Consider the following 72,089-nt stretch of genomic DNA (forward strand, 5'->3'; position numbering starts at 1 on the left):
TCCATATGAAGTAAAAGAAGGCGCAGCGGAGCGGGCCCGGTTCGGCTAGCAGATATATATATGAGAGCAATATCCAAATCTGAACCAATTTCTATGAGATTCACCAGTAGTGTAGAGAGTCAAGAGAAATGAACCGATTTTTCCAATTTCAATATGCTTCGTCTCTCCGCGAAAAAAGTTTGTGCCAAATTTGAAGACGATCAGATGAAATTTTCAACCTGTAGTTTTTGCACAAAATAACATGGACAGTTGGACAGACAGACAGACATAGCTAAATCGAATTAGAAGGTGATTCTAAGTCGATCGGTATACTTATCAATGGATCTAGCTCTCTTACTACTGAGTGTTACAGACAAATGCACCAAGTTATAATATTCTGTAACACAGTGGTGGTGTAGGGTATAGATATTAATTTAATGAAATGTAAGTACTATCCTTAAAAATGTCCAAGCTGATATCAAAATAATAAATTTTGGCCGGATTATTTAGGTAAAAAACAAAATGTACACAATTTTGAAAACCAAAATTGAAATCGAGGCTATCAAAAAACCAAAACCAACAAATATTTCATTCTATTTTTTCAGTATTTTGTAGACTAATATCTCCTCAAAAAAATAGATATAAATTTTGGCCACATTTCGCGGCCAAAATGTTCATATTGGGGAAAGAAGTATGCAAAATCGGTAATTTTCAATATAATGACCCTAGAGATCTCAGTCTTTGAATAGCGCAAAAAATCTTTAGCCTGTATTTAAGTATTACCAGTGGCAACACAAATATGTTGAAAAATCTAAGGAATTTTTCTGATTTTTCGTAAAAAAAAATTAATATTGTACTTTACATAGCTTCTACTTGAGGCAACACATATTACAAAAGTTCCATTTAAGACGCATCTACATTAATTACACTTTACAGTATATTAAGCTTAAGTTGAAAGCTTTAGGCTAAATTTTCTTTATACAGACGAAACAATGAAATTTTCTTTTTTGACAGAAACTTAACGCCTTTTGTTAAGTTTGGCCGGGCAGAACTTTGGATACCCACCACCTCGGGTATATATGTAAACCACCTTTCGTAAAAATCTGGTGAAATATGCATACCTTAGGCCCCATAGCAGCTATATCGAAATAAGTTCCGATTTGGACCAAATATTTAAATGATAAGTCATTGTTCAATTGTGTATAACAAAAAATTGGTCTTTTAAGTAGCTATATTAAAAAATAAACCGATCTGAGCCATATACGAGACGGATATCGAAAAGCATAACACAACTCACTGTCCCAAATTTCGGCGAAATCGGACAATAAATGCGCCTTTTTTGGGCCCAAAACCTTTAATTAAGAGGTCGGTCTATATGGCAGCCATATCCAAATCTGGACCGATCTGAGCCAAATTGAAGAAGAATGTCGAAGGGCTTAACTTAACTCACTGTCCCAAATTTCTGCTCCTTCGGACAATAAATGCGCCTTTTATGGGACCAAAGTCTTAAATCGACAGATCGGTCTATATGGCAGTTATATTCAAATCTGGACCGATCTGAGCCAAATTGAAGAAGGATGTCGAAGATTCTAACACAACTCGCTGTCCTAAATTTCAGCAAAATCGGATAATATATGTGGCTTTTCTGAACCCAAGAGCCTAAATCAGAGGATCGGTCTATATGGTAGCTATATACAAATCTGGACCGATCTGAGCCAAATTAACGAAGAATGTCGAAGGGCCTTACACAACTCACTGTCCCGAATTTCAGAAAAATCGGATAATAAATGTGGCTTTTATGGGCCCAAGACCCTAAATCGGCGGATCGGTCTATATGGTAGCTATATCCAAATCTGGACCGATCTGAGCCAAATTAGCGAAGGATGTCGGAGGACCTAACACAACTCACTGTCTCAAATTTCGGCGAAATCGGATAAAAAATGTGGCTTTTATGGGCCTAAGACCCTAAATCGGCGGATCGGTCTATATGGCAGCTGTAACCAAATCTGGACCGATCTGAGCCAAACTGACGAAGAATGTCGAAGGGCCTTACACAACACACTGTCCCAAATTTCAGCAAAATCGAATAATAAATGCGGTTTTTATGGGCCTAGGACCCTTAATCGGAGGAGCGGTCCATGTGTCAGCTATATCCAAATCTGGACCGATCTGGGCCAAACTGAAGGAGGATATAGTAGGGCCTAACACAACTCACTGTCCCAAATTTCAGCAAAATCGAATAATAAATGCGGTTTTTATGGGCCTAGGACCCTAAATCGGAGGAGCGGTCCATGTGTCAGCTATATCCAAATCTGGGCCGATCTGGGCCAAACTGAAGGAGGATATAGGAGGGCCTAACACAACTCACTGTCCCAAATTTCAGCAAAATCGAATAATAAATGCGGTTTTTATGGGCCTAGGACCCTAAATCGGAGGAGCGGTCCATGTGTCAGCTATATCCAAATCTGGGCCGATCTGGGCCAAACTGAAGAAGGATGTCGGAGGGCCTAACACAACTCACTGTCCCAAACTTTAGCAAAATCGGATAATAAATGTGGCTTTAAGGGTCTAAGACCCTAAATCGGTGAATCGGTCTATATGGGGGCTATATCAAGATATAGTCCGATATAGCCCATCTTCGAACTTAACCTGCTTATGGCAAAAAAAAGAATGTGTGCAAAGTTTCAGCTCAATATCTCTATTTTTAAAGACTGTAGCGTCATTTCAACAGACAGACGGACAGACGGCCGAACATGGCTAGATCGTCTTAGATTTTTATGCTTATCAAGAATTTATATACCTTATGGGGTCAGAAATGGATAATTCGATGTGTTCCAAACGGAATGACAAAATGAATATACCCCCATCCTTCGGTGGTGGGTATAAAAACTCAAAACATCTTGCCAGAAATGTTATTTTGTAAGGTTTTTTGAGCGCTTTCCACCATATAAGTTTTTTTTTGAAGACCCATTAATGGTCCTCGGGCCTCCTAGGGCCTAGAAATGTTGCACTAAGTCTGGATAACACCTCGTGTATAAAACTATATACAATTTTGTGAAGATATCTTTATCCGTTCACAAATAGCAGTCTTTTTTTCATCACCATCCCACTGTGCGACGCCGCGGAAGACAACTTTGAAATTCTTTGCCAATGCCCTGTTTTACATCGAAGCAGAAATAGGATACTGATTTCTTTTTGTTTCGGTTCTCGAAGATTTGAGAGTCGTATATCCTAACGGGATTATGGCGTTTGCCCTTTCGTTCATGGAATTTTGGTCTTTAGAGAAAATTACAATGAAATTTTTCTTAAGAGAATAATGCAATTTTGTGAGTCCACCTCGTATTGAATTAATTTAATTGGCGCTAAATTCGTTTCTACTGGTGGCATTTCTTTCCAAATACCACAAGACCGACGACGCACAGTGGGCCAAATGGCAAAAAAATTGGAAATAAGTCTACAACTTTTTATCTGTTGATTTTAGCCATACAAAATGTTCTAGACATTTGTAGAGGAGGACATAGGCTTTCAGAAAAGTGCTGTTGTTGGTCCATATCTTTAATACAGGGTGAGCTACAGGGTGTGAAAGTTGACCACTTTTGACTTCTCCAAGCTTCTGGGGGCCATAACTTTTGATCTACTCAACCGATTTACATGATTTAGGACTCTAGAGAAAGAGCTTGACAAGATCTAAAAAACTTATGCATAAAGTACCATGCCATCGTGTACTGTTAAGGAGTTATGAATTGTTTAATTTTAAAATATGAAAATTTGGCCTTGGTTTTTTTCAGTGTTTTTTTAATAACTCCGTCAATTTTAAAGCTATAAACTTCATACTTCACACAAATTATGCCAGCATATGTGTGCATAAAATACAAAAGGAATCACGTGAATATCTTTGGCGGTTTAAAAATGGCATCGTTTTCAATATGAAAAATATTTTTTTTGTCAAAAAATTGCAAAATTTTTCAAAAAAGATACTCCCATTTCCTTTAAGTTTTCGCAAACTTTGGCCGTCAAAGCATTATCATTTCTTTCCATTTTCACAAAGTCGAGGTATTAAGAAAAGTTTTAAGTGCTAATTTGGCTAATTTCGATATCAAACAACACCGTTATCTTAAGACCAAAATGGCCAATTTTTTTACTAAACTTCAAAAGTTTCTCACTGGAAAAAAAGTTCCACGGGGATTTTTTCGCTTTTTTTGAACTTAAATGAAAGCTTAAAATGTTCCCAACATTTTAAGGTATGTCTCGCCATATCCTAGCCATAAATGAGATCGTAGCGATCAAAATACTGAAAAAAGTCAATTTTCAAGTAGTGCTATATTCATTGCTAAAAAACAAGTATTACGTCACATTTTATTGCAAAGATGTTAAATAAACTTTTATTTGGTAACACTTCTTCTACAAAACACAAAAAGAATCATGGAAATATCTCTATTCTATTCCATTTTATGGAACCGGCAATAAAAAAGTCAATTTTTCAAAAAAGTCGAATTTCCCAAATTTTGTTTTTGTTGTCCTAATTGCACATGACACACTATAGCCATATTTACGCAACATACCTTATCGTAAAGGAAATTTTCATACCTTTCCAACGATGTATAAAACATTTCTCAACTCGGATTCTATCTACTCTAAAATTCATTTACACTTCATTAAACTCTATATAAAAATGTCTATTTGTGAAATGGAACCTTATATGGGGCCTACACTAAAACATTGATAGATTTGCCCAGGGTTTACAATACAAATGTGTTAGAATAAAAAAAGGTCTCCTGCCAAAGTTTAAAAAAATTGGAATAAAAATATGTGTTTTAGAGCGAAAACACTTCGCATCGGCGTGCGTTTATATGTATATTAGCTACTCCCAAAATAAAAAAGCATTTTAGTTTTGTATTATTTGATTTTATTCTCTACCAAATAATCTAAGGTATCAAAATTTAAAAGCTCTTTAATTTGAATGGCATCGGGATCGTCCTTATCTATATCGTCACATATTTTTGGTAGCCATTTAGTTCTGATGCTGTATAGTACCGGATCAGACGATAACAATAAATATTGAAGTAAATCATAATTTTGGTTAAATTTGGTGCTCTTTCGGGTATTGAAAAGCCGGAACTGTTTAACATCTCTATTACGGGATTCCTGAGCTTCTTCTGTAAGTTCTCCTAACGGAAGTATGTTGTATTCCACAATTTCCTTGCCATGATGTAAGACTTTATGTACTGTCGGTGTTAAAGCTTTCCACGAATATAAATCAGATAAAATGTTTTTTGTGTCATTACTATAAGCTTCAAATTTGGTTGAATTTATCATCTTTTTGCTATTGATTACAGCCAAAATCACTTTGAATCGTCTTAGCAAGTGTTCATCAAGACCGGTTATTTTAGATGTCGATACGGGGTCCTCAAAAAACCGCCTTGCCGAGTTGCCATCATTTGTGCTTCCGTATCCGTAAAGAGGTTTATCTATTATAAGTCCCTTTTGTTTAAACTCCAACTGGATTCGATTCTTCTCTTCCTGCCTCATTTTGTGAAGATCTTGGTTGTTTCTAGCAGAGACATCGCGGTTTCCAGGGCTAGTCCGATATTTAAGGTCATACGATAAATGCAAACAATACTCCATGAATCGAATTCTACAGTGCAGGGGCGAAATACCGAAATTGAGCGCATTTTCGTTTACTAAATTTTCATCAGACTTGTCCTCGAATTGCCCATTCTTCTTGCCACAAATATTGCATCTCCAATTGGACATAACGCCAGTTAATGCGTTTGCCACCTTTCCATCGATCATAGTGAGTTGTAGTTGAAACGAAACTTTTATATTTCTTCCCAATTGGTTTATAACAATCATGGGTAATGCAGCAATTTCTTCCTTTATTTCGTTCACCAAAGATCGTGTTGTGTTCCGGTCTTCCTTTGTATACTCAAACCGAATTGGGCGACATAAATATTTTGACCCAGGTGTTCTATTTATCCATATATCTTGAAATGCATTTTCTTTCGATGATGAAGATTGGTCCTTGTACAATCTCATTCTCAATGGTACTAATGATGCCATGAAAATTGATGCGAAGTTGGTATCTATTTCTGTTTGTTGCTTATATTCGGAAAATCCAGATGATCCATCACAACCCCATTTGCTGATCAAAACCACTTCGGAATTATTACATGTGTTCAACTGTTCTTCAGTAAAATTAGAAATAATTCTAACAGCTGTATTTTCAACAAGATCAGCAAGTTTCACTCTTGCTTTTAATTCGTCCACGTATATATTTGATGGCACCATTTTCGTCCTGGTGTTGTACAATTTATGTTTTGAGGGTAAACAACCCCATCCTTTTTCACGAAGAGCCTTCCTCATTGTTGAGTATTTGTTTCTTGAGAGGCCTAGGTTCAAAATCAGGGCCAGTGCATCTTCCTCCGTGAATTCTGTAGTCGATTTTGGAGTTGGAATACTTTCTACCATTCTCTTTACCCTTTTCGGAGATGCTAATGGTAAAACATCGACAATTCGTCCAACATTTTTTGGTTGTGTTTTTAACAATGCTGTTTTGAACGTATCTTTTATTAAATTTGGCGGATGTGCCGCCAATAGTTCCTCTTGTTTTTTCTTTTTGGTTTTCTCCGTAACTTCGTCGTATGCTTTGCTAGGCCGGCCGGGAATCAGCGGTTTAATTTCAATAAGTAGATCCGATTTCAGCCACTTCTCATACATTTTGAAAAACTTGATTTTTGCGAATGAACATTCTGGCAACCTTCTCTCAAATGATTTATAGAATTTTTCAAGTTTGTCTAAAGCGTCTTTATTTAGCCTTATTCCATATATGTGGTCCAAAGTGTAAACAAGTTCCTTAAATGACTCCGTGTATGATTTGGAATCATTTTTGATGTCCCATACAATTTTCGAAAGAGTGGAATACTTCAGTATGACTTCCATAACTTATAAATGTCCTTTACGCCTCTACAAAATATAATGAAGAAAATTTGGATTTTGTTCAAATATTTATGCAATATATTCACAATTAATGACCCATTTCAGGTATCAGACGCAATCGTAAAAAGGGGTCCAAAGTGCCTCTTTTTACTTACTCTTCTATAATTATTTACCTGGACTCGAATTTGGTTAAAAAAAATGACAATGAATTTTTTATGGGTAGGTTTTTTCACATTCATTGATACGGTGGATTTCCTGGGAATTCGACATAGCGAAACAGGTAACATTTGTCTGCATCAAATCTTAACACAAATATATATATATGCAGGTATATTTCTAGGTTACTTTTTATTCAAAAATCATCAGCTTACATTAAAAATAGATGTAGGTACTATACAAACGCACGCCGATGCGAAGTGTTTTCGCTCTAAAACACATATTTTTATTCCAATTTTTTTAAACTTTGGCAGGAGACCTTTTTTTATTCTAACACATTTGTATTGTAAACCCTGGGCAAATCTATCAATGTTTTAGTGTAGGCCCCATATAAGGTTCCATTTCACAAATAGACATTTTTATATAGAGTTTAATGAAGTGTAAATGAATTTTAGAGTAGATAGAATCCGAGTTGAGAAATGTTTTATACATCGTTGGAAAGGTATGAAAATTTCCTTTACGATAAGGTATGTTGCGTAAATATGGCTATAGTGTGTCATGTGCAATTAGGACAACAAAAACAAAATTTGGGAAATTCGACTTTTTTGAAAAATTGACTTTTTTATTGCCGGTTCCATAAAATGGAATAGAATAGAGATATTTCCATGATTCTTTTTGTGTTTTGTAGAAGAAGTGTTACCAAATAAAAGTTTATTTAACATCTTTGCAATAAAATGTGACGTAATACTTGTTTTTTAGCAATGAATATAGCACTACTTGAAAATTGACTTTTTTCAGTATTTTGATCGCTACGATCTCATTTATGGCTAGGATATGGCGAGACATACCTTAAAATGTTGGGAACATTTTAAGCTTTCATTTAAGTTCAAAAAAAGCGAAAAAATCCCCGTGGAACTTTTTTTCCAGTGAGAAACTTTTGAAGTTTAGTAAAAAAATTGGCCATTTTGGTCTTAAGATAACGGTGTTGTTTGATATCGAAATTAGCCAAATTAGCACTTAAAACTTTTCTTAATACCTCGACTTTGTGAAAATGGAAAGAAATGATAATGCTTTGACGGCCAAAGTTTGCGAAAACTTAAAGGAAATGGGAGTATCTTTTTTGAAAAATTTTGCAATTTTTTGACAAAAAAAATATTTTTCATATTGAAAACGATGCCATTTTTAAACCGCCAAAGATATTCACGTGATTCCTTTTGTATTTTATGCACACATATGCTGGCATAATTTGTGTGAAGTATGAAGTTTATAGCTTTAAAATTGACGGAGTTATTAAAAAAACACTGAAAAAAACCAAGGCCAAATTTTCATATTTTAAAATTAAACAATTCATAACTCCTTAACAGTACACGATGGCATGGTACTTTATGCATAAGTTTTTTAGATCTTGTCAAGCTCTTTCTCTAGAGTCCTAAATCATGTAAATCGGTTGAGTAGATCAAAAGTTATGGCCCCCAGAAGCTTGGAGAAGTCAAAAGTGGTCAACTTTCACACCCTGTAGCTCACCCTGTATTAAAGATATGGACCAACAACAGCACTTTTCTGAAAGCCTATGTCCTCCTCTACAAATGTCTAGAACATTTTGTATGGCTAAAATCAACAGATAAAAAGTTGTAGACTTATTTCCAATTTTTTTGCCATTTGGCCCACTGTGCGACGCTTCAGTGACAAATGAATTAATTTAGGAATTCCCAAATAAATTTACACAGTCAAATTAACAAACAGCAATTGCATGTCATTGCATTTAATTCAATAATCGTAAAATATGGCCTAACAGAAAGTACTATAAAAACGAATAGGCCAATTCTTCCAGCAGGGAAATCCCACGTAACCAGAACCAAGTAATGAAGATGGTGGGCAGTTATATGCAAACCGGTCGCTCAGTCAGTTTCAATTTCATGTAGACGATGTAGATCGACCAAGAAGCTGACCGAACGACCGACCATAGAATTTGTTTACCTAACCCATTAAGATTTGTGAAGTGTCGCCGCCGCCATATCAATATGAATAAATTTAGGCAAGATTACGAAATAGAATGTATAGAGGGGCAAAAAAGAGAGTTCAACCTTGATATTGAATTTTAAGAAGGTTGTTCGATACGGATTCAGCAATTGTGGTAACTATTCTGTTTTTTTTTTTGTTAAAGAAGAAATTCAATTATTATTATTATTTGTGTGTTTTTGTTGTTTTTGCGAATAACAAGTGAGACAGACCACAATTGCTCTTCAGATTAGACTAAAAACCTCAAGTGAAATAAATTCAGTATCCCAGCAGCCGCATCAAAGCATTCTCCAAGCGACATCAGTAAGCGTGCGATTTGTGTCAAACGGTTAGCTAAGACTTGAGAGAATTCTGATTCCACACAATCACTTGCGGTTACTTACTTGGCTGCTATTCCTGAAGAGCTCATTCATCATCATCTCCATCCGTGTCGTCGCCCATTCAGTCAAACCCCTTTTGGACAAGGAAGTTTTAACCACAAGTGTTTTCTTTTCGGTGGTACTTGAAATATTTTAATATGTTCAAATCAATGTCAGCGTGTGTGGTAAGTTTTTGTTTTGGGGAACACGTACAGTGGTTAAAAGTGCTTAAGAGGAGAAATAATTATAACAAGTGAAAACGTTCTTAGTTCGGCCGGACGCTGCAAATCGGATGAAAACTGAGGTTTCTAGGAGCTCAAGAAGTTAATTCCGGGGATCGGTTTGTATGGGCGCTATACAAGTTTATAGACCAACTCGGATCATACTCGGCACGGATGTTGGAAGTCAGAACGAAGGTCGTTATGTCGAATTACAGCCAAATCGGATGAAAACTAAGGCTTTTAGGGGCTGAAGAAGTCAAATCCGGGGATCGGCTTGTATGGGGGCTATATCAGTTTATTGACCGACTCGGATCATAATCGGCACGGATGGCGGAAGTCAGTTTATAGACCAACTCGGATCATATTCGGCACGGATGTTGGAAGTCAGAACGAAGGTCGTTATGTCGAATTTCAGCCAAATCGGATGAAAACTGAGGCTTCTAGGGATTCAAGAAGTTAATTCCGGGGATCGGTTTGTATGGGTGCTATACAAGTTTAAAGAAAAACTCGGATCATACTCGGCACGGATGTTGGAAGTCAGAACGAAGGTCGTTATGTCGAATTACAGCCAAATCGGATGAAAACTAAGGCTTCTAGGGGCTCAAAAAGTCAATTACGGGGATTGGTTTGTATGGGCGCTATATCAGATTATAGACCAATTTGGCTCATACTCGCCACTGATGTTGGAAGTCAGAACGGAAGTCCTTGTGTCGGGTTTCAGCCAAATCGGATGAAAACTGAGGCTTTTAGGGGTTCCAGAAGTCAAATCCAGGGATCGGTTTGTATGGGCGCTATATCAGATTATAGACCAATTCGGATCATACTCGGCATTGATGTTGGAAGTCAGAACGGAAGTCCTTGTGTCAGGTTTCAGCCAAATCGGATGAAAACTGAGGCTTTTAGGGGTTCCAGAAGTCAAATCCAGGGATCGGTTTGTATGGGCGCTATATCAGATTATAGACCAATTCGGATCATACTCGGCATTGATGTTGGAAGTCAGAACGGAAGTCCTTGTGTCGGGTTTCAGCCAAATCGGATGAAAACTGAGGCTTTTAGGGGTTCCAGAAGTCAAATCCAGGGATCGGTTTGTATGGGCGCTATATCAGATTATAGACCAATTTGGCTCATACTCGCCACTGATGTTGGAAGTCAGAACGGAAGTCCTTGTGTCGGGTTTCAGCCAAATCGGATGAAAACTGAGGCTTTTAGGGGTTCCAGAAGTCAAATCCAGGGATCGGTTTGTTTGGGCGCTATATCAGATTATAGACCAATTCGGATCATACTCGGCATTGATGTTGGAAGTCAGAACGGAAGTCCTTGTGTCGAATTTCAGCCAAATCAGATGAAAACTGAGGCTTTTAGGAGCTCAAGAAGTCAAATCCTGGGATCGGTTTGTATGGGCGCTATATCAGATTATAGACCAATTCAGATCATACTCGGTACTGATGTTGGAAGTCATTGTGTCGAGTTTCAGCCAAATCAGATGAAAACTGAGGCTTCTAGGGACTCAAGAAGTCAAATCCGGGGATCGGTTTTTATGGGGACTATATATCAGTTTATAGACCGATTTGGATCATACTCGGTACTGATAATGGAAGTCAAAACGGAAGCCCATGTGTCGAGTTTCAGCCAAATCGGATGAAAACTGAGGCATCTAGGGACTCAAGAAGTCAAATCCGGGGATCGGTTGTTGTCGAGTTTCAGCCAAATCGGATGAAAACTGAGGCTTATAGGGGCTCAAGAAGTCAATTCTGGGGATCGGTTTATATGGGCGCTATATCAGATTATAGACCAATTCGGATCATACTCGACACTGATGTTGAAAGACAGAATGGAAGTCTTCATGTCGAGTTTCAGCCAAATCGGAAAAAAACAGAGGCTTCTAGGGGCTCAAGAACTCAAATCCGGGGATCGGTTCGCATGGGCGCTATATCAGATTATAGACCAATTTGGATCATACTCGAGACAGATTATATACCAATTCGGATCATACTCGGCATTGATGTTGAAAGTCAGAACGGAAGTCCTTGTGTTGAGTTTCAGCTAAATCGGATGAAAACTGAGGCTTCTAGGGGCTCAAGAACTCAAATCCGGGGATTGGTTTGTATGGGCGCTATATCAGATTGTAGACCAATTTGGATCATATTCGGCACAGATTATAGACCAATTCCGATCATACTCGGCATTGATGTTGGAAGTCAGAACGGATGTCCTTGTGTCGAGTTTTAGCCAAATCGGATGAAAACTAAGGCTTCTAGGGGCTCAGGAAGTCGAATCCGGGGATAGGTTTGTATGGGCGCTATATCAGATTATAGACCAATTCGGATCACACTCGACACTGATGTTGGAAGTCAGAACGGAGGCCCATGTGTCGAGTTTCAGCCAAATCGGATGAAAACTGAGGCTTTTAAGAGCTCAAGAAGTCAAATCAGAGCATCGGTTTATAGACCGACTCGGTTCATACTCGGCCCTGACTTTGGAAGACATAACCCAAGTGCTTGTGCCAACTTTTAACCAAATATGACGAAAATTGAGGTCTCAAAAAGCTAATATGGGTGAGTGCTTCATCCAAAGCTGAACCGATATGGCCCATTTACAACCCCCAACGACTTATATTAATAGGAGGATGGGTTAGGTTGAAAAGATGGTGCATATATTAATCCGCCCAATGCCCCTACGGACATACATAAGCCAGTTATCTGCTTGTTGTGCGCTCTAAGAACTATAAAGTCACCTCTTAAAAGTCAATTTTGAGCAAGGAATTCCTTGCCATTTACAAAATCCTTAATTTTTTTCAATACTACTCCCCTAAGGTGGTTCATGTCTAGTATTGTGTCTTCACCTAAGTGCCGGTATCTGTTAGACGCGAAAGCCAGGCAATGACAAAGGAAATGCTCCAATGTCTCATCATCTTCCCCGCATGCCCTACATATGCTATCACTTGCCGCACCGATTTTACATAAGTGAGCTGGTAGTCATATGTGTCCCGTTATGATACCAATAGCTATACTGACCTCCTTCTTGCTACCTTACAGTAATAGCCTCGTCTTCTCACGATCTGGATCCCCCCATAGGATTTTTGCCGTTCTACCGACCGTTTCGCTGTTCCACAATGTTGCATGCGCATTCCTCGCTCACTCCCTTAACTCGGACTGCGTCGACCCGAAAGGCTTCGAGTTAACTGAGTCAGTCCTTTGGCTTTCACCGCCAAATCGTCTGCCCTTCCATTTCCCCTTACTCCGTTATGGCACCCACACGTTGCGGATTTTGCTATCCTCAGAGAAGGCGTTAATCGTCTTCTTACACTGTAAGACTGTTCGTGACCTTACCGTCTTGGTTGTTATTGCCCTTATGGCAATTTTACTGTCGGTAAAGATGTTCACACTCGACGTCCTCGCGATAGCACTACACCACTTTACGCATTCCGTGATCGTCCGGATCTCCGCCTGCTGGATCGTATTATGGTCAGGCATTCTAAAACAGTCTCAGTACCTGGGTTCTCAATGTAAACCCCCAGAACCACTCTGTCCTCTTGATTTGATCCATCCGTGTAACATGAACTTCCAGATGGCAATACTAGGGTTCCGTCAATCAAAGGCTGCATCGGCACAGTCTCATGTTACACGGATGGATCAATGCTAGTGGACAGAGTGGGCCAAAATTTTGTCATATTTTATTTTGAGATTTTGCTTTTGACCACTGTACCAAACAGCTACTCAACCTGCTGTTGTTATTTCATTTCTTACAATTTGTCTAAACATTGATTTTGTGGAATGTTTTAATGTTTTTAGCTTGTTTGTTGTCTATTCCAATTGAGTTGGGCAGTGGAGCGGCAATTGGAAATATTCTCGTTTAGTGCTCCAGATGAATACACTAATGAAGTCAATTCCGCCTTAGGTCAACAAATCGCCTCCGCCTCTAAGCAACATCATCAAGTGATATTCATAAAGAATCCCGATACCAATTCCGGCCTTTCAAGATTGGCTCAAAATTTGGTTCAGTCTGCTTCCAATCAAAAGACTCACATATATGTGCTCAACAAAGAACCCAATGTCGGAAAGCTGGCACAACAATTCCAACACGTTGCGCAAAGTAGCAATAGCCCGCCTCAAGTGAAGTTTGTAAAATATCGCCAGCCTGGAGAAGCTCGCCACATTCAAGGTCAAATCGTGCGACAATACGGTGGCAATCCACAATCGGTTTTAGGTTGACATTTCAGCTCGCATGCATTTTGAACTTAATAAATAAATGTCTTTTAGTTAATACCTAATTTGTACTGTTGTTGATGTTTTTCTTGTTTCATAAGAAATATTTGAAGTGGAAGCATCAAAATAGGGATGCCACATCGTATATGGGAAGAATAAAGTGTGTAGTGTGAGTTTGGTGGATTTCTCTGGAAAATATAAAGCGATTTGCTTCAGAAAGATGTTTGCCCTATGAAAAAATGAGCAAATGCAAATTTTGCCCATGAACATTCCACTTAGAAGCGGGGGCAAACTTCTCACATATCAATGAGTGCAGTCCGATTCAAGTTTTAAGCTCAATGATAAGGGACTTTTTTTATAGCCGAGTCCGAAATGCGTCTTTGGGAAAATTTTTTTAAACGATCATGCGTGGCATTGTACCTCGCAAATGTCGCCAACATTAAGAGGGGATAAAAACCGCTTTGTCCGATGTTCTCGCCAGGATTCGAACGCGTTCAGCGTCATACGCTACAATGGCACGAGTTCGGGATGACACCTCAGACATTTGGACTCAAATATGGATATCAAATTCGTGCTGCATTTCGAAATTACTTAAATTTGAGTCCCATATTGCCATGGCCGGTAAATATGAACAGTTTGGAGGGTGTTTTGAAGCTGGGGCGGCAACCGGCACTTTGCACTGAAAATAGGCAACCGGCACTTTGCACTGAAAATAGATATCAAATTCGTTCTTTATTTTCAACGGAAATGATGTTCAGTTTAGGGGGTGCTTAAGGACGTACGCCAAAACACTTGGCTCCAAAATTGGATATCAAATTCGATTTCTTCTTTCAAATACCTTTCATTTGAGTCCCATATTGTCATAATGGGTCAAATAACCCAATTGACGCATCTTTAGGAGGAAAAGCTCAAATTTAACAAAGTACCACTGGGAACTTGGACCCAAATTTTAATACCATATTCGTTTTCTGGTCTCCTATACCTATCCTTTCATACTCTTATTGTGCCCATGGGACCACTTTCGGATATGGGTGGCGTTTTTGGTGTAAGGGGGAGGATCCGCCTCCATCCGATATCTAAAAATTATATAGCCTATGTTTCCTTGAAATAAATCTATTTTAAGGAGTTTTGGGGTTGGGGCAGCTCCACAGGTACTTGGACACAACTTTTATGATGAAATTTGTACTCTTATCTTGTTTAACTTTCATTTGAATTTCATATTGTGCCGATCGGTCCACTTTTATTTTTGGTTAGTACTTTTGGGGTAAGGGGGAGGGTCGCCCCCTCCCGATATCAAAACCCTATACCTCAATTTTCAAAAACGGGGATGCGTGCACCTATTCAAACGAAATTTTGTATGGCACCTTATGGTACCCCAAAAACACGAAATTGGTATACAATTTTGGGGTCAAATAACAGGGGGGGGGGGGGGGGGGAGTCGTCCCATCCCAAAACCCACCCGGACGGACATGTTTACCGAATGGCACAATATGGGTATCAAATGAAAGGTATTTAATAGTAGAGTACGAACTTGGTATACAAACTTCGCCCAAAGTGTTCGGGGGGGTCCACCACCCCTAAAAAACCCCCCAAAAGGACTCTTTCACCATTTTGGGCAATATGTGTATCAAATGAAAGGTATTTAAAAGAATAGTACAAATCTGACATAAAAATTTATTTCTTGGTGTCTGAGGGGCCTCCCCACCCGCAAAACCCACCCCGCAGGACATATTTACCAATTGGGAAAACATGGATATCAAATGAAAAGAATTTAAAAGTAGAGTATGAATCTGATACAAAAATTTATTTCTTGGTATCTGAGGCGCCTCCTCACCCCCCAAAACCCACCAACAGGGCTTATTTACCAATTGGGACAATATGGTTATCAAATGAAAGGTGTTTGGAAGTTGAGTACTCACCTGTTATTAGAATTTGGTCCAAAGTGTCTACGAGGCCTCCCCAACCCTAAAACGGGCATGAATGTCCAACGTCACAAAATGGGTATCAAATGCAAGGTCTTTGAGAGTTGACTACGAATGTGGTATACATATTTGGGATAGAGTCTGGGGACGGCCCACCCACTAAATAAACTAAATAGGACTTGTAGGTCTATCTCAGTAGAGTTGGAATCTATTGTTGATATATGGATTCAAGAATCTGGGTCACCTCCAGCCGCCCCGCCATTCAGCAGGACATGTATACCGCGACAATATAGAACAGAAATAAATTGCCTTTTGGGTCTTACCATCGGGGGGAAGCGCCCCTCTCGTCCCAATAAAAACAACACCAAACGGTCATGTGGGACGACCGAAAATATTTTGTAGTCAAATGAAAGGATGTGCGATCAGGGTGCAATCCCCCTACCCCTATCCTACCCAAAAAAGAGAAATTAAAAACAAGTAAAAAGGCGTTAAGTTCGGCCGGGCAGAACTTTGGATACCCACCACCTCGGCTATATATGTAAACCACCTTTCGTCAAAATCCGGTGCAAAACTCATAACTTATGTCCCATAGCAGAAATATGTGGAGGGGCTTAACTTAACTCTTTGTTCCAAATTTCGGCAACATCGGACAATAAATGCGCTTTTTATGGCCCCAAAACCTAAAACCGAGAGATCGGTCTATATGGCAGCTATATCCAAATCTGGACCGATCAGTGCGATAATGCAGAAGTATGTCAAGGAACTTAACTTAACTCACTGTCCCTAATTTCGGCGACATCGGACAATAAATGCGTGTTTTATGGGCTTAGACCCCATATCGGAGGATCGGTCTATATGGTAGCTATATCCAAATCTGGACCGATCTGAACCAAATTCACAGAGGACGTCGGAGAGCCTAAGACAACGCACTGTCCCAAATTTCAGCAAAATCGGATAATAAATGTAGCTTTTATGGGCATATAACCCTAAATCGGAGGATCGGTCTATATGGCAGCTATATCCAAATGTGAATCGATTTGAGCCAAATTGACGAAGGACGTTGTAGGGCCTAACGCAACTCACTGTCTCAAATCATAGCAAAATCGGCTAATAAATGTGGCTTTTATGGGCCTAAGACCCTAAATTTGAGGATCGGTCTATATGGCAGCTATATCCAAATCTGAACCGATCTGATCCATATTGACGGAGGATGTCGAAGGGCCTAACACAACTCACTGTCCCAAATTTCAGCAAAATCGGATAATAAATGTGGCTTTTATGGGCCTAAGACCCTAAATCGGAGGATCGGTCTATATGGCAGCTATATCCAAATCTGAACCGATCTGAGCCAAATTGACGAAGGATGTCGAAGGGCCTAACACAACTCACTGTCCCAAATTTCAGCAAAATCGGATAATAAATGTGGCTTTTATGGGCCTAAGACCCCAAATCGGAGGATCGGTCTATATGGCAGCTATATCCAAATTTAGACCGATCTGAGCCAAATTGACGGAGGATATCGAAGAGCCTAACACAACACACTGTCCCAAATTTCAACAAAATCGGATAATAAATGAGGCTTTAATGGGCCTAAGACCCTAAATCGGCCGATCGGTCTATATGGGGGCTATATCAAGATATAGTCCGATATAGCCCATCTTCGAACTTAACCTGCTTATGGACAAAAAAAGAATCTGTGCAAAGTTTCAGCTCAATATCTCAATTTTTAAAGGCTGTAGCGTGATTTCAACAGACAGACGGACAGACGGACGGACATGTCTAGATCGTCTTAGATTTTTACGCTGATCAAGAATATATATACTTTATAGGGTCGGAAATGGATATTTCGATGTGTTGCAAACGGAATGACAAAATGAATATACCCCCATCCTTCGGTGGTGGGTATAATAATATATGAAGGCCGATCAGGTTAGAATAGGACGGCAATAAAAGGTTTTTGGTCTTTTAGGTTTTTTTACCTTTAAATTGGGACAGCCACAGAAGGACCTACGGATCTTTAAGATATTGGTGTCCCAAGTGGTAGCTTTGAAATATGATTTTGAGTGTAGATAACAAAAGAAAAATTAATTTGTATGGATCTGAACGAGACCCATTGCCCTGTATATCTTGATCGCCACTTTCCAAATGCTTGACATTACGGGGCTCCATCAACATCGTGCTCTAGCCCCATGCTGATATTATTTCAGTGACCGGCCCCTAAACTCCCTTCAAAATGGATATCTTTGCCTACCATAGGAATAAGGGGCTCAAATAATAGGTATTTGATAGTAGAAAACGAATTTGATTTCAAATTTTGAGGCCAAGTACAATATTTAAGGCCAACTGCAATTGCGGCTCAAATAATAGGAATTTAACAGTAGAGCACGTTGCTGATATTTTTTTCAGGGTTAAGTGCGTGGATGACCGCCCCACCCTACATACCCCCCAAACTGGATATATTTGTGGATTATGGCAAAAAGGGGCTCAAATTTGATACACGTTTTATGGCCAAGTTTTTCAGGGACGACTGAACCACACATATATACCGACTATAGCAATATGTAGCTCAAATGTAGTTTTTGGAGTACAGTATGAATCTGATATCCACTTTCGGGCAAAGGGTGTGGCTCCTCTAATACACCACCAAAACCAAGATAATGAAGTAGATTTAATATCCAAACTTTAATGGGCGGACCTTCCCCTAACCCTGCTTTCAAAAGCGCCAGATCTCAGAGATGGATGGGGCGATTTAAGCGAATTTTTGTACGTTTATAATAACTCAAAAACAGAAATTTGGTATAGTTACTTAAATTAGTAATGACAAAATAAGGCTCAGATGAAAGGTATTTGAGTCTAGAGCACGTATCTGAAACATGGTGTACCGACTCACACCCATACCGGACATATTTACCGACCATAGCATAAGGCTCAAATGAAAGAAATTTGGGAGTAGAGCACAAATATGACATCCACATTAGGGCGAAATATCTGAAAGGCCGTACCAGTCAGTCCCACAAACAGGACTTTTTCCTGACCATGTCAGGGCCCAGATAAAATAAGAGAGTGAAAGAAGGTGCAGGGGAGCGGGCCCTGTTCAGCTAGTTTTATATATAAGAAGAAGATAGGGTCGAAAATGTATATTTCGATGTGTTGCAAACGGAATCCTTCGGCGGTGAGTATAAAAATAGTGCAATGGGTGTAAAAATAGTGTAAAACAAAAACTTAAATAGATGAGAAATGTAAAAAAAATGTTTCAAATTGCGCGCATTAGAATAATTTAGGACTGTTAATCGTTTAGCCGTTTGGATGTTAAAAAAAGCTTAAGTACATATGAATTGCGTCATATATCTGAATTTTTTCAATCGTTTGGTTCAACCCGGCCAAAATTTCATTCGCTTGCGATGAGAATATTTTGATTTAGTTCAAGAAAGCAAAATCAAATATATCGGATGCATTTGCACTATTTATTATTCAAATTGTCATAAAGATATAGATAGAGAAATATTTTAAGGATAAGATCTCAAAAAGTATCCCAAAATATATAATTTCGATTAATTATCAACCTAGTTGGAGATGAACATTTCGATGTGTTGCTAGTTTACTAATGACATTATTTACATACCACCATCCCATAGTGGTTGGTGGGTATGAAAAGCCAATAACGTGGTAGAATATCAATGAACTTTAGTTATTGTCATGCCAGTAGTATTCGAGAATTAGTTCATATAATCTATCACCTTATGGCGCTACTTTTATTACAACTAGGAAATAATGATAGACACGTATTCAAGAAAATTAGCCATGTGTAATTCACAATGCACACGATTAAATATTTATTTTGTGTTTATTTGTTTTTGATTCTGTTGATTGTTTTTTTTTTAACTTAAACATGCATTACATTAAATTTGTAATATGTATATTAGAAAATAGGGATTGCAAAAAGCGATATCATTGAAATCGTCCACAAAGAACGAAACAACAAAATGATTAAATTTTGATTGCTAAGAAGTTAATTTCGAAAAATATTTGCATTGCTATTTTTAGATCATTGATATTTTACAGTTTGATTTTTTGTTTACTGTGCCAACTCACAACAATTTTAGTGGGGTAATTCATTAACCGGTTGTCCAACAAGCTTTAGTCATGGTGCCCACATTATGTTAAACTTTGTTGAAGATAACATTTGTTAAACAAACATTGGCCATTGGAAAATAAACCTAGAGACTAAAGGCTATTAAATATATATGTTTGTATGTCGCTTAAAGATTAAACATTTCAAATTTGGGGATTTCTTTATAATTTATTTTTTGATGCCCTCTACCATCGGATGAAACTATACTAATTTCGTCTTTCTGTTTGTAATTCCTCGAAATATTCGTCGAAGACCCCATAAAGCATATACAATATATTCTTGATCGTCATGAAATTTTCAGTCGATCTAGCCATGTCTGTCTGTCGAAAGCACGCTAACTTTGGAAGGAGTAAAGCAAGCCGCTTAAAATTTTGCACAAATACTTCTTATTGTGTAGGTCGGTTGGGCTTGTAGGTGGGCCATATCGTTTCATGTTTTGATATAGCTGCCATATAAACCGATCTTGGATTTTAACTTCATGAGCCTCTGGAGGGCGCAATTCCTATCCTATTTGACTGAAATTTGGCATGACATGTTTCCAAATGACTTCTATCAACTGTGTTAAGTATGGTTTAAATCGATTCATAACCTGATATAGCTGTCGTATAAACCGATCTGGGGTTTTGACTCCTTTAGCCACTAGAGGGCGCGATTCCTATCAGATTTGGATGAAATTTGACATGAAGTGTTTCGATATGACTTCCAACACCTGTGCTAAGTATAGTGCAAATTGATCCATAACCTGATACAGGTATCATATAAAGCGATCGGTGTTCTTGACCCCCTTGAGGGCGTAATTAACGTCATCTACCCTGACCTTCAATATACGTGTCAAATATGGTCTGAATCGGTGTATAGCCTGATACAGCTCCGATATAAACCGATCTCCCTATTTTACTTCTTGAGCCCCTAAAGGGCGCAATTCTTATTCGAATTGGCTGAAATTTTGCACAATGATATTTCTACTATGGTCTCCAACATTCAGTTCAATGATGGTCCAAATCGATCCATAACTTGATATACAATAGCTCCAAAGCGTAGCAATTCTTATCTTTTATCCTTTGAATTTGAATTTAAACAAAATCTGATGAAAAATAAAGTTTTTATGGGCATTAGACCTTTTATCGGAAAATCGGTCTATATAGCAGCTATATCCCAATATGATCCGATTTGGCCCGTGTATCAAGAATACGTATCTGTGTCAAATTTCAGCTCAATATCTCAATTTTTGAAGGCTGTAGAGTGATAACACCAGACGGACGGACAGACGGACAGACACACAGACAAATCGTCTAAGAATTTTACGACGATCCGAAATATATATATATATACTTTTTTGGGTCGGAAATTGATATTTCGATGTGTTGCAAACCCCCTATCCTACGGTGGCGAGTGTAAAAACGAGTAAAGTTCCCATCACCATGGATATATTAATCATCCTATTTTATTATAACACCACTATCATATCCATAGTTATATGTTAATAGGGGCTGGTCTGGATCACATTAGATTCAGGTCCCGACAACTCTTACACAAGTCACAGTTTCAGCGAAATCAGGAAATAAATCGGTTTTTTATGGGATTAAGACCCTATATTGGAAGATCGGTCTATATGGTAGCAATATTTAAATATGCCCGATCTGGATCATATTTGATTCGCATGTCGGGAGGCTTAATATAATAATAATAATGCAGCTTTTATGGGCTTCAGACCCTTAAACGGTAGATCGGTCCTTATCCAAATATTTTCCGATCTGAATCATGTTTGAGTTGGTAGTTGGAAGGCTTAATATAATTGACATTTTCAAACTTTAGCAAAGTCGGCTAATAAATGCAGCTTTAATGAGTTTCGGACCCTTAATCGACAGATAGGTCTATATGGCAGCTATATCTTAATATAATCCGATCTGAAACATATTTGATTGGAATGTCGGGAGGCTAAGAGGAACTCACTGTCTCAAATTTTAGCGAAATCGAATAGTAAATACAGCTTTTATGGGCTGCAAACCTTTAACCGGTAGATCTGTCTCTATGGCAGCTATGTATAAATATAGTCCGATCGGATTTATATATGACTCAAATGTCAGGAGGCTTGAAACAACTCATTGTTTCAAATTTCAGCGCAATTGGATACTATATGCAGCTTCCATGGGCTGGGCAAATTGATCTATGTGGCAGCTATATCCAAATATAGTTAAATTTAGCACGTTTAAGAATTTAATCTTCGTGGTATTGGTGACAAAATTTCAGCTCAGAATTTTCAATCGATTTTAATTAAGTTCGAAAAATAAATTAGCGAAATCATTTTTTATTTCTGTCAGCCAACACGCAGGAGATGTCCCCTATAAATGCAGGCATTTACTTTGGCGAGAGGAAATTAGGAATTGGAGCGGGGGAAAGGGATGTAGTGCTTATTGACATTTGTCTTAAATCTTTGGATGTCAAAGTGAGTGGGAAAAACATTAGCCCGAAGTCGATTCCACATACGAACGGTTCAGGCGAAATAAAAATTCTCTCTATAATGCATCGTGCGGTTCGCTGGCCAATCAATTACAAACGGGAGAGAGTACCTAAAATGTCTAGTATCCCTGACATACATCCTTATCAGGAATAAGAAGGCGAATATCAAACGAACACAGACCATAAAAGTACCGATAGAATAGCGACAAACAACCCACATTGCGACCCCACTGCCCCCAATCAACTCCATCGCTCTCCTCTGTACACGGTCCAGTAGCTCCAGGGATGATTTTGAAGCTCCAGCCCATACATGTGAGTTGTACTCCATTTTCGGTCTTATGAAAGTGGTGTAGATGTTAAGAAGATCAGACGGAGTGAAGTAATTCTTACACCGTTTAAGGGAGCCAAGACACTTGAATGCTTCTTTCGACACTTCAAATACATGTTTAGCCCAACGGACATCACTTTGTATTTTTATGCGCATAACATCAAGATCTTCTGATTGCTCAACCTCCACACCGTTGATAGACAAAGATGGTCATAATGGCTCAGCGAATCGTTTGTGTGACAACAAGCAGCATTGGGTCTTCCGTGCAGAAATGGCCAGCAAATCCTGGCAGAGCGTATCGTCCATAACCCGCCTCTTGTCCTCAATCTCTCGAAGTCTCGGCCTATGGTCGAATGAGTACGAATGACTGAGATTGCTGTCATCCGCAAATGAGTAGATTGGATTCGATGTCTGACCCAACAGATCGTTGATGAAAATAAGAAAAAGAAAAGAAGAAAGAACAGAGCCCTGGGGTACACCTGTGGTCAATTTGTGCTCATTGGATGAGAACCCATCTATAATGACTCTAATAGTGCGATCTCTGAGAAAGCTCGAAATAAATCGAACGATGCCATTACCGACACCAAATGCGACAAGCTTTGATAGTAGTGCATCGTGCCATACCCTATCAAATGCCTTGGAGATATCCAGAGCCACAACCTTACTCTCACCAAACTGGTGGATTGAGCGACTCCAACGTTCCGACAGAAGTGCCATGAGGACACTCGTAGAGCGAATTCTGCAGAACCCATACTGTTGGTCGCTAAAAAGGCCATTAGACTCTAAATACCTCACAAGATGGTGATTCACCATATTGGAGCATATCGCAACTGGCCGATAATTCGCATGGTATTTTGCCTCGCCCTTTTTGGGTTTTGGCTGAACGATCGCAACCTTCCAACGCGCGGGAAGACTCCCGCACGGTAGGCAAGGTTGCGTAATGGACGAGCTAGCGTCGAAGAACACTTGCGTAAGACAAATGTTGATATGCCATCCGGGCCCGGGGATTTATTTATGTCTAGATTCTCAAGAACCCTTTTAAGTTCACCAGTTCGAAAAAATATTTGGGCCAGATACATTTTCGATTGAGGGGAGTGGTTGCTTGCTATCCGGCAGGGAAGAGTTCCCTGCAAATATATCAGCCAAGAGGTTAGCCTTAGCCACAGGGTCAGTAAACGTTTGATCATCCTTAACAAGAGTTGAAATAGATGAAGAACTACCCTTTACTCTTTTAACGAACGACCAAAAGCTCTTACTTCATTGTGCAGAAGCAAGAACCTTAGTACGCAGATGCTGTTCGTAAAGAAATTTTTCGCAGCACTTTGAGACACGAAAATCCTGCTTTCTTGCGCAGCAGTTCAGTATTGGCATTTTTATCCCAAGACAGTTACTGAATGCCATCTCTTTCGATCTGACAGAATTTCAGCAGGTCCGGTTAAACCAACTTTTGTCGTCTGATTAAGCCGTAATAGTCTTAACTGGAATAAATGTCCTCATTCCATTTAAAATTATCTTCTCAATCATTTCAGCATTAGCATTTATATCATCATCTAGGAAACATAGTTTCCAATTAAAATGCTGAAAGAATCCATCGAGCTTAGCCCAAAGTGACCACTTCGGGACTGGTGAGGAAGCAGTACGAAGAGCAAGGGGGGGGGGGGGGGGGTTTACCCAAAAAAAAAAATCCTGCCTACGTCGCTGGCTGCGATATAAATTGATCTTGGATCTTGACTTCTTGAGCCACTAGAAGGCACAATTCTTATCCGATTCGCCTGAAGTTGTTTGTTATGACTTCCAATCAGTACATAACCTGATATAGCTGTCATATAAACCGATCTGGGATCTTGATTCTTAAGCATCTAGAGGGCGTAATTTTTATCAGATTTTGTTGAAATTTTGTACAACAGCTTCTCTCATGACCTTCTAAATATGTGTCTAATATGGTCTAAATCGGTTTATAGCCCGATAGAGCTCCCATATAAACCGATTTCCCGATTATGCTTTTTGAGACCCTACAAGGCGCAATTCTTATCCGAATGGTCTGAAATATTACCCAATGACTTCTACTATGATTTTTAACATTCAATTTACTTATGCTCCGAAACGGACTATAACTTGATATATCTCCAATAGCATAACAATTATTATCCATTATTTGTTATTTGCCTACAATGAGATACCAGGCAAATAACTCGGCAAATGCGATTCATGGTGGAGGGTATATAAGATTCGGTCCGGCCGAACTTAGCACGTTTTCATTTATTTTTTCATTGCTTTGAATCCATACATTTCTGGGAGACACATTCGACACTATACAGTCCATTACATAGGAAAGTTCTTCTGGGAATTGTAAACGTTTTAATTTTCTTTCTGAAAATCTTTTCTTCATAGTAAACTTATCCAAAACCAATTAAATTTCCTCTTCTATAGCAGACTCAATTTTCCCATCTCGAAATTCCTAACATTTAGCAGTCAGACATTGTTTATAGTTGACCGCTTAACAATGCGGCGGTATATCTTCCAACTAACAATCAACAGTTGGTATTCTCATATTTGATCTTTTTTGTTTAGACAATAATGAACGTTGCCAACAGCAACAACAACAGCAGCAACACTCAAAGTCCCACCAACAGCAGCAGCAATATCAGCCAACCATATGTCAAGTGATCGACAACAATTTTAAAAGTTTACAGATCGCCAAACACACGTACTACCAAGTTTATACAGACAGTGGGACGGAAGGAGGGACGACCCAACCATGTTAGAATTTTATCAAGAGCCCCACACAACCACTTATCATCGACAATACATTTCGATGGATCGAAGAAAAAATGATAAGCAAAGGTGTTCTTGGTACGGGAGGGGGCTTTTGATGAATCGATGCAAATATGTCTCAAATGTATTCTTCCACAACAGGCGGTGGAGGAGGGAAGGAGGGTTTGGCAGTGGACTATAGTTAGCTGTCTTCGTGAAAATTGAAAACTATACAATTAGTAATTAAATTGAAACGAACGGGTATTGTTGTGCACCTCCTCAGCAGGCGACGAAGACGCGACGGTTTGTGTTGAATTAATTTTTTGTGTATTAAAGCCGCCAGACGATCGATCGGCAGGTTGTTGTGAAAGAAGATAATGTTTTAAAAAAAGCTTTAAAAGAAAAGAGTGTTGAGTGAAAAAAAAAAAGAAAACAAAAATGAAAATATTATGCTCAACTCTAGTGGGGGCCTTATTTTGTCATCTAGCGGCCATGGCATGGACCCTTCCCAAAGACATGCATTTGCAGGACCATTTAAGGCCCGTGGTAAGGGATGAGGCAAGTGCCGTAGAGGATGACAGCATAGAGCTCCCCCGCACAACGACCCTCAGAAGCACCAGTGTGACCAGTCCCACTCTAACAAATTATCTCTACTGCGAACAGGAGCAATACATCCATGAGTTCATCAATGAGTCGAATCAATCGCAAATGCTATGGGTCACCTGGAATCGTACTAAGGCTGGCGAAAATGCCGTCTTGCCCAATATGTGTTCTGTGGCCAATGGCTTGCCTTTGCGTAGACGTTGCTATGTGGTTGCTTCGCTGAAGCGAGCGCAATGGGAACCTCACGAAAACAATACCGTTATGATTCAATGTCACCGCAGTATGTTTTGTGAAGAGGAGCAATTTGAACATTTCTATATTGAGGGAGAGGATCATTTGCAGCCTCATGTCAATGTATGGAAGCGTACGAGAATCAATCAAAAGGCCACACTGAAAGATCTTTGCCTTAAGCCCAATGGATTGCCCTTGACCCGCAAATGTCTATATAATGCCCAAAGTCGCAAAGCACAATGGGCTGAAATAAAGAATTTCCAACATTTTCGTTGCCTCAGAACCACAGAGCAGCCCATCATCAGCAATGACTTAAATACTCTGCTCAGTAATGTTAGCGGCCTTTCTACAAGTCGCGCAACTGATGCTAAGAGTCGACGCGAATCTTCAAGACAACTTATAAATCTGCTTGAAAACCCGCACCAAAGAAGACTTCCTGTCGATATTCATCTAACCAATGAAATTCTCAAGGGACTAATCACCGATTTCCCAGACCCCGAACTGTCAGCAGATGTTCTGCACATCACCCACAATGTTATGGCCAGTGAGCCCAATGTTCTTTTCATGTCGGCCGAATTGAATGCCACAAATTCTCTATTGGATACCTTTGAGTCATACATGGACAATATAGGCGATAAATTTGTTAGCCAAGGCCATTGTGGGAATATGACTTTGTATACACCTCCCCCCTCTGATAAGAACTTATCAACGGCCGCGCCAATTGTGGAAGTGATCAATACACACCTTCCTATCGGTGTTTATGCTCACGTCAGCGGTAATATAAGCGTTTTCTTTGTCAACCCTCAATGTGCGGGCATATCGGGGATTGCCATATATCCCTCAAAGCTTTTCGCCAAACAACGAAATTTACAAGGGGTCAACTATGATTCATTCAATGATTTTCACTATCGTTTTATTGCCTTAAATGAATCGGCTCAGGAGTTGTTACATGACTCGGATTTACAAGTTGCCGCCTTTGTCCCCCTCACTATGTGGGAACATTTACTTGAACATTTCTCCATGATGCATCGCAGCCCTGTGCTTGTGTTTAAGGTTTATGCCCATGATGGACTTTTTGTGGAAGCCACTACAATGCGATTAAGAAAGCCGGATAGTAAAGTCTTATCAATTTCAATACCTGGTTATGAAGGTGAGTAAGGGTGAAAATAGAGAGGAATCACTTACCTAAACCTAATTATGGTTAAAACAAATCAAACATACCTGAAAAATTAAGAAAAAAAAAATTAATTTCTTTAAACAATTTTTTTTCTTTAAATTTTATCGCAATTTGCAATTTTTGTGGAAAATTTTGTCAAAAGTTGATTAGAAGCAAAGGATAAATAAAATTTTTAAATTAGATTTTCACTAAAGGTGAACATCGGAAGATACGTTCAAATCTATGGCAGTCAGGGACGTAGCCAAATTTTATCTCTAGAGAATATTTGATTGAAATTTTCCTTTTAGCATATTTATTCATTCAATCATTTATTTTTATACCCTCCATCATAAGATGGGGGGTATACTAATTTCGTCATTCTGTTTGTAACTACTCGAAATATTCGTCTGAGACCCCATAAAGTATATATATTCCTGATCGTCGTGACATTTTATATCGATCTAGCCATGTCCGTCCGTCCGTCCGTCCGTCTGTCTGTCGAAAGCACGCTAACTTCCGAAGGAGTAAAGCTAGCCGCTTGAAATTTTGCACAAATACTTCTTATTAGTGTAGGTCAGTTGGTATTGTAAATGGGCCATATCGGTCCATGTTTTGAAATAGCTGCCATATAAACCGATCTTGGGTCTTGACTTCTTGAGCCTCTAGAGTGCGCAATTCTTATCCTATCAGAATGAAATTTAGCACGACGTGTTTTGTTATGATATTCAACAACTGTGCCAAGTATGGTTCAAATCGGTCCATAACCTGATATAGCTGCCATATAAACCAATCTTGGGTCTTGACTTCTTGAGCCTCTAGCGTGCGCAATTCTTATCCTATCAGAATGAAATTTAGCACGACGTGTTTCGTTATTATATCCAACAACTGTGCCAAGTATGGTTCAAATCGGTCCATAACCTGATATAGCTGCCATATAAACCGATCTTGGGTCTTGACTTCTTGAGCCTCTAGAGTGCGCAATTCTTATCCAATTGAAATGAAATTTCGCGCGACGTGTTTTGTTATTATATCCAATAACTGTGCCAAGTATGGTTCAAATCGGTTTATAACCTGATATAGCTGCCATATAAACCGATCTGGAGACTTGACTTCTTGGGCCTCTAGAGTGCGCAATTCTTATCCGATTGAAATGAAATTTTGCACGACGTGTTTTGTTATTATATCCAACAACTGTGCCAAGTATGGTTCAAATCGGTCTATAACCTGATATAGCTGCCATATAAACCGATCTGGAGACTTGACTTCTTGAGCCTCTAGAGTGCGCAATTCTTATCCGATTGAAAAGAAATTTTGCACGACGTGTTTTGTTATTATATCCAACAACTGTGCCAAGAATGGTTCAAATCGGTCCATAACCTGATATAGCTGTCATATAAACCGATCTTGGGTCTTGACTTCTTGAGCCTCTAGAGTGCGCAATTCTTATCCGATTGGAATGAAATTTCGCACGACGTGTTTTGCTATGATATCCAACAACTGTGCCAAGTATGGTTCAAATCGGTCCATAACCTGATATAGCTGCCATATAAACCGATCTTGGGTCTTGACTTCTTGAGCCTCTAGCGTGCGCAATTCTTATCCTATCAGAATGAAATTTAGCACGAGGTGTTTTGTTATGATATTCAACAACTGTGCCAAGTATAGTTCAAATCGGTCCATAACCTGATATAGCTGCCATATAAACCGATCTGGAGACTTGACTTCTTGGGCCTCTAGAGTGCGCAATTCTTATCCGATTGAAATGAAATTTTGCACGACGTGTTTTGTTATTATATCCAACAACTGTGCCAAGTATGGTTCAAATCGGTCTATAACCTGATATAGCTGCCATATAAACCGATCTGGAGACTTGACTTCTTGAGCCTCTAGAGTGCGCAATTCTTATCCGATTGAAATGAAATTTTGCACGACGTGTTTTGTTATTATATCCAACAACTGTGCCAAGAATGGTTCAAATCGGTCCATAACCTGATATAGCTGTCATATAAACCGATCTTGGGTCTTGACTTCTTGAGCCTCTGGAGGGCACAATTCTTATCCGATTTGAATGAATTTTTGCACGAAGTATTTCGTTATGATATCCAACAACTGTGCGAAGTATGGTTGAAATCGGTCCATAACCTGATATAGCTGTCATATAAACCGATCTTGGGTCTTGACTTCTTGAGCCTCTAGAGTGCGCAATTCTTATCCGATTGGAATGAAATTTCGCACGACGTGTTTTGCTATGATATCCAACAACTGTGCCAAGTATGGTTCAAATCGGTCCATAACCTGATATAGCTGCCATATAAACCGATCTTGGGTCTTGACTTCTTGAGCCTCTAGCGTGCGCAATTCTTATCCTATCAGAATGAAATTTAGCACGAGGTGTTTTGTTATGATATTCAACAACTGTGCCAAGTATAGTTCAAATCGGTCCATAACCTGGTATAGCTGCCATATAAACCGATCTGGAGACTTGACTTCTTGGGCCTCTAGAGTGCGCAATTCTTATCCGATTGAAATGAAATTTTGCACGACGTGTTTTGTTATTATATCCAACAACTGTGCCAAGTATGGTTCAAATCGGTCTATAACCTGATATAGCTGCCATATAAACCGATCTGGAGACTTGACTTCTTGAGCCTCTAGAGTGCGCAATTCTTATCCGATTGAAATGAAATTTTGCACGACGTGTTTTGTTATTATATCCAACAACTGTGCCAAGAATGGTTCAAATCGGTCCATAACCTGATATAGCTGTCATATAAACCGATCTTGGGTCTTGACTTCTTGAGCCTCTGGAGGGCACAATTCTTATCCGATTTGAATGAATTTTTGCACGAAGTATTTCGTTATGATATCCAACAACTGTGCGAAGTATGGTTGAAATCGGTCCATAACATGATATAGCTGTCATATAAACAGATCTGGGGATTTGATTTCTTGAGCTTCTGGAGGGCGCAATTCCTATCCGATTTGGCTGCAATATTGCATGACGTATTTTATTTTTACTTTCAACAACTGTGTCAAATAAGGTTCGAATCGGTTCATAGCCTGATATAGCTGCCATATAAACCGATCTGGGATCTTGACTTCTTAACCCCTAGAGGTCGCAATTATTATCCGATATGCCTGAAATTTTGTACGACGGATCCTCTCATGACCATCAAAAAACGTGTTTATTATGGTCTGAATCGGTCTATAGCCCGATACAGATCCCATATAAATCGTTCTCTCTATTTTACTTCTTGAGCCCCAATGGGCGCAATTCTTATACGAATTGGATGAAATTTTACACAGGTCGCCAACATATAATTTAATTGTGGTCCGAACCGGACCATATCTTGATATCGGTTTAATAGCAGAGCAACTCTTTTCTTATATCCTTTTTTGCCTAAGAAGAGATGCCGGGAAAAGAACTCGACAAATGCGATCCATGGTGGAGGGTATATAAGATTCGGCCCGGCCGAACTTAGCACGCTTTTACTTGTTGGTTAATCAAACTTCGCCCACCCGGTCTTTGCATTGACATGTATACAAATTTTCAAGTTTTCATAATACCAAAATCAATATTGAAATCTAATATAATACTTTCACTAAAATAGATAACTAACAAATTTATTGAATTTAAAAAAAATGTTTTTAAAAAGTAATTGTACTTTCTTTAAAAAAAACCAGCAATTACTTTTTGGGCAACCCAATAGTAATTATACACTACACTCGGGGTAGGATGAACACTTGGTCGAGTCAATGCCTCTTTCTACTTCTTCTTATTTCACAAAGATTACGGCTTAAGCCTAGTACTGACTTCATTAACAGCGAAAATGCCTATTAAATAATTGCGAAACGCGACGAACTCTTTTCTTTGCCAGAACAAAGATAAAAGTCAAACAACAACACACAACAAAGACAACAGTGTGGAAGCAGAGTTGATTGGTGCCCATTTCGTGAGCATTTAATCACATTTGCAATTAAAATTGTGAGAAATTTATCCTGATGCAGCGACATGTCGTTACTATTTAGCTCATAGAACTAAGTACCACTTGTACGGAATGTGTTCGCATTATGTTCGTCACAATTTTTTATAGTGCATTTTGACAGTCGTTCGTGTGAAAAGTCGATGTCAGTACTAGGCTTTAAGAAAAAATCATAATTTTACCAAAAATTTCACTTTCGAGAAAACTACTTGGGATCTTAAAAAGCAAATATGTATGTATAACAGACTTTGAAGAATTCACCCAAAAATCCAAAAATTTTGTATAGAATCAATGTAATAAATCTTATTTTTCCATGCATGTCCGCCCATGACGCTGAACGCTAGGGATCGAATCTTGGCGAGAAAATCAAAAAAAAAAAACAAGTAAAAGCGTGCTAAGTTCGGCCGGGCCGAATCTTATATACCCTCCACCATGGATCGCATTTGTCGAGTTCTTTTCCCGGCATCTCTTCTTAGGCAAAAAAGGATATAAGAAAAGAGTTGCTCTGCTATTAAAACGATATCAAGATATAGTCCGGTTCGGACCACAATTAAATTATATGTTGGAGACCTGTGTAAAATTTCAGCCAATTCGTATAAGAATTGCGCCCATTGGGGCTCAAGAAGTAAAATAGAGAGAACGATTTATATGGGATCTGTATCGGGCTATAGACCGATTCAGACCATAATAAACACGTTTTTTGATGGTCATGAGAGGATCCGTCGTACAAAATTTCAGGCATATCGGATAATAATTGCGACCTCTAGGGGTCAAGAAGTCAAGATCCCAGATCGGTTTATATGGCAGCTATATCAGGTTTTGAACCGATTTGAACCTTATTTGACACAGTTTTTGAAAGTGAAAATAAAATACGTCATGCGAAATTGCAGCCAAATCGGATAGGAATTGCGCCCTCTAAAAGCTCAAGAAATCAAATCCCCAGATCTGTTTATATGACAGCTATATCAGGTTATGGACCGATTTCAACCATACTTGGCACTGTTGTTGGATATTATAACGAAATACTTCGTGCAAAAATTCATTCAAATCGGATAAGAATTGTGCCCTCCAGAGGCTCAAGAAGTCAAGACCCAAGATCGGTTTATATGACAGCTATATCAGGTTATGGACCGATTTGAGCCATTCTTGGCACACTTGTTGGATATAATAACAAAACACGTCGTGCAAAATTTCATTTCAATCGGATAAGAATTGCGCACTCTAGAGGCTCAAGAAGTCAAGACCCAAGATCGGTTTATATGGCAGCTATATCAGGTTATGGACCGATTTGAACCATACTTGGCACAGTTGTTGAATATCATAACAAAACACGTCGTGCTAAATTTCATTCTGATAGGATAAGAATTGCGCACGCTAGAGGCTCAAGAAGTCAAGACCCAAGATCGGTTTATATGGCAGCTATATCAGGTTATGGACCGATTTGAACCATACTTGGCACAGTTGTTGGATATCATAGCAAAACACGTCGTGCAAAATTTCATTTCAATCGGATAAGAATTGCGCACTCTAGAGGCTCAAGAAGTCAAGTCTCCAGATCGGTTTATATGGCAGCTATATCAAAACATGGACCGATATGGCCCATTTACAATACCAACCGACCTACACTAATAAGAAGTATTTGTGCAAAATTTCAAGCGGCTAGCTTTACTCCTTCGGAAGTTAGCGTGCTTTCGACAGACAGACGGACGGACGGACATGGCTAGATCGACATAAAATGTCACGACGATCAGGAATATATATACTTTATGGGGTCTCAGACGAATATTTCGAGTAGTTACAAACAGAATGACGAAATTAGTATACCCCCCATCTTATGGTGGAGGGTATAAAAATTACAGCTCTAATTATATCCTCCTAATGCTGGCTACATTTGTAAGGTACCATGTAAAGACTTCTCTCCAAAGTGGTGATGCGCAGCGGCACGTCGTTCGGACTCAGCAATAAAAAGAAGGACAGCACTCAGTGGTATGTGAGAAGTTTGCCCCTGTTCCTTAATGAAATTTCCATATGGACAAATTGGCACTTTATATTCTAGTCTGATCCGATTTCATCAATACATAGTGGCTTAACAATTGTGTAAAATTTTGAGATCGCTAAAAAGGGGTTGTAAGGGCTCTAGAGGTGAAAATAGGACAATACTCGTACATATAAAGGGTGACAAAATTCAGAAAAATAAGCATGAAATCTTTATTCGAATCGATAGTGGGGTCCATATAATCTAGAGTTTGAAGATTATTTCATGCAAATGTTGATCGTGACTGTACCTCATGTAGTCCATCCGCTTAGTTCAATTTTGGACTACTCTTGCCAACATTTCGGCTTGAATCTCACGAATCAATGCTTCAATGTTGTCTTCCAATGCGTCAATTGAAGCGGGCTTGTCTGTTTAGACATGAGCTTGAACATAGCCCCACAAAAAATAATCTAAAGGTGTAAAATCACACGATCTAGGCGGCCAAATGAAATAAAATTTTCACCGATCTCGAATCTCAATAAGTTTATTGTTACACGTGCTGTGTGGCATGTGGCGCCGCATGTCATGCAAGTCAAGCTCTTGCATTTTGGGCAAAAAAAAATTGGAATATCATTTTACACACACAGTTACCTTACGATCCGCATTGGCTTTGAAGAAGTACGGTCCAATGATGCCACCAGCCCATAAACCGCACCAAACTGTGACTTTTACTGGATGCTTGGTAAGCTCTTGTAATGCTTTTAGCTGATCTTCACTCCAAAATCATCAATTCTGCTTATTTACGTACACATTACGCCAAAAATTAGCTTCGTCTATAAAATGGAAGAAGCGCGCGATAAACAGACCACGCATTTTGATTATAAAATTCAATAATTTGCATTCGTTGTTGGTTTGGAAGATTCATGGTTAAATTATAGACCAAACTTAAGATGTTTGAAAGTGAAACAAAACACGAAACGTGCATGTGCCGTTTAAACCAGTGTTGCCAAAAACATAATAGCTAAAAAATCACCCTTTACTTTATTGGGTTGGAGATGAGTATGTCGATGTGTTGCAAGTGGTATTATAACATTATTATGCCTACCTCCATACCATAGTGGTGGGTATGAAAAGCCAATAACGAGGTAGAATATCAATGAACTTTAGTTATTGTCATGCCAGTAGTTTTCGAGAATTAGTTCATATAATCTATCACCTTATGGCGCTACTTTCATTACAACTAGGAAATAGTAATAGACACGTATTCAAGAAAATTAGCCATGTGTAATTCGCAATGCACATGATTCAATATTTATTTTGTAGTTATTTGTTTGTGGTTCTGGAGTGTTTTTTTTTTTTGCAAATTAAACATGCATTACATTAAATTTTTAATATGCATATTAGAGAATAGGGATTGCAAAAAGCGATATCATTGAAATCGTCCACAAAGAACGAAACAACAAAATGATTAAATTTTGATTTCGAAGAAATTAATTTCGAAAAATATTTGCATTGCTATTTTTAGATCATTGATATTTTACAGTTTGATTTTTTGTTTACTGTGCCAACTCACAACAATTTTTGTGGGGTAATTCATTAACCAATAGTCCAACAAGGTTTAGTCATGGTGCCCACATTATGTTAAACTTTGTTGAAGATAACATTTGTTAAACAAACATTGGCCATTGGAAAATAAACCTAGAGACTGGTTATTGAATATATATGTTTGTGTGTCGCTTAGAGATAAAACATTTCAAACTTGGGGATTTCTTCATAATTTATATTGTAAAACACTCTACCATAGAATAGGGCTACACCAATTTCGTCATTCTGTTTGTAATTCCTCGAAATATTCGTCTAAGACCCCATAAAGTATATATATTCTTGATCGTCATGTTATTCTCAGTCGATCTAGTCGTGTCCGTCTGTCCGTCCATCCGTCTGTCTGTCGAAAGCACGCTAACTTTCGAAGAGTAAAGCAAGCCGCTTGAAATTTTGCACAAATACTTCTGATTGTGTAGGTCGGTTGGACTTGTAGGTGGGCCATATCAGTCCATGTTTTGATATTGCTGCCATATAAAGCGATCTTGGAACTTAACTTCTTGAGCCACTAGAGGGCGCAATTCTCATCCGTTTTTGCTGAAACTTTGCATGAGGTGTTTTGTTATAATTTCCAACAACTGTGCTAAGTTTGGTTTAAATCGGTATAGCTGTCATATAATCCGATCTGGGCCTATAGGGGGCGCAATTAATATCCGATTTCAGGTTATTATTCTGTAGCGATTTTTTGGATTTTCTATTTACTTTGTACAGTCACAAAGCTTTCTTCGGGGATATTCATTTACCAGATATTAAATATTTTTTAATTGATGTGCCTACAATATATATATATGTATATATATATATATGTATACATATATATATATATATATATATATATATATATATATATATATATATATATATATATATATATATATATATATATATATATATATATATACGTGCATGTCGTTCAAAAATTAAAAGAATAACAAAGAATATGTGGTAAGTTTGGCTGAGCCAAACTTTGGATACCCACCACTATTGGAAACCAATCATCCTATTTTATTACAACTCCGTTATGATATTCATAATTATATGTAAATAGGGGCTGGTCTGGATCATATTCGATTCAAATTCCGAGAACTGTTACACAAGTCACAGTTTCAGCGAAATCAGGCAATAAATCCGCGTTTTATGGCATTAAGACCCGGAATTAAAAGATCGTTCAGTATGGCAACCATATCTTCATATACTCTGATCTGGATCATATTTTGGTCGGTTGACGGGGGGCATACTACATGTCACCCTGTCTAATTCAGGCGAAATCGGTTAATAAATGCATTTTTTACGGGAATTAAACACCATGTCAGTAGATCGGTCTAAACGGCAGCTATATCTAAATATTTTCTGATCTGAAACATATTTTGGTCAGATGTCGGCAGGCATTAAGCAACTCACTTTTTCAAATTTCTGCAAAATCGGGTAGTAAATGTAGCTTTTATGGGTTTCAGATCCTAAAGCATCAGATCGATCTATATGGCAGCTATTTCTAAATATCGTCCGACCAGAACCTTGTTTCGGTCAGATGTCGGGAGACTCAAAACAACTTTTCGTTTCAGGGAAATCGGGTAACTAATGCATCTTTCTGTCTGTCGAAAGCACGCTAACTTTCGAAGGAGTAAAGCAAGCCGCTTGAAATTTTGCACAAATACTTCTGATTGTGTAGGTCGGTTGGACTTGTAGGTGGGCCATATCAGTCCATGTTTTGAGATTGCTGCCATATAAAGCGATCTTGGAACTTAACTTCTTGAGCCACTAGAGGGCGCAATTCTCATCCGTTTTTGCTGAAACTTTGCAAGGTGTTTTGTTATAATTTCCAACAACTGTGCTAAGTTTGGTTTAAATCGGTATAGCTGTCATATAATCCGATCTGGGCCTATAGGGGGCGCAATTAATATCCGATTTCGCTGAAAATTGGCATGCCGTGTTTTATTATAATTTCCAACAACTGTGTTAAGTTTGGTATAAATCGGTCCATAAACTGGTATAACTGTCATATAAGCCCATCTGGGGTCTTGACAACTTGAGCCTATAGCGGGTGCTATTCCTATCCGATTCAAATCGGTCCATATCCTTATATAGCAGTCATATAAACCGATCCTGTATCTTGACTTCTAGAGCCTCTGGAAGGAGCAATTCCTATCCGATTTGACTGAAATATGGCATGACGTGTTCCAAAATGACTTCCATCAACTGTGTTAAGTATGGTTTAAATCGGTTCATAACCTGATATAGCTGTCGTATAAACCGATCTTGGGTTTTGACTCCTTGAGCCTCTAGACGGCGTAATTCCTATCCGATTTGGCTGAAATTTGGCATGAACAGTTTCGTTATGACTTCCAACATCTGTGCTAAGTATAGTGCAAATTGGTCCATAGCCTGATATAGGTGTCATATAAACCGATCTGGGTTCTTGCCCCCTTATAGGGCTTAATTATTATCCGACTTGGTTGAAACTTTGTACAACGGTGTCTCCCTTGACCTTCAATATACGTGTCAAATGTGGTCTGAATCGGTGTATAGCCTGATACAGCTCCGATATAAACCGATCTCCCTATTTTACTTCTTGAGCCCCTAAAGTGCGCAATTCTTATTCGAATTGGCCGAAATTTTACACGATGGTTTCTACTATGGTCTCCTTCGATCATGGTCCAAATCGGACCATTACCTGATATAGCTCCAATAGCATAGCAATTCGTATCTTATCTTTTATCCTTTGATTGCCTAAAAAGAGATACCGGAAAAAGTACTTGACAAATGCGATCCATGGTGGAGGGTATTAAAAATTCGGCCCGGCCGAACTTAGCATGCTGTTATTTGTTCAATATATTTAGACTGACAAATTAGTTGAGTGGAACAAAGGTATTTGATATCAAGGAACGTCACTTGTAGTTACCTCTAAACCGAGTTAAAGGGAGTTGTTCAAATAGTTTTGTTACGCATCTGACAGCCTGTTAAAGAGAATGACTCACACCGCTTAGGTTGAAGTTATTATTCTGCAGCGATTTTTTGGATTTTCTATTTACTTTGTACAGTCACAAAGCTTTCTTTGGGGATATTCATTTATCAGATATTAAAAATTTTTTAATTGATGTACCAACAATATGCTTCATTATCTACAGATGTCAACATTTTGTTTTCATATGCTCGCATGTCGTTCAAAAATTAAAAGAATAACAAAGAATATGTGGTAAGTTTGGCTGAGCCAAACTTTGGATACCCACCACCATTGGATACCAATCATCCCATTTTATTTATGTAAATAGGGGCTGGACTGAATCATATTCACGTTTTAAGGCATTAAAACCCGAAATTAAAAGATCGGTTTGTATGGCAACCATATCTTCATATACTCTGATCTGGATCATATTTTGGTCGGATGACGGGAGGCATAAAACATGTCACTCTGTCAAATTCAAGCGAAATCGGTTAATAAATACATTTTTTACGGGAATTAAACACCATGTCAGTAGATCGGTCTATACGGCAGCTATATCTAAATATTTTCTGATCTGAAACATATTTTGGTCAGATGTCGGCAGGCATTAAGCAACTCACTTTTTCAAATTTCTGCAAAATCGGGTAGTAAATGTAGCTTTTATGGGTTTCAGATCCTAAAGCATCAGATCGATCTATATGGCAGCTATTTCTAAATATCGTCCGACTAGAACCTTGTTTCGGTCAGATGTCGGGAGACTCAAATCAACTTTTCGTTTCAGGGAAATCGGGTAATTAATGCATCTTTTATCGGTTTAGACCCTAAATCATCAGATCGATCTATATGACAGCTTTTTCTATATATCGTCCAATCAGAACAATGTTTCGGTCAGATGTCGGGAAACTTAAAACTACTTTTTGTTTCAAATTTCAGCGAAATCGGGCAATAAATGCAGCCTTTATGGCTTTCAGACCCTAAACCGGCAGAACGGCCTATATGGCAGCTATATCTTAATATCGTCCGATTAGAACCATATTTGGGTTGAATGTCGGGAGGCTTAAAACAATTACACTATTTCAAATTTCAGCGAAATTGGCTAGTAAATGCAGCTTTTATGGGTTTCAGATCCTAAACAGGCAAATCGGTCTGTATGACAGTTATAGCTAAATATCGTCCAATTAGAACCATATTTGGGTCGTATGTCGGGAGGGTTACAACAATTACACTGTTTCAAATTTCTGCGAAATCGGAAAATAAATGAGGTTTTTATGGGCTTTAGACTCTTAATCGGCAGATCAGTCTATATGGCAGCTATATCCAAACATGGTCCGATTGAGCTCGTTCAATAACTTTCTCCTCAATTGCTCAAGTTTTTTAGGCTGTAGCGTGATTTCAACAGACAGACGGACGGACATGGCTAGATCGTCTTAGATTTTTACACTGACCAAGAATATATATACTTTATAGGGTCAGTAAATGATATTTTGATGTGTTGCAAACGAAAGGACTAAATGAATATACCCCCTGCCCTATGGTGGGGGGTATAAAAATAGGGTATTTCGTTAAAAATTAATCAGCGATAAATAAGTTGAATGGCAACGGCATGTTAGATATGAAGCAATTCACTCAACAATTTTAGTATGACGAAATCTAGACCAAAATTATGATAAAAGAATCCAACCAAATGAAAATTAGTATTGATTTTAAGTATAAATAGACTTTTCTGTTATACCCACCACCGAAGGATGGGGGTATATTCATTTTGTCATTCCATTTGCAACACATCGAAATATCCATTTCCGACTCTATAAAGTATATATATATTCCTGATCGTCGTAAAAATCTAAGACGATCTAACATTGAGCTGAAATTTTACATAGATTCTCTTTTTGTCCATAAGCAGATTAAGTTCGAAGATGGCCTACATCGGACTACATCTCGATATAGCCCCCATATAGACCGATCCTTTGATTAAGGGTCTTTGGCCCATAAAAGCCACATTTATTATCCGATTTTGCTGAAATTTGGGACAGAGAGTTGCGTTTGGTCCTTCGACATCCTTCTTCAATTTGGTCCAGATCGATCCAGATTTTGATATAGCTGCCATATAGACCGATCCGCCGATTTAGGGTCTTAGACCCATAAAAGCCACATTTATTATCCGATTTTGCTGAAATTTGGGACAGTGAGTTAAGTTAAGTCCCTCGACATACTTCTGCAATATGGCACAGATCGGTTCAGATTTGGATATAGCTGCCATATAGACCGATCCGCCGATTTAGTGTCTTAGGCCCATAAAAGTCACATTTATTATCCGATTTTGCTGAAATTTGGGACAGTGAGTTGTGCTAGGTTCTTCGACGTCTTTCTTCAATTTAGCCCAGATCGGTTCAGATTTGGATATAACTGCCATATAGAGCGATCTCTCGATTTAGGGCTTTGGGCTCATAAAAGGCGCATTTATTGTCCGATAACGCCGAAATTTGGGACAGTTAGTTAAGTTAAGCCCCTCGACATACTTCTGCGATATGGCACAGATCGGTTCAGATTTGGATATAGCTGCCATATAGACGATATCTCGATTTAAGGTTTTGAGCCCATAAAAGGCGATTTTAAGGTTCGATAACACCGAAATTTGGGACAGTTAGTTAAGTTAAGCCCCTCGACATACTTCTGCAATATGGCACAGATCGGTACAGATTTGGATATAGCTGCCATATAGAGCGATCTCTCATAAAAGGCGCATTTATTATCCGATGTCGCCGAAATTTGGGACAGTGAGATAAGTTAAGTCCCTCGACATACTTCTGCAATATGGCACAGATCGGTCCAGATTTGGATATAGCTGCCATATAGACCGATCTCTCGATTTAAGGCTTTGGGGTCATAAAAGGCGCATTTATTGTCCGATAACGCCGAAATTTGGGACAGTTAGTTGAGTTTAGCCCTTCAAATGACTTATAAGTATTTGGTCCAAATCGGAACATATTTCGATATAGCTGCTTTGGGGCATTAGGTATGTAGGTACGGATTTTGACGAAAGGTAGTTTACATGTATAAACGTGGGTCCGTGTGGAAGTATATTGTCCCAAATTTCAGCTTGATATCTTATTTTTTTTACGACAAAGCGTGATTATAGCTGAATGACGACGATGATGAATACAATAGTGTGCAGCGTTGGACGATAGCATGTCCGTTGCGCCGAGGTTAGCATGTCCGCCTATGATACTGAACGCCTGGGTTCAAATCCTGGCGACAACATCAGAAAAAATTTTCAGCGATTTGGCTGAAATTTTGCATGAAGTGTTCTGTTACGACTTCCAACAATTGTGTGAAGTACGCTCCATAACCTCACATAGCTCCCAAATAAACCGATCCCCCGATTCGATATCTTTGTCCGATTTGGCTGAAATTTTGCACATAGTGTTCTGTTATGACTTCGAACAACTGTGGTACGGTCTAAATCGGTCTACAACCTGATATAGCTCCCATATAAACCGATCTCCCGATTTGACTTCTTGAGCCCTTACAAGACGCAATTTTTGTCGAATTTGACTGAAATTGAGCAAGTAGTGTTTTGTAAAGACTTTCAACAACTGTGCGAAGTACGATCTAAATCAGTCTATAATATAGATCCCATAATATCATCATATAGATCCCATAATAGCAAGTATTGTGGAAAATTTTAGCTTTATTCCTTCCAAAGTTAGAATGCTTTTGAAAGACACACGGGCGGACGGACAGACGTACGAGCATGGCTAAATCGAGTCAGAATGTCAAGACGATCAAGAATATTAATACTTTGTTGGGGCTCAATTCAATATTTTGATACTTTACAAACTGAATGACGATATTAGTATACCCACATCCTACGGTGATGGGGGTATACTAATATCGCCATATCCGCCTATGACGCTGAACGTCTGGTTTCCGAAACTTGGCGAGAACATTGGAAATTCTTTTAGCCGTAGTTATGATACGATCGTAAATGGTAAAAATATTTCTTCCTAATGAGGTGTCGCACTGCTGCTCGCCGTTCCGACTCCGCTATAAAGAGGCCCCTTATCATTGAGCTCAAACTTGAATCCGGCACTCATTGATATTTGAGAAATATACACCTGCTCCTTAATGAAATATTCAAGGTAAATTTTCCACATCTAAATATAGGCCATATTTAAAATGAATATTGAAGAGCCTAAGACATCTCACTGTGCTAAATTTCATCGTAATTGGTTAATAGATGCGCCTTTTATGGACCCAAGAACGTAATCGGAACGTCGATCCATATGGGGTTTATATAACAGATATAATCCGATATAGCCTGCATATGAAAAATCTGTGCAAAATTTCAGCTCAACATATTTGAAAGACTGTTCCGTGATTTCAATAGAATGAGGGACGGAAAAACGTAAGGACATCACTAGATAGTCTTAGAGTTTTACGACAGGTAAAAAAGTCGGTCCATTTGGGGTTTATATCCAATATGGCCTGCCAATGAAAAATCTGTGCAAAATTTCAGCTCAACATATTTGAAAGACTGTTCCGCGATTTCAACAGACGGACGGACAGACAGGCGTAAGGACATCACTAAATAGTCTCAGATTTTTGCGACTACAAAGAATATATATTTATATCTAACAGAGTTAGAAATGGGAATTTCAATGTGTTGCAATGTGGTGGTAGGTATAACAAGTAAAAACGTGATAAGTTCGGCCGGACCGATGCTTGGGTACCCACCAATATGGATTCCGCTAAAAATTTCAAGAAGTCATATCGGGATATCGGTACCAAGATCGTCCTATATCATCATATTGACCGGTGCGAATAAAACCTAGCACTGATGTTGGGAGTCATAAGAATCAAGTCAACCAAATCAGGTGAAAAGATAGGCTTCTAGAGGCTCAAGAAGTCAAAACTGGGGATGATTTATATGGGGCTATATCAGTTTATAGACCGACTGGGATCGTTTTTGACATGGATGTTGGAAGTCACAACACAAGTCTTTGTTCCAAATTTCACCTAAATCTGACAAAAATTGTGGCTTCTAAGGGCTCAAGAATTCAAATCCGGGGATCGGTTTATATTGGGTCTATACAATAGTTTATAGACCGGCCAGGATCGTACTTGACATGGATACTGGAAGTCATAACACAAGTCTTTGTTTCAAATTTCAGCCAAATGAGATCAAAATTAGGGCTTCTAGGAGCTCAAGAAGTCAAGAATGGGTTTATAAGGGGTGCTATATCTGTTTATAGACCGAATCGGATCATTCTTGGCATGGATGCTGGAAACCATAAGACAAGTTTTTGTTCTAGAGTTCATTCAAATTGGAAGAAACTTGAGTCTCCTAGGGCCTCAAGAAGTCAAATCGGAGAATCGGTTTATATGGGGTCTATATCCAAATCTGAACCGATAGGAACCATAAATAAGAAGAATCTGTGTAAAATTTCAAGCGACTAGCTTTACGCGTTCGTTATGTTTTCGACAGACGAAAGGACGGACATGGTTAGATTGACTCAAAAAGTCGAGACGATCCAGAATATATATCCTTTATGGGGCCGCAGATCAATATTTCTAGGTATTACAAACGGAATGACTAGATCAGTATACACCCATCCTATGGTGGTTGGAAATAAAAATACCCAAATTTGAGCTTTGTTGTATTTTTGTAATAAAGACTTGGATTATGACTTCCAACAATCATTACAAGCATGATCCGAATCGGTCAATAAACAGATATATGCCCCATATAAACCGATCCCCGGATTTGGTTTCTTGACGCTTTAGAAGCCTCAATTTTTATCCGGTTTGGCTTAAATTTGAACAAAGACTTGTATTTTGACTTCCAAAATCCATGCCAAGTATGATCCGATAGGGTCTACAAACAGATATAGCCCCTATATAAACTGAACCCCGGATGTTTTTCTTCAGCCCTTTGAAACCTAAATTTTCACCCGATTTGGCTGAAATTTGGCTCAAACCCCTATATAATGACTTACAACATCAGTGTCAAGTTTTGTACGAATCGGTCAAAATGGTTATACAGGCCTTCCTAAGTACTGATATTCCGATATGACTTCTTGAGACCAAAATAATTCAAAGACAAACTCAGTTAAAAAGAGTACATTTTTAGTGAAATCCTTGGTGGTGGGTACCCAAGATTCGGCACGGCCGATCTTGGAACGCTTTTACTTGTTCGATTTAAGATGTCTTTTTTGGGATCCATTCTCATAGCAAAGCAAATAATATCCACCTGAGGTCATTTATAGCATCTATGTATGCAAATCGATCCCAAAATTGGACCTATTTTGCCAATGATATTTGGAACATGAAGTGCACTTATCGCCCCATAAATATCCTAACTTAGCGCGTATTATTTTGTTTTCTGAAAACCTTTTCTTCATAGTAGACTTTTTCTAAACCAATTAAATTTCCTCTTCTATAGCAGACTCAATTTTCCCATCTCGAAATTCCTAACATTTTGCAGACAGGCATTGTTTATAGTTGGGCGTTTAATTGGTTGGTATTCTCATATTTGATCTTTTTTGTTTAGACAATAATGAACGTTGCCAACAGCAACAACAACAACACTCAAAGTCCCACCAACAGCAGTAGCAACCTTAGTCAACCATATGTCAAGTGATCGACAACAATTTTAAAAGTTTACAGAGCGCCAAACATACGTACAACCAAGTATGCACAGACAGTGGAACGGACGGATTTACGGCCCAAACATGTTAGAACTTTATCAAGAGCCCCACACAACCACTTATCATCGACAATACATTTCGATGGATCGAAGCAAAAATGATAAGAAAAGGTGTTCTTGGTGCGGGAGGGGCCTTTTGATGAATCAAAGCAAATATGTCTCAAATGTATTCTGCCAAAACGGGCGGTGGAGGAGGAAAGGAGTGTTCGGCAGTGGACTGTTGTTAGCAGTCTTCGTGAAAATTGAAAACTATACAATTAGTAATTAAATTGAAACGAGCGGGCATTGTTGTGCACCTCCTCAGCAGGCGACGAAGACGCGACGGTTTGGGTTGAATTAATTTTTTGTGTATTAAAGCCGCCAGACGATCGATCGGCAGGTTGTTGTGAAAGAAGATAATGTTTTAAAAAAAGCTTTTAAAGAAAAGAGTGTTGAGTGAAAAAAAAGAAAACAAAAATGAAAATATTATGGTCAACTCTAGTGGGGGCCTTATTTTGTCATCTAGCGCCAATGGCATGGACCCTTCTTCCGCAACGCCAATTTAAACCCTTCAGGCATGAGGCAAGTGCTGTAGAGGATGACAGCATAGAGCTCACCCAAACAACGACCCTCAGAAGCCCCAGTGTGACCAGTCCTACTCTAGAATATTATCTCTCCTGCGAACAGGAGCAATACATCCATGAGTTCATCAATGAGTCGAATCAATCGCAAATGCTATGGGTCACCTGGAATCGTACTAAGGCTGGCGAAAATGCCGTCTTGCCCAATATGTGTTCTGCGGCCAATGGCTTGCCTTTGCGTAGACGTTGCTATGTGGTTGCTATGCAACAGCGAGCGCAATGGGAACCTCACGATAACAATACCGTTATGATTCAATGTCACCGCAGTATGTTTTGTGAAGAGGAGAAATTTGAACATTTCTATATTGAGGGCGAGGATCATTTGCAGCCCCATGTCAATGTATGGAAGCGTACGAGAATCAATCAAAAGGCCACACTGAAAGATGTTTGCCTTAAGCCCAATGGATTGCCCTTGACCCGCAAATGTCTGTATAATGCCAAAAATCGCAAAGCACAATGGACGGAAATAAAGAAATTCCAGCATTTTCATTGCCTCCGAACCACAAAGCAGCCCATCATCAGCAATGACTTAAATACTCTGCTCGGTAATGTTAGCGGCCTCTCTACAAAGAGTCGACGCGAATCTTCAAGACGTCTTATAAATCTGCTTGAAAATCCCCTCCAAAGAAGACTTCCTGCCGATATTCATCTAACCAATGAAATTCTCAAGGGACTAATCATCGATTTCCCAGACCCCGAACTGTCGGCAGATGTTCTGCACATCACCCAAAATCTCATGGCCAGTGAGCCCAATGTTCTTCTCATGTCGGCCGAATTGAATGCCACAAATTCTCTATTGGATACCTTTGAGTCATACATGGACAATATAGGCGATAAATTTGTTAACCACATCGATTGTGGAAATATGACTTTGTATAAACCTCCTCCCTCTGATAAGAACTTATCAATGGCAGCGCCAGTTGTGGAAGTGATCAATACACACCTTCCTATCGGTGTTTATGCTCACGTCAGCGGTAACTTAAGTGTATTCTTTGTCAACCCTCAATGTGCGGGCATATCGGGGATTGCCATATATCCCTCAAAGCTTTCCGCCAAACAACACCAGCAACAACACATCTTAAAAGGGGTCCACTATGATTCCTTTAATGATTTTCACTATCGTTTTATTGCCTTACATGAATCGGCTCAGGAGTTGTTACATGACTCGGATTTACAAGTTGCCGCCTTTGTCCCCTTCACTATGTGGCAACATTTACATGAACATTTCTCCATGATGGATCGCAGCCCTGTGCTTGTGTTTAAGGTTTATGCCCATGATGGACTTTTTGTGGAATCCACTACAAGGCGATTAAGAAAGCCTCATAGTAAAGTCTTATCAATTTCAATACCGGGTTATGAAGGTGAGTAAGGGTGAAAATAGAGAGGAATCACTTACCTTAACCGTTTGATGGTTAAAACAAATCGAACATAACTGAAAAATTAAGAAAAAAATAAATTAATTTCTTTAAACAATTTTTTTTCTTTAAATTTAATCGCAATTTGCAAGTTTTGTTGAAAAACTTTGTCAAAAGTTGATTAGAAGCAAAGGATAAATAAAATTTTTAAATTTGATTTTCACTAAAGGTGAACATAGAGAGATATGTGCAACCAGGGACGTAGCCAAATTTTGTCTCTAGAGAATATTTGATTGAAATTTTCCCTTTAGCATATTTCAAAAAATTTAATCAAATATTCTCTAGAGACAAAATTAGAATTTTTTTGAATATTTAACTTTTTAGCTCAGGCCCTGATCTCACTAAATGATTTTTTTCTAACGACAACATTTGAATGAAAACTTGTTAAAGACAATATAATAATGACATTTTTCTAACACAAAATTTTATTAATTATTTTTTTGAACACAGAATGCAATTAAATTTTACCTAAGTCAACATTTCAATGACATCATTTCCAAATCCAATATTTTATTGAAAATTTTCCTAATACCAAAAAAAAAAAATTTCTCTAAGGAAATATTTGGCCTATTCCCGTGCCCCTCTAAAATTGATCAAAGCGATTTTTTTTTTAAGTTTTTGACATATTTTCCAAAGGCAAATTTAAATTTATTTTTCTGAGATTTTTGACAATGTCAAAATTTGATAGCGAAAAAATTTTATGAAATTTTCACTACTTTTTTCACCGTATTTTTTGCGATATCAATTTTATTAAAATGTTACCATAAGAAATGATGGCAGGCCACCGACTGCATAGGTTGGCATATACACCTATGACGCTGAACGCCTGGCGAGAACATCAGAAAATATTTCAGTGGTGGTTTTCTCCTCCTTGTGCTGGTGACCTTTGTGAGGTACTATGCCATGCAAAATATTCTCCCCAAAGATGGCTATAAAAAGGAGGTCCCATATCATTAAGCTTAAACTTGAATCGCACAGCACTCACTGATATGTGAGAAGGTTTACTGTGTTCCTTAATGGAATGTTCATGGGCAAATTTGCAATTTGCAATGACGGAATGTCATACTGAATGAAATCAGCGAGTTTTTATACCCTACACCACTACTGTGGTACAGGGTATTATAACTTAGTGAATTAGTTTGTAACACCCAAAAGGAAGAGAGATAGACCTATTGATAAGTATACCGATCGACTCAGAATCACTTTCTGATTCGAGAGACGAAACCTATTGAAATTGGAAAAAATCGGTTCAGATTTGAATATAGCTTCCATGTATATGTTCGTCCGATTTGCAGTAATAATGCAATAAAATAGTCATTTGTCAACCGATTCTGTCGAAATTTGGCAAGAAGAATTTTATTATGACTCCCAATATCATTGGTGAATTTTAAAGAAATCGGTTCAGATCTAAATATAGCTCCCATATATATGTTCGTCCGATTTACCGTAATACAGCAATAAAATGGTCATTTTGTCAAGCGATTCTCTCGAAATTTGGCAGGAAGGATTTTCTTATATCTCTTGATATTAAAAGTAAATATTATAGAAATCGGTTCAGACTTGGATAAAGCTCCCATATATAAGTTCGTCCGATTTGCAGTAATACAGCAATAAAAAGGTCATTTGTTGGCTGATTCTCTTGAAATTTCGTAGGAAGGATTTTCTTATGACCCTCAATTTTACTATTGAATTTTATAGAAATCGGTTCAGATTTGGATATAGCTCCCATATATATTTTCATCCGATTTGCCATAATACAGCAATAAAATGGTCATTTGTCAACCGATTCTCTCGAAATTTGGCAAGAAGGATTTTCTTATGACTCTCGATATTACTGGTGAATTTCATAGAAATCTGTTCAGATTTGGATATAGCTGCCATATATATGTTCGTCCGATTTGCAGTAATACAGCAATAAAATGGTCATTACTTAACCGGTTCTCTCGAAATTTTGCAGGAAGGATTTTTTTATGACTCTCGATATTACTGGTGAATTTCATAGAAATCTGTTCAGATTTAGATATAGCTCCCATCTCCCGTCATTTGTCAACCGTATGTATTACATTTTGAACATATTTGCTTTGCTCGAAATTTCATACAGTAATTTTATAACCTATCTGAATACATCCGCCGAGGTCCATCAAAATTAGAATTAGATATATATAAAGAATTAGATATAGTCCTACTTTTGTATTTAAAGGGTAGGTGAAGGGTATTATAAAGTCGGCAACGCCCGACTTTTACCATTAATTTCTGGTTTTAGTTTAAAATCGAACGCAGTACCTGCCTTAAGACGAAATTTCTGTGAAAAATTCTGAAAAAAAAAGTTAAACAAAAATTCAAAAAAATCCAATAAATGTTTTTCCAAAGGCAAAATTTCATTGAAATTTTCTCTAAAGACAAATTTTCAATACAATTTTTCTGGAGACAAAATTAAAAAAAAAAATCACTGAAAACAAAATTTCAATGAATTTTTTATAAATAGTAAATCTAAATGTATTTTTTTTTTCTATAGATGAAATTTTAGTGAAGTTTCTGCAAAGACAAAATTTAGACCAGGCGGCCCCCTAAAAATTAACTTCTAGAGACAAAATAATCTATATATATAAAAATGAACTAGCAGAGCCAGGCCCGCTCTGCTGCGACCGATTATGCTATGTTGGAGAGGAAATTTGAAAATTTCTTCCTAATTTCATATGTTTTCCAATTTGCCTGTGAATTTTTCTACTCTTATTTAAACCCCAAACGGTCAGTTAAAGTCCTTCTTGGGGTGTGGTGGACTCCCAGAGACTTGGTCCCAAAAGTGAAAGTCAATTTCGTGCTCTACTTCCAAAGACCTTTCATTTAGAATCCATATTGCCTCAGATCGATCCAGATCTAGATATAGTTGCCATATAGACCGATCTCTCGATTTAAGGTTTTGGGCCCATAAAGGGCGCATTTATTGTCCGATTTTGGGACAGTGAGTTGTCTTAGGCTTTTCGACATTCTTCTTCTATTTGGCTCAGATCGGCTAAGACTTGGATATAGCTCCCATATAGACTGATCTCTCCATTTAAGGTTTTGGGCCCGTAAAAGGCGCATTTAATGTCCGATTTCGCTGAAATTTGGGACAGTGAGTTTTGTTATGCCCTTTGATATCCCTATTTAATTTGACCTATATCGGTTCAGATTTGGATATAGCTGCCATATAGACCGATCTCTCGATTAAAGGTTTTGAGCCCTTAAAGGGCGTCCGATTTCGCCGAAACTTGGGACAGTGAGTTGTATTGGGCTCTTCGATATATTTCTGTAATTTGGCTTAGATCGATCTATTGTAGATTTAGATATAGCTGCCATATAGACTGATCTCTCGATTTAAGGTTTTGGGCCAATAAAAGGCGCATTTATTGTCCGATTTCGCCGAAATTTGGGACAGTGAGTTGTGTGGGTCAGTAAGAATATGAAAGAATCTCTCCGAACCATTTAATACCAAACGAGGTTTCAGACAAGGAGACAGCCTACCTCGGCACCGCTGTAACCGAAACGAATGACACTAGTTTTGAGATTAAGCGAAGAATAATACTGGCAAACAGATGCTACTTTGGACTAAGTCAGCATTTTAGAAACAAGGCCACCTCTCGACAGACGAAGATTACACTACACCAGGCACTGATACTACCCGTGCTGTTATATGGTTCTAAAGCAGATGAGGCAGTGCTTGGAGTATTGGAGAGGAAGATTCTTCGTAAAATTTATAGACCAGTTTGCGTTAATGGAGAATATAGGCGACGTATGAACCACGAGCTGTATGACGACGATAGCATAGTTACACGCATCAAAATACAACGGCTGCGTTGGCTACGACATGTTGTCAGAGTAGATGAAGAAGCTCCAGCAAAGAAGTCTTTTGAAGGCAAACACGGTGGTACACGCAAACCGGGAAGACCAAAAGCCCGATGGAAAGATCAAGTGGTGGGAGACACATCGAAACTTGGTGTCAGAGAGTTTAGAATGAGTGTAGAAGATCTAGGCGCTTAGAACGCTATTCTACGTTCGGCTAGTGGAACAAATATTCTCTCATACCCAATTAAAGTAAAGTAAGAGTTGTGTTAGGCCCTTCGATATCCCACTTAAATTTGGCTTATATCGGTTCAGATTTGGATATAGCTGCCATATAGACCGATCTCTCGATTAAAGGTTTTGGGCCCTTAAAAGGCGTCCGATTTCGCCGAAACTTGGGACAGTGAGTTGTATTGGGTTCTTCGATATCTTTCTGTAATCTGGCCCACATCGGTCCAGATTTGTATATAGCTACCATATAGACTGATCTCTCGATTTAAGTTCATGGGCCTTTAAGAGGAGCATTCATTGTCCGATTTCGCCGAAATTTGGGACAGTGAGTTACGTTAAGCCCTTTGACATCCCTCTTAAGTTTGGTCTATATCGGTTCAGATTAGGACATTGCCTCCATATGGAGCAATCTCTCTCAATTTTAAGTCTTGGCCCCATAAAGATACATTTTTAATGCGACTTCGCTGAAATTTGACACAGTGACTTATGTTAGACTTTTCGTCAAACGTATCGTATATGGTTCAGATAGTTCCATGTATTGATATAGCTACCAAAAGGACCAATATTTTGTTCTACAAAATTAAACAATGGCTTGTAGTTATTAGACCACTCAATGTCTGCGCCGAATTTGGTCCAAATCGGACCATATTTGGATATAGCTGCTATGGGGGCATATATTATGCATTTTTCACCGGATTATGACGAAAGTTGGTTTACATACCCGGGGTGGTGGGTATACAAAGTTCGGCCCGGCCCAACTTAACACCTTTTTACTTGTTCTTTATTCCAAGGACCGATAGGTTGTCATAACAAAGTTTAATGCTGTATTATTAATTTAGATTACTCTGCCCTCTCTCTGTTCATGTTGGCTTCTCCAAATTAGCACCATCTACTTGGTGATTGATCGACTTTTGGCGTGAAATGGTCCGCTAGATATATGAGCAGAATGAAGATATCAGGTACGCAGTCAACAACTTTATACCTTTAATTTTACCCCATATTGTCATGGCTGGTGAATACAACCGTTTGGTGCAGGGCGTCTATATGAAGGTTGTGCCACTTGAGCACAAATTTGAATGATACACTCTATTCAAAAAAATTAATCACTTGATTCCCCATTGTTTTAAAAGATCAAATAACCTATTGGAGCCTATTTTAGGAGATAAATCACCACCTAGATTCTTGGACACAAGGTTTAGTTTTCGTAATCTGCTCTCAAGTGCCTGTCATTTGAGTTTCATCAAGCTATGATTGAGTAATATTCCCATTTGGGGGGTTAATCGGGGATGGGGCAACCATCAATTACATGGACCTCATTTTTTATGTTATATTTGTACTCTATTGATCTTTTCATTTGAGTCCTATATTGATATGTACATACAATTTGTCTGGTTGGAGCAGTTTCTGGGGTTGGATACTTGAACTGAAGTTTTGATACCATATTCGTATTCTACACTCAATATTTTTCAATTGATACCCATATTGACCGATAGGCACTGATGTTGTTAGTTATAAGATTTAAGCGGTTTAGGCCAAATTTCAGCCAAATCAGATGAAAATTTAAGCTTCTACGGGCTGAAGAAGTCAAATCCGGGGATCTTTTTATATGGGGGCTATATGTGTTTATAGACCGATTCGATGGATGTTGGAAGTCACGTTATGACTTATGACTTATTAAGCCAAATCGGATGGAAATTGAGTCTTCTAAGGGTTTAAGAAGTCAAATCCGGGGATCGGTTCATATGGCAGCTATATCTGTTTATAGACCAATTCAGATCATACTTGGCATACATGTTGGAAATCACTACACAGGTCAATGTTCAAAGTTCCCAACGACATACATCAATAAGAAGTATCTGTGCAAAATGTCTAACGGCTAGCTTCAAGCGTTCGACTGACGCTCGGACGGACGGACATGGCTAGTAAGTCTCAGAAAGTGGTGACGATCAAAATATATATATTCTTTATGAGATCGCAAATCAATATTTCGAGGTGCTACAAACGGAATGACTAGATTAGTATACCCCCATTCTATGGTGGTGGGTATAAAAAAGAAACGGTTGAACCGATTTTTATGAATTTATCACAGATGGTAGAGTTTATTCCCTCGATAGGGCGGACTTGTTTCCATAAATACTAGATCAAGAAGATGGGTGCATCGATTTAAGGGAAGTTTTGTATGCCTCCTTACGGTAGCCCAAAAATACAAAATCGGGGTCAAATAACCGTAAGGGACGCACCACCCCACAACACACCCAAGCGGACATGTTTACCGATTAGGATAATATGGGTATCAAATGAAATATATTTAAGAATAGAGTACAAAGTATGTAAAACAATTTGTCCCCCAATGTCAAGGGCCCGCCCCAACCCAAAAACTGCCAAAAATTACATGTTTACCAATTGGGGAAATATAGGCGTTAAATGAAAGCTTATATAAAAATGTTGGGCCAATTTCCCGGGGCTCGCCCAGCCCCAAATGAACATGTATACCAAACGTGACAATATGGATTTCTAATGTAAGTTCTTAAGAGTTAAATACGAATATAAATTACTTTCAAATGATGGCCATGTCACTTAAAGTTGAAGGGAAGCACATTTGGCTAGCTGTTGTTGTTTTTATTAATTACTAGCTGACCCGGGCCCGCTCTGCTGCGCCTTCTTTTACTTTATATGGAACAAAAGCTTCCTTGGATTATTTATTTTCGACAATTAAAATCTTTTAGTGAAATACCATGCTACGAAAATAGAATGGGGTGGGACGTCCGCTAGACAGTTGGCCCCTAATGTTGATATCAGATACGTGGTCTACTCCTACATACCTTTAATTTGAGCCCCATATGTCCATAGTCGGCAAACATGACCGGCTTGGGGGGTGTTTTGGGGGATGGGCGGCCACTCAGTGAGTTGGCCTTGAAAAATCGGATTCGTGTTCTACTTTAAAAACCCTCTTATTTGAGCCTCATATTGCAATAGTCAGAAAATACTTACTATTTGGGTGGTGTTGTGGGGGTGGGTTGGCCCCATAGACACGTTATCCGAATATTGATATCAAATTCGTGCTTTACTCCCAAAGACCTTTCATTTGAGCCCAATATTGCTATGGTCGTAAATTTGTCCCCTTTAGGGGATATTATATTCCCATATTCCCATGGTCAGTAAATAAGTCCTGTTTGGGGGGTGTTTTGGGAAAGGGGTGGACCCCCGGAAACGTGGTCCCACATTTGGATATCAGATTCGTATTCTACGCGAAAATACCTTTCAATTGAGTCCCATATTGCCATGGTCGGTAAATATGTCCGATTTAGGGGTGTTTTGGGGCTTGGGGTGGTCCCCCTAGCACTTTGTCCGACAATTGGATATCAGATACGTTTTCTTATCCTAAATACCTTTCATTTGAGTCCCATATTGTCGAGATTGGTCTAAATATATGTTAGGTAGGTTTTAGGTTAGGGCAGCCCCCCTAGGTATCCCATCCGAAATTTGGATACCAAATTTTTATTTTTAGGGTACTATATGAGAGCACACAATATTTCGCTTAAATCGCACCACTCATCTCCGAGATCTGGCGTTTCTGAAAATTAGGGTAAAGGGGAGGGTCCGCTCCCCGCAGATATCAAAAAATGTAGTACCCTATTTTCACCACGGTTTCATTATGCACCATCTGTGAAAATGTCAAGAAAATCAGTTCAGCCGTTTTTGAGTCTATAAGGACCACACAAACATACAAACATACAAACACAAATTGATTTTTATATATAAGATAAATATATATCCAATTTAATATTTTCTTATCTTCTTTCTTTCAGCACAACTGCCCGAAGATTTGCCCTTCCTTCTACGACAGCATGGGTCAACAAGTGTGGAAAACTCAAGGGACCCCAATACAGGATGTGGTTACTGGAATTATAGCACCTGGACCAGCGTTGGAGTGCAGACGACCAACAAGCCGCAAACTATTAGTAAAAATCCTCTACTGCTGTGTTACACCAATCATCTTACTCAATTTTCCTATCTGGTTGGAGGCAATTTCAAACAAAATGATTTCACCGATGAAATTTTGATTACTTCGGTACACCAGGAGGCACTTGACATCATATCCTTGGTGGGTTGCAGCCTTTCGCTATTGGGTCTCATAGGGATATGGATAACAGCAGCCGTATTTAAGAGTTGGCGAGCACAGGCCTCTAATAAAGTGTTGCTCAATTTGTGTGTAGCGTTGACACTGCAGATGGTGTTATTCCTTTTCGTCAATACAGATGATGTGTCCGAGGCCTTGGTGGAGTCACATCACTATACAAAATGTGTGTTTGTGGGAGCATTGCTGCAATACTCTATACTGGTCTTATTCACTTGGATGTTGTTGATAGCTTTTTTGCAATTTCAACGCTATGTTACGGTGATTGGCATACAAAGGCCCAAACATTATATAGCCAAATCGGCCATTTTGGCCTGGGGCCTGCCGTTGATACCCACGATTTTGGTGGCCACCATTGATCCCAAGTCGTATGTGCCACCCGAATATCAACTGGTTACAGATACTGGCATTTGTTATCCTTCTGGGCCGGGTTTGCATTTTGGAGTCATTTTGCCGGTCTCACTGATTGTGGCCGCTAACTTGGCCATTTTCATTTATGTTTTCTATAGCATATCCCGCACTTTGAGCATGAGCCTGCAGCGAAGTGAGAAGAAGTTATTGGTTAAGCAGATACGTTTGTCAATTTTGCTGTTCTTCCTGTTGGGCTTGTCTTGGATCTTTGGTCTATTTGCCTTTATGAAAATGGGTATCGCATTCTCCTATTTATTCTGCCTAACAGCCACAATGCAAGGTTTTGTTTTATTCGTATACTTTGTTATACTGGACGAAGGAGCCAGGAAGAGTTGGCAAAAGGTTCTTTGCCCACATCGCGCCCAAAAGGCCCATGAAAAGGCCAAAGAATCGCAGTCAATGACCACAGCATCAACCTCAAATGGAGCAGAGTTGAGTAGAAATAATGATCGCTCACATTCCATTAAAAATTTAATGACCTAACATAGCGTAGAATATTTGTAAGACAAAGGACTGACCGGGGCCAGTCTCAAAGCGATATGAGACTGCTCTGATGCAAACTTAAAGTTTTGTAGAACAAAATTGTATTAATTTGTAATTTTAATTAAAATTTTTGTAACATTTGTAAGTCATTTCATTAATGAAATTCCTGCATCGTATTGTCATTTATTTTTTATAATCATTAAAATATTAAATTATTTATTAAATATTAGTAATAAAGTATATGTATGCCAATTTAAGTGTTTCATTTTGTTACTACATACAGACAAAGGTGATAAACACCTCACTGCTCTAAATTTTGTCAAACTCAGGTAATACCTACGCCTTATATTAGATCCAAACCCTAAAACTAAAAATCGGCCCATGTGGCACAATATTCTAATATTGCTCTACATTTTAGACCATATACTACATGGTTAGGTTGGGTTAGGTTTAACTGGCAGTCTGCCATCACACTCACTTAGAGGTTTTCGTCCGTTGTGATACACAGAAACAGAAGAAAGAAGATGCTTTCTAGTTCCTAACGTTGAGCCATCCAGAACGCTTTAAAAACCCCAACAACTTGCGAATATTCACATTCGTTAAATCAGACAGATTCCCTCAAAGAAATGAGAACCTAAAGTGGAACACCTTTCGACTGCCAGTGCGGAACACACACACAGAAGGTGTTCTATAGTCTCTTCCTCTTCGATATACTCACAGCTTCTGTATAAGTCGTTGCTGGCAACCTTCAGTTTGTCAGCATGTTTTGCGATTAGACAGTGACCTGTCATGACAGACACAATGTGTGAGACTTTGTTCTAGGCAATCACAGCAAAGCGGTAGACCTCTTGAAGTCTAGATTAGGCCACATAGTTGTAGAATGCTCCTCACAGCCCCCTCTTTGTGACCATTTATTATCCGTTGCCCCTCGGTTCTTATCCTGAAAACTAAGCTTACTTGTCGCTAGAGGCATACCCACAGATTCCAGTTTCCCTGGAATGAGTAAGGTAAATCGTAGACTCGCAAGCTGATCCGCCTAACAATTCTCTGGGATATATCTGTGGCCCGGCACAGGTGAATTTTTAACTGTTCAGCCATCTCGTTGAGAGATCAGCGATAGTCGAGCGCAGTTTTTGTATTCAGAAATACATTTTCCAGGGATTTAATGGCTGCCTGAGAAGATATTTATGCCAATCGTCGTTATGACATTACATCTTAGCCTTAATTGCAAAGATCTTCGCTTGATACACACTGCAGTGGTCGGGTAACCTTCTCGATGTAACAAGTTCAGTTCTTCAGAGTTCACCCGGAAAGCCGTCCGTACAGAACTCTTTGTAACTTCTATTACCAGGGATATCGTAGGTCCAATCGCTTCAATCAGGAATAGTGGTACAGTATTTTTTATAAAAAATCGGCTCAGAGAGTGTGTAGTCCTCACTGCTGGGCATTATATCAAGGATAACACAGAGTCCTTAGGCTCAACATGACCAAAGTGAAAGCTACCTTAGCCTCACAGCAGTGGTAGCAGCAATTTGTCTCGTCACGATGTCCAGAGGCATTAGATGTAGAATTAAATTCAATGCATCAGATGGTGTCGTCCTCAGTGCGGCTGTGATGCACAAACGAGTCATCCTTTGGATCCGGTTAAGTATTAAGCAGTAGGTGGATTTTTGAAGCGCCGTCCACCAGACCACAACACCATACAGCATTATAGGTCTGACAACTGCAGTATTTACCCAATGCATGACACACAGTCTAAATTCCCAACTTTTTACCAATGGCTCTCTTGTAGGTGTATAGGACAAGAGTGGCCTTTTTTGCCCTTTCCTAAATGCTGGATTTGAAGTTCAATTTCCCATTCAGCGAAACACCCAGGTATTTTGCGCTTTCTGTAAATGCATTCTCTCCACCCAAGGAGACAGGTTCCACTGTAGGCCACTTGTATCTCCTGCAGAAAAGAACTACTTCTGTCTTCCACGGATTTATACCTGGAGCACTTTCGGTACCCCACTTAGCTGTTGCATGTAAAACTTCCTCAAGTATGTCTCTTAGAGTGTTTGGAAACTTTCCCCTAACCGCATTTTGCCACTTCATTAGCATACGCGAGCACTTTAACGCCTTTTTCTTCCAGAGACAATAATATATTGTTAATGGCTATATTCCAAAGTAGAGCAGACATTACACTTCCTTGAGGAGTTCCTCTGCTGACCCATTTTTTTAAATCCACAGATCACAAGCCTGTCGTAATGTATCTTTTAGTAAGTAAGTTATTAATTAACTTTCTTATGGTAGATTTGATGCCTAGAAACTCCAATTCCTTCATGTAGCCGACTAGGTCGTGAAGGGCTGTTTCAGTGGATTTGCCTTTACGATATGCAGGCTGCTGCCGCGACAAGTCATCTCCAGGGATCTTTGCTTTAAGATATGTTTCTATCAATCTCTCAAGAGAATTCAGCATAAAGGATGACAGACTAATAGGACGAAAACCTTTCGCCTTCGTGTGGTAGGTTTTTCCTGCTTTCGGAATGAAGACGACCCTCGTGTCCCCCCATCCCACAGGGAACCAAAAAAAAAAAGAGTTGAAACTTCTTATTGCCCAAAGGATTTTCGGCTCAGAAACAATTTCCCTAATAACCTCCGACGAATGAATATCAGTGACAACCTCTTTTGGCGCCACGTTTTCCGTTGGAGAATTTCCCGGAAAAAGTGTTTCAACGAATTGTTCTTGGGTTTCCTCACTAGACATTGTCCGTATATTCTCTAACTTCTGAATATACCCCACCGTAATAGGTCTCGAAGACAGAATCTTCCTTAGAGGCCTCAAATGTATCCTCCACGGAGCTGCAGAATTCTACCCAGGATTTGTTCTGAGCCTTTCTAAGCTCGCCCATATATTTTCTTAGCTCAGCCTTATAGATGTCCCAATCGTGTTGGGCTCCTGTGGATTTTGCCCTATTGAAGAGTTTTCTGCCGTCCTTTCTTATACAAATGGGTTCCACCATGGCGGTCGCTGTTAGCCGCCTCTTGACTTGGCACTTGGGCATGCTGACACAAGCGAGTCATTCAGGGCCTTCGTGATCCGCATCACCACTATGTCTATCCTTCGTAGATTCTACTTTCTTTTATAGTCTAAAAGGGATAGACCTGCAGAATCCAACACCTCCCACTTATATCTTCCGTTGCAAAGGTAGTATCTAGTACCTCCTGCCTGTTCCTTTATTACAAATCGCCATATGGCAACTTATAATATATATTAAATAAACAGCTCGCCCCATTCGATGACATCCGAACTTCTCCATATCTGGTGATGTGCATTAGCATCACTTCCAAACTTTAATAACTGCGGTTGACAAATGACAACGTTATTGCAATTTACCCAAAATCTGACGAACATATATATGGGAGCTATATCTTAATCTAAACCGACTTCGACCAAATTTAACATGGACAGACGGACAGACAGATAGACGGACATAGCTAACTCGAATCAGAATGTGATTCTAAGTCAATCGGTATGCTTATCAATGGGTCCATCTCTCTTCCTTCTGGGTGTTACAAACAAATGCACTAAGTTATAATACACTGTACCACAGTAGTTGTGTAGGTTATAATAAGTAGAAGCATGCTAACCACCATGGATTCTGCTAAAATATGGGAGCCAGGGACGTAGCCAGGATTTTATTTGGGGAGGGGGCAGACACCACATTTTTTCAAAATCGAAAATTGCCAAAATTGGCAATGATGCCTCTAATTTGCTTAAATGATGGCGCTAATTTCTACTCCATACTTTATTATAATCGATCAAAAATCAGTTTTTAATGGAAAAAATCTCCGGTAAATCTTGCATTCAACTATTGGCGTATATTCCTATAATTTGCATTATATCTTTGTAAGTCCTAAAGTTTTCCTTATTTATTGGAGATAAAATAAGAAAAGGTGGTAAAACTAGATATCAGAAATACGAAGAGATTTTCACGTTAATGCAGTAGTAAACTTTTTTCTTTCTTTGCCCACTAATTTTTACTCGGTAGATGAAATAAATAAATAATTGATATCAAATTACATAGAGTCAACTGTAAGTTTAATACAAAACTTGCTCCCATAGATAAAAGTCTGCCGACTAATATTATTTTAAAACATTTCTTTATTTAAGGTTACCCAGATCTTTTTATTGTAAAAATATTTTTTTGGAAGAAAATCAAAAAGTAAAATTTAACAAGTAAAAGCGTGCTAAGTTCGGCCGGGCCGAATCTTATATACCCTCCACCATGGATCTCATTTGTCGAGCTCTTGCCACGGTATCTCTTTTTAGGCAAACAAAGGATAAAAGAAAAGAATTGCTATGTTATGTTGAAGGTCATAAGAGAAGCCGTTGTACAAAATTTCAGCTAAATCGGAAAATAATTGCGCCCTCTAGTGGCTCAAGAAGTCAAGATCCCAGATGGTTATGGACCGATTTGAATTATTCTTAGCACAGTTGTTGAAAGTCATAACAAAACACCTCGTGCAAAATTTCAGCCAAATCCGATAAGATTTGAGCCCTCTAGCGGCTCAAGAAGTCAAGACCCCGGATCGGTTTATATAGAAGCTATATCAAAACGTGGACCGATATAGCCCATTTACAATCCCAATCGACCTACACTAATAAAACTTACTTGTGTAAAATTTCAAGTGGCTAGCTTTACTCCTTTGAAAGTTAGCGTGCTTTCGACAGATAGACGAACGGACGGACGGACAGACGAACGGACAGACGGACAGACAGACGGACGGACGGTCGGACAGATGGACAGACAGACGGACGGACATGGCTAGTTCGACTTAAAATGTCATGACGATCAAGAATATATGTACTTTATGGGGTCTTAGACGAATATTTCGAGGAGTTACAACCAGAATGACGAAATTAGTATACCCGGGCTGAAGATGATACGCTAAAATTTTATCTTTAGAAGAAATTTCTTTAAAATGTGCTAAGAAAAACTTGCATTAAAATTGTTCACTTAAGGAAAATAATTTTATGCTGGTCCTGGTCTGATCAAAGTTCTGTATGTAGAATTTTCTAAATAAAAAAAGTACAGCTAATAAGCAGGGTTGTCGAGCTTGGTTAATGTGGTAACTGTATCATAGATGCGTTTTCGCTATTAATATGATTCAAATACAATATACCAACGCACGACCCTTGAAGCCATCACACCTAATATTGTTGAAAAGTCTTCTAACCCCTCTCCCCCTGCCTACGTCCCCGATGAGAGCTATATCTGGTTATAAACTGATTTGGACCGTACTTGGCGCAGTTGTTGAGAGTCGTAACAGAACACCATGTGCAATATTGCAGTCAAATCGGACAAAAATTATGGCTTGCAAGGGCACAAGAAGTCAAATCGCGAAATCGGTTTATATGGTAGCTATATCACGCTATAAACCGACTAAGACCACACTTAGCACAGTTGTTGGAAGTCATAAGAGAAAACTATGTTAAAAATTTCAGCCAAATTGGATGAAAATTGAGGCTTCCAGGGTCTCAAAAAGTCAAATCGGGAGATCGGTTTATATGGAAGTTATGTCAGGTTCTTCACCGATTTGGATGGTACTTAGCACAGTTGTTGAAAATTATAACAGAATAAAACATGCTAAATTTCAGCCAAATATGACAAAAATTGCGGTTTCCAGGGGATCTATAAGTCAAATCGGTTTATATGGGAGCTATATCAGGTTATAGACCGATTTCGACGGTACTTGGTACAGTTGTTGAAAGTCATAGCAGAACACTATGTGCAAAACTTCAGCCAAATCGAGTGAAAATTGGGGCTTCCATAGGCTCGAGAATTCAGAATGCGAAATTTCAGAATACTCTGTGCGAAATTTCAGCCAAATCGGACAAAAAATTGTGGCTTTCAGAGGCTCAAGAAGTCAAATCGGTAGATCGGTTTATATAGGGGCTATATCACGCTCTTGACCGATTTGAACGATACTCAGCACAGTTGTTGAAAGTCATAATATAACACTATGTGCAAAATTTCAGCCATATCGGGCAAAAATTTCGGCTTCGATGGGTTCAAGAAATCAAATCGAGAAATCGGTCTGTATGGTAGCTATATCAGGTTATAGACCCATTAAGACCCTACTTGACACAGTTGTTGAAAGTCACAACGGAACACTATGTGCAACATTTCGGCCAAATCGGATGAAAATTGAGGCTTTCAGAGGCTCAAGAAATCAATTCGGGAGATCGGTTTATGTGGGAGTTATATCATGTTATATACCGATTTGGACGGTACCTAAAACAATTATTGGAAGTCGCAGCAGAACACTATGTGCAAAATTTCGGATGAAAATTTAAGCTTCCAGGAGCTCAAGAAGTCAAATCGGGAGATCGGTTTATATGGGAGCTATATCTAAATCTGAACCGATATGTCCCATTTGCAATACCCAACGACCTACATCGATATTAAGTATCTGTGCAAAATTTCAAGCAGCTAGCTGACCGCTATCGTTATTTCGACAAACAGACGGACAGTCGGACATGGCTAGATCGAATCAGAATGTCGAAACGATCCAGAATATATATACTTTATGGGGTCCCAGATGAATATTTCGAGGTGTTACAAACGGAATGACTAGATTAGTATGCCCCCATCCTATGGTGGTGATTATAAAGAGATTACAGCGCCTTCTTTCGATAGTGTGCTTAAAAATAAAATATACTGGCCAAGTCATCGGAAGATAGAAGGAATGCGAAAACCACAATATTTTGATATCTTCGACGAGATGAACTACATAATGACGTTTTATTAAACTTTACCAAGCCCGAACTATATTTAGAGGAACATAATTATGATGTGGCTTTCAGTTATTTCAATAACTTGCAGCGCTTTTAGTCTATTTGAGATTGTCGAGTCAACAAGTGATTGGGACGGCCCACAATGTATTATAGCATCTGGATTTTAATAACGATTTTCGCTGCGAAAGCTCGAACAGCTACACAATGGTGCGAAAAGGATATTTATCCCACCGAATTACGTAGTGTGGGAAAACAAACCGAAGGTCTGGCCATATGGAGCCCCATACGTGCAGGAGGTCATAGGCTATTGACTTTGTGCTCCAATGTAACGGGCTTGCCAGTGGAGAGGCATTGTGCATTCGATTATGATAGTCCCACAGGTAAGTGGGAGTTTATAGATCGCAAAACTACCTTTCTCAGTTGCGATGTTATACACAATGATTGCAAGGAGGAAATTGTCAAACAGTTCTTTTTGAGGAAAAATGGCGTCAAAGTGGAGACCACCAATAGATTGTTGCCAGGCAAATTAGGTGAATACTCACCATCACAAAAAGTCTGTCTGCAATCCACGGGGCTGCCATTATCGCGTCGTTGTATCTACAATGCTAGACACTACAAGGCCGAATGGGATAATAAGATTGTGGGGAATAGTTATTGCCTGCAGGATATCAATCAGGAAATCATAACGGGCGACTTAAATCGGCTGTATTTAAAGTTGAGAAACAATACAAATAATGGTGGTGAAGAAAATCTTCTCATTGCTACGCAAACTTCGGCTCTACTGGCAAAGGCAAAAACTTCCCGCATTGCAGCAGATTTAAAGATTGCCACTGATATTTTGGAAATTTTAGCCCAGCAAGATCACAAGCCGGAATTAATGGCCAAAATTCTGGAAATTGCTAATCATCTCATGGAATGTGATGAGAATGTGGTGCGCATGTCCCAGCCGCTCGATATACCAAATAGGCTAATAAAAATTTTGGATAACTATTACGACAGAACGGGCAAAAAAAGCACCTCATGCGGTACAGTTCCCAATGGAGTCCACTACAGTTCAGTGCAATACACCACAGTCTTTCAAATAAATCCTGCATGTGCGAACATCTCTGGCATTGCTGTTTACAGGGCTTCGGCACATCCAACGGCTTCGATGCTCTACGACGCAACCACACAACGTTACTTCCGCTTTATCAATATGTATGAAGAGATTAAGGATATCATTCGTGATCCCCATATTGAAGTGGCTACATATTTTCCGCGTCACGTTTGGACAGCCATACAAGAAGATGAAAGTAATGTTGTGCCTGTGGACACGATTACCATATCGTTGTATAGAAATAAGAATTTCTTTATGGATGAAGACCACCTTGATGATGCTCATGAACCGGATAGTGTAATTTTGTCATCTTCTGTGCCAGGATACAAAGGTAAGAAGTAAAAAACAGTTGTGTGTCCGTCAAACTCATGGTGGGAAGGCACCACCTAAAAACCCACCCAAAGGGAAGTGTTGAACGATTAGAACAATATATGTAACAAATGAAGGCTCTTGGGAAGTAGAAGAGGCCCTTAAACAAAAAACCGTCCCTAAACGAAAAAACCGCCTACAAAACAAAGGTCCTGGTCAGTAGAGTACTTATCTCATGTTAATGTATTAGTGACCAAGTCTCTGGAGACTTGGGCGATCGGGATAAAGAGTATAGTCCGAATCTGATATTCTTTATTAAGAATAAGAGAAGGGCTGCGAAGTCGAGCAATTGTTACTGGACATCGTCTACGGGAAGATTGCTCGACTTCATCTCCGGAGGCTTATCGCCATTATTATACCCACCACCAGAGGATGGAGTATACTAATCTAGTCATTCCGTTTGTAACACTTCGAAATATTCGTCTTAGACCCCTAAAGTACATATATTCTTGATCGTATCGTCATTCTGAATCGATCCAGCCATGACCGTCCGTCCGTCGAAATCAAGATTGAGGTCGAACGCGTAAAGCTAGCCGCTTGAAATTTTGCACAGATACCTTATATGGATGTAGGTTGCAAATGTAGATGTAGGGATAGTAAATGGGCCATATCGGTTCAGATTTAGATATAGCTACCATATTATCCGATCTCCAGATTTGACTTCTTGATCCCCTGGAAGCCGCAATTTTTGTCCGATTTGGTTGAAATTTAGCACGTAGTGTTCTTTTATCACTTCCAACAACTGTATACGTACTGTACGATCCAAATCGGTAGATAACATGATATAGATCCAATATAAACTGATCTCCAGATTTGACTTCTGGAGCCCCTGGAATTTGTTCGATTGGCTGAAATTTTGCATGTAGTTTTCTGTTATGACTTTCAACAACTGTGTGTCAAGTACGGCCCAAATCCATCTATAACCTGATTTAGCTCCCATATAAACCGATCTCCCGATTTAATTCCATGGCCCTTAAAAGCCGCAATTTTTGTCCGATTTGGCTGAAATTTATCATGTAGTGTTTTGTTATGACTTCCAAAAACTGTTCCAATTACGGTCGAAATCAGTTTATTACCTGATATAGCTTCCATATTAACCGGTCTCTCGATCATTCTTGTACGGTTCATAGAAGCTTTAATTTTTGCAGGTTTGACAGAAGTTTGGTATGAAGAACAAAATTATGCCCTTCAACCAAATTTATTTTGTATACATTTTTGGTAGAATCCATGGTAGTGGGTTCCCAAAATTCGGCCCGGCACATTTTTTTTTTAGCACACTTTTACTTGTTTTTTTTTTTTTTATATAGGAACCATCAAACGCAACAAGACTCTAAAAAGGTTTCCAGAAATCTCGCTTCTAAGAATTAAAAAAAAAATATTTTTATTTTATTTTTTGAGCTATTAAAAATTGCCGACATTCGACAACCCAATTTTCCCCAAATAATGGCCTTATATAACGGGAAAGCACTTTAATACCCACCACCGAAGGATGACGATATATTTATTTTATCATGCCATTAGAAACACATTGAAATATCCATTTCCCTTCCTATAAGGTATATATACTCGTATTCGTTATAGTCGTAAAAATCTAAGAAGATTTAGTCTTGTCCGTCTTTCTGTTGAAATCATGCTACACTCTTTGAAAATGAGAACATTGCGCTAAAACTTTGCACAGGTTCTTTCTTTGTCCATAGGCAGGTTAAGTTCGAAGATAGGCTATATCTTGATGTAGCCACCATATATTCCGATGTGCCGATTTAAAGTCTTGGGCCCAAAAAAGCGCTTATGTATTGGCCGATTTCGCTGAAATTTGGCACAGTGAGTTTTGTTGGCCCCTCGATATATTTTTATAAATTTGGTCAAGATCGGTCCAGATTTGGATATAGAAGCCATATAGTCCGAACTCTCGAGTTAGGTCTTTGAGCGTATAAAGGGCGCATTTATCATACGATTTCGCTGAAATTTAGGACAGTAAGTCGTGTTAGGCCCCTTGATATCCTCCATGAAGACGGCCCAGATCAGTGCAGATTTGGATATAGCTGTCATATAAAACAATCTCTCGATTTAAGGTCTTGGCCCCATAAAAGGCGTATTTATTGTCCGATTTCGCTGAAATTTGATACAGTGATTTATGTTAGGTTAGGTTTAACTGGCAGTCCATCAGACTCACATGAACGTTTACGTCCTTTGTGATACCACAGGAACAGACGAAAGAAGAACTGTCCAGATTGCTTTAAAAAGCCCATCCGTTAGATCAGAAAGGTTTTCAAAGAAATGAGGACCTAAAGTGGAACTCCTTCTTACTGATAGTGCGAGACACACACACAGAAGGTGTTCTATAGTTTCTTCCTCTTTGATGTCCTCACAGCTTCTGCAAAAATCCTTGCTGGCAAGCTTCAGTCTGTCAGCTTGTTTTCCTGTCATGACAATGGCCCAATGTGTGAGATGTCTGTTCTAGCCAATGACAGCAAAGCGGTTGGCCTCTTCAAGTTTAGATTAGACCACACAGTTTTGGAATGCTCACAGCCCCTTCTTTGTGACCATATATTATTTGTTGCCCTTCGGGACTGATCCTGAAAACTTAGCTTACACGTTGCTAGAGGCATAACCACAGATTCTGGTTTCACTGGAATGTTTAAGGTAAATCCTAGACTCGCAAGCTGACCCGCTTTACAATTCCCTGGGATATCTCTTTGGCCCGGCAACCAGAACAAATGAATTTTTAACTGTTCAGCCATCTCATTGAGAGATTTGCTACAGCCGAGGGCGGTTTTTGTATTCAGAAATACATTAACCAGGGATTTAATGGATGCCTGGCTATCTGAGAAGATATTTATGTCAATCGACGTTATGACATTACATCTTAGCCACTTCACTACTTCCTTAATTGCAAAGATCTCCGCTTGATACACACTGCAGTGGTCGGGAAACCTTCTCGATGTAAACAGTTAAGTTCTTCAGAGATTACCCGGAATATCACTATAAGGAAGTAATAGTGATATTCGTGAACCACTACAAAATTTTGTATCATAAAATCTCCTCAGACAATATGTAATCCTCACTGCCTGGGATATCGGATATTGTATCAAGGATAACACAGTGTCCTTAGGTCCAGCTTGACAAAGGGAAAGCTACCTTAGCCTCACAGCAGTGGTAGCAGCAATTTGTCTCGTCATGATGTCCATAGGCAGTGGGTGTAGCATTAAATTCAGTGCATCAGATGGTGTCGTCCTCAGTGCGGCTGTGATGCACAAACAAGCCATCCTATGGATTCGGTTGAGTATTGAACAGAAGGTGGACTTTTGAAGCGCCGTCCACCAGACCACAACACCATATAGCATTTTAGGTCTGACAACTGTAGTATATACCCATTGCATGACGCGCGGTCTAATCCCCCGACTTTTGCCAATGGTTCTCTTGCAGGTTTAAAGGGCAAGAGTGGCCTTTCTTGTCCTTTCCAAAATGTTGGATTTGAAGTTAAATTTCCTGTCCACCAAAACTCCCAGGTATATTGAGCTTTCTGTAAATTGAAACGTCTTTCCTCGCAAGAAACCACATGCCACTGTAGGCAACTTATACCTCCTGCTGAAAATAACTACTTCCGTCTTGGACGGATTTATATATAGACCACTTTCGGTAGCCCACGTTGCAGTTGTACGTAGAGTTTCCTGAAGTATATCTCTTAGAGTGCTAGGAAACTTTCCCCTAACCGCAATTGCCACGTCATCAGCATACGCGACAACTCTTACGCTTTTTTCTTTCAGAGACAATAATATATTGTTAATGGCTATATTCTAAAATAGAGGAGGCAGTACGCCCCCTGAGGAGTTCCACTGCTGACCCATCGTTTTAGATCCACAGATCCCAAGCCTACCATAATGCATCTTTTCGTAAGTTATTAATAAACTTTCTTACGGTAGAATTGATGCCTAGAAACTCCAACTACTTCATGATTGACGTCCGAAATGCAACCATTGTATATTCGTTGACAGCGATAGAACCCTCTATGTAGCCGACTAGGTCATGAAGGGCTGTTTCGGTAGATTTGCCTTTACTATATGCAGGCTGCTGCCGCGACAGGCGATCTCCTGGTATCTTTGCCCTAAGATATGTTTCTATCAACCTCTCAAGAGTCTTCAGCATAAAGGATGGCAGACTCATAGGACGAAAATCTTTCGCCTTCGTGTGGTAGGGTTTTCCTGCTTTCGGAATGAAGATGACCCTCGTGTCCCCCCATCCCACAGATATATATGACATTCTGATACAAGCAGAGTATATCTAAGCCAAGGAACCAATCTATCAGACACAGCTTGTAATTCAACCGGTGATACATCATCAGGGCCTGGCGATTTAAAAAGTCGAAACTTCTTATCGCCCAAATGATTTTCGGCTAAGACACAATTTCCGACAAATGCATTCCAGTGACAACCTCTTCTGGCGCCACGTTGTCCCTTGGATAATTTCCCGGAAAATGTGTATTAATGAGTAGCTCTAATGTTTCCTCCCTAGACACATCCGACCATACAAAGTAAATATATTATTGATCTCGGAGGCCACCGTGGCGCAGAGGTAATCATGTCCGGCTATGATGAACGTTAGGGTTTGAATACTGGAGTGAACATTAGGCGGCAACATTTAGCTGGCAACATTTATGAAGTACCATGCCATATAAAAATTTCTCCCGTTAGAGAACTCGGCTTTAGAAAGCAGGTCTCTTATTATTGAGCTAATATTTAAATCGGACAGTACTTAGTATTATGTATCAACAAGAAGTTTTAGTGTTTCCTCACTGAAAACTGTCTATACATTCTCTGACTTCTGAATATTTCCCCCCGCAATACAGAATCTCGAGCACAGAATCTTCCTGAGCTTAGAGACCTCAGATGTATCCTCCACGGAGCTGCAGAATTCCACCCAGGATTTGTTTAATATTTTCGCAGCTCGCTCTTATATTGTTCTTAGTTCAACCTTATAGATGTCCCAATCGTTTGGTGCTCTTGTGGCTTTCACCCTGTTGAAGAGTTTTCCGCAGTCCTTTCAGATCAACCAGCTCTGGGGTCCACCATAGCGGTCGTCGTTTGCCCCTTGGTTTGGCATTAGGACGTCCTGAAACAAGCAGCGTCATTCAGTGTTTTCGTGATCCGCTTGACCATTATGTCTATATCCTCCGCAGTTTCCACTTCCTTTTCTGATCTAGAAGGGATAGACGTGTATGATTTGTGTCGTAATTTATCCCAAACCGCCTTTCTTCTGTTTAGCCGAGGGGCCACTTCCGCAGTATTTTCTCCAAGGCTGGAACTAATGTAACGATGATCAGAGAAGCTGTGGTCATCCAACACTTCCCAGCCACATATTCTTGCTTATATCTTCCGATACAAAGATAATATGTAGTACCTCCTGCCACATCGGATAATAATTTCACCCTCTGGAGGGTCAAGATGTTAAATCGGGAGATTGGTTTATGGGCGATTTGGGCCATACTTGTGATAATTATTGAGATTGATAACAGAGACCATCATGCAAAATTGCATCCAAGTCAGATAATAATTGCAACCTCCAGGAGCTCAAGAAGTTAAATTGGGAAATCGGTTTATATGGGAGCTATATCAAGGTGTAGGCCGATGTGGACCATACTTCACTGTTTTCTTTCTTACACTCAAGTACAGATCTGCGCAAATTTTTAGAGCTCTATATTAACTCTTACTATTTGTATACCCACCACCATAGGATGTTGTCCAACGAATGTATGAAGAGGCAACATTGTGCGCCGTGAACATCAGAACAAATTTTTCAACGGTCTTACTAATCCTGGCTATATTTGTGTAGTATTCTGCCATGTTAAAACTTCTCTGCCTAGTGGTGCCGCTATGCAGCACGCCGTTCGGACTCGTAATAAAAAAAGGAGACCACTTATCATTGAGCTTAAACTTTAATCGAACTGAACTCTTTGATATAAGAGAAGCATCCCCTGTCCCCAAGGCGGATTTAAAAAGGTGGTCTCACGCAAACAGTTGTTAACAGGCGGCCTGGTTTGACGGTATTAAGATGTCGGATTTTTGTTTGCATTCTTTTTGTTGTTATCTTCTTCCTTGCATATTCTCTGCTCATGTACGCACACGTATACACACACGCACACAAATTTCTTTGTGTGTGTTGGCAAAACGTCGATCAGCTTGATGGCAAAATCGCCGATTGCAACATATGATTTGTGGTTGTAGTACAAATGAGACCACCTTTAATTGTTTCGCCATGCCCTGTTCCTTAATAGATTGTGCATGAGACAATTAGTAGTACCCGTGTCATTGCCTACGTTGAAACCACTCAGAACTCTTACTTGGTATCCCTCATCCCCTATGTCACCCCAGATATCACCTTAAGTTAAAAGAATTGTAGTCCATTGTGTTAGGTTAGTTAAAGTCAGGTTATAACGATAGTCCATTTCTGGTGGGGATCGGTTCCACTATCCATCACCCCTCCCAACAGATAACGATGTTACTGTAAGTAAAACTACTCTTATTCTTTCTATTTGCAGGTGGTCTAATTGACAGCGTGCCCCTACTTCTAAAATATCATCGAAAAGAAGAGGACCAGCGACCAACTTGCAGATATTGGAACTCTACCAACTGGATCAGTGATGCCAGTGTTAATACTACCACTGTTATATCCGATACTAATGATTATCTGATGTGTAAAAGTATACAATTGCTACCACTTGCCGCTGTGTGGACAGTCCAAGTTAGAGAGGTCGTACAGACCAATACAGTTGTATTGACTCTGAGGCGTGAGTCAACTGTCGATATGGTATCTGTTGTGGGATGCGGTTTGTCGTTGTTGGTTTTAATTTTCATTTGGATGACTGCTTTGTGTTGCAGCCATTGGCGTTCGGACATCTCAAATAAGCTGTTATTTAATCTATGTTTTGTTCTATCGCTGATAATGGTCTATCTGCTGTTGGCTAATATGTGGAAAATAAAAGATGCCATGATCGATATTTCGAATCGCCATTATTGCATAGCTATGGGAGCATTTTTGCAATACACCATTTTGGTATTGTTCCTGTGGATGCTATTCATAGCCTATCTGCAGTATCGGCGTTATGTGGCAGTGGTCGGTGTGGTGACGCCATCACATTTTGTGGCCAAGTATGCCCTGGCAGCATGGGGCTTGCCCCTATTGCCCACCATAATGTTGGTATACTTGGATCCCAAAACTTATGCACCTATGCTGCGTGAGGTGGGAAACGATAATAGCCTATCAGCAGCCATGTGCTTTCCCACTGGTTATGCCCTATACGCAACAGTTGTCTTTCCAGTCGTGGTCATAATTTTGGTAAACTTCATCATATTTCTCTATGTGCTTTGCAGCGTACGCAAATCTTTGCAGAAATACAAACGCAATCAACATCGTCAAGAGATGACTTCTCAGGTGTGGTTAACCCTGCTGTTGTTCCTGCTTTTGTGCATGACATTGGCTTTCGGCATATTGGCCTATGCCAAAGGTAGCCTTTTGTATTCCTTCTTATTTTGCCTAACCGTCACTGTGCAAGGATTTATGCTGTTTATTTACTTTGTGGTCATCGATAAGTTTGTGCGTTTCAAATGGCTAAGCTGTTGTTATCCCAAGGACTACAATGTCATGGACGATACCATTATGTCACCATTATCTGAATACTAATGCAACCAAAATTCATTCATTTTCCAAGCTAACATTTTAACATATTAAGTATTTTTTAGCAATAAAAGTTTAAAATTTTAGATTAAAGGTGTTTATCTTTTACAAGACATGGCTTTTCGTTAGATATGTTCTTCTTTTTAAGATGCATGGAACCCAGCTATGTTAATATTGTACGAGAAAATAGTAAGCTGGTGAACTGCCATGAAGAAGAAGCTAGAGTACAGAGTGGGCCTGGGGGTCTATATTGAGAAACCAGAGACTAATGTCGCATTTAGACTGCCTGACCATAATACGAACCTGCAGGCAGAGATCCGGGCGATAAGGGAATGTTGTAGAATGGAAGGGGTGTAGTTTTCATGAGAGTACATCGATTGT

At 39.1% G+C, this 72,089-nt stretch overlaps 4 protein-coding genes across 4 annotated transcripts; all 4 read left to right on the plus strand.

Annotated features, from left to right (window-relative positions):
• The first annotated feature begins 9,334 nt into the window (after positions 1-9,334).
• On the plus strand, positions 9,335-25,677 carry LOC106081966 (uncharacterized). The gene is made up of 4 exons (XM_013244250.2): positions 9,335-9,634; positions 13,462-13,876; positions 25,289-25,402; positions 25,634-25,677. Exons 1-4 carry the CDS (start codon positions 9,608-9,610, stop codon positions 25,675-25,677), a joined length of 600 nt encoding a protein of 199 aa, XP_013099704.2. The 5' UTR covers positions 9,335-9,607.
• A 38-nt stretch (positions 25,678-25,715) lies between these two features.
• LOC106081971 (uncharacterized) lies at positions 25,716-44,636 on the plus strand. Its single transcript, XM_059361520.1, has 2 exons — positions 25,716-27,455; positions 44,516-44,636. Exons 1-2 carry the CDS (start codon positions 25,910-25,912, stop codon positions 44,575-44,577), a joined length of 1,608 nt encoding a protein of 535 aa, XP_059217503.1. The 5' UTR covers positions 25,716-25,909; the 3' UTR covers positions 44,578-44,636.
• A 304-nt stretch (positions 44,637-44,940) lies between these two features.
• On the plus strand, positions 44,941-56,043 carry LOC131994703 (uncharacterized). The gene is made up of 2 exons (XM_059361519.1): positions 44,941-46,652; positions 54,569-56,043. Exons 1-2 carry the CDS (start codon positions 45,128-45,130, stop codon positions 55,789-55,791), a joined length of 2,748 nt encoding a protein of 915 aa, XP_059217502.1. The 5' UTR covers positions 44,941-45,127; the 3' UTR covers positions 55,792-56,043.
• A 6,631-nt stretch (positions 56,044-62,674) lies between these two features.
• Positions 62,675-71,794, plus strand: LOC106081961 (adhesion G-protein coupled receptor G4). Its single transcript, XM_013244244.2, has 2 exons — positions 62,675-63,999; positions 70,573-71,794. Exons 1-2 carry the CDS (start codon positions 62,715-62,717, stop codon positions 71,712-71,714), a joined length of 2,427 nt encoding a protein of 808 aa, XP_013099698.2. The 5' UTR covers positions 62,675-62,714; the 3' UTR covers positions 71,715-71,794.
• The last annotated feature ends 295 nt before the right edge of the window (positions 71,795-72,089 follow it).

The sequence above is a fragment of the Stomoxys calcitrans genome, chromosome 2, assembly GCF_963082655.1.
Source record: "Stomoxys calcitrans chromosome 2, idStoCalc2.1, whole genome shotgun sequence".
Lineage (NCBI taxonomy): Eukaryota > Metazoa > Arthropoda > Insecta > Diptera > Muscidae > Stomoxys > Stomoxys calcitrans.

What these genes read in the sequence shown, in the direction of transcription:
- LOC106081966 (XM_013244250.2), top strand. Translation starts at nt 9,608, where the DNA reads ATGTTCAAATCAATGTCAGCGTGTGTG. An exon ending in AATCAATGTCAGCGTGTGTG is followed by an intron (nt 9,635 to 13,461) that starts GTAAGTTTTTGT and finishes TAATGTTTTTAG; the next exon opens with CTTGTTTGTTGTCTATTCCA. An exon ending in GATCGACAACAATTTTAAAA is followed by an intron (nt 25,403 to 25,633) that starts GTTTACAGATCG and finishes CTTCCACAACAG; the next exon opens with GCGGTGGAGGAGGGAAGGAG.
- LOC106081971 (XM_059361520.1), top strand. Translation starts at nt 25,910, where the DNA reads ATGAAAATATTATGCTCAACTCTAGTGGGGGCCTTATTTTGTCATCTA. An exon ending in TTCAATACCTGGTTATGAAG is followed by an intron (nt 27,456 to 44,515) that starts GTGAGTAAGGGT and finishes TTTTTTGTTTAG; the next exon opens with ACAATAATGAACGTTGCCAA.
- LOC131994703 (XM_059361519.1), top strand. Translation starts at nt 45,128, where the DNA reads ATGAAAATATTATGGTCAACTCTAGTGGGGGCCTTATTTTGTCATCTA. An exon ending in TTCAATACCGGGTTATGAAG is followed by an intron (nt 46,653 to 54,568) that starts GTGAGTAAGGGT and finishes TCTTTCTTTCAG; the next exon opens with CACAACTGCCCGAAGATTTG.
- LOC106081961 (XM_013244244.2), top strand. Translation starts at nt 62,715, where the DNA reads ATGTATTATAGCATCTGGATTTTAATAACGATTTTCGCTGCGAAAGCT. An exon ending in TTCTGTGCCAGGATACAAAG is followed by an intron (nt 64,000 to 70,572) that starts GTAAGAAGTAAA and finishes TTCTATTTGCAG; the next exon opens with GTGGTCTAATTGACAGCGTG.